This window comes from Lontra canadensis, unplaced genomic scaffold (assembly GCF_010015895.1).
Source record: "Lontra canadensis isolate GAN:19392208 unplaced genomic scaffold, GSC_riverotter_1.0 scaffold74, whole genome shotgun sequence".
NCBI classification, from domain to species: Eukaryota; Metazoa; Chordata; class Mammalia; order Carnivora; family Mustelidae; genus Lontra; species Lontra canadensis.
This window is the reverse complement of record NW_022631068.1, coordinates 3240070-3301854: the sequence shown is the minus strand read 5'-3', so window position 1 is coordinate 3301854 and position 61785 is coordinate 3240070. Positions and strand designations below refer to the sequence as shown.

Genomic DNA, 61785 nt, shown 5'->3' with positions numbered 1-61785 from the left:
CCTCTCTCTCTGCCTGCCTCTCTGCCTACTTGTGATCTCTCTCCTCTGTCAAATAAACAAATAAAAATCTTTTTAAAAAAATACACCGTGCTCGTCCTGGCAAGGCCGAGACCATGGGGCAGACAAAAGAAAATCTGACAGATTTGCCTTCCTGCCCTTGGCAATAGGATTCTCAGTTGTGCAAGGACATTCTGGGGAGATGGAACTCAGCAGCAGCTCAAAGAGAAAAGATTCAGGGCTCTTCTTGGAATGGATGGTCAAGGCAGGGGTCCCATACAAAAGCACATGACAATCATTCTTGCATACAGTCTAGCTATAATGGGCACAGGCACATGCAGAGTAGAGGTGAGGCTGGAGATCACCCGCCCTTCCAGTCCACTATTAGGAGAAGCAGTGTCTCTCAGTTTGGGATCAGAGCCCCCAACTGCAATCCCATTCCAGGCACTGTTGGGTGAGTTAACTTCACTCTAATGCTGAGCAGTGGGCTTTGGGGTCAGCCAGACCTGGATTCACATCCTGACTCTACCACATACAACTTCTTTAACACAGTTTTTAAACCAATTCAAAATAGAGGGCGTGTTGGAGAGCACTTTGTGCTAAAATTCAGTCAATATGTCTGCCATCTTATGTAATTGACACGTCCCTGCACAGTGACACACAGAGCAAGGGCTGAGTTAAATGCATGACATGCACACCCCCCTTCTCTCATATTCACACACACACACACACAATCAACGCAACCCATAAGTCTCAAATAGAAGCATCACTTTTTCAACTTTCTCAATCAACTCAACTCTTGCTCAGCTCTCAGCTGCCTGGTTGGCAGAGCCAGGAGATTTAATCATGGTCATTTGGAAACTTGTGCCCAGGAATTCTGAGGAGGCACCAAGACTCTCATACAGCCATGCGGACGCTGACGACCAACCCCGTGTGTGTGGTCTGTTTCAGGGTGGTGGCCCCACTGGTGGCCATCCACATGGCACTGGGCCTTCATGTAGCTCCAAAGGCATAGTGCTTTGTGATTAGTACTCAGGCAGCCCTCCTTGCCTGACAGAAATCCTGCTACCTCCAGGGATGTGGGAAGAAGGGGCTCAGGGGCTTCTCTCAGCCCTCCATTATGCCGATCCTGTCATCCCAGCTCCCCCAGGCTGGGCCATACTCCTCTTACTTTTGCTCCCTCAAAGCCTCTAGCCCCTCTCTTATGGATTCCACATCTTGGGGTTGAAACAGAAAAGCCATCACCTCCCCACAACCAGGTCAGTAGAGCAAAAGGAGTACCTGAGGTAACTTCCTGGGGGGAGAAAGGACCTTTCTTTTTCAAGCTTCCTTTCTTTCTTACTGTTGAGTTCAGAAAGACATTTACTCTGAAAACTAATCTTTTGTCAGACAAGTAATTTGTGGATATTTTCTCCCAGTTGATACTTAGCATCTCGTCTCTCAACTAAGTCTTTCCCAGAGCAAACGTTTTTCATTTTAATCAAGTCCAGCTAGTTGATGCTTTTCTTTTATGGATTGTGCTTTTCATACCGTATCTTGGAGCTCTTCTTGGAGCTCATTTTTTAAAAGATTTTATTTGTTTATTTGACAGGGAGACAGAGATCACAAGTAGGCAGAAAGGCAGCCAGAGAGAGAAGGGCAGGAAGCAGGCTCCCTGATGAGCAGAGAGCCCGACGTGGGGCTCGATCCCAGGACCCTGAGATCATGACCTGAGTCGAAGGCAGAGGCTTAACCCACTGACCCACCCAGGCCTCCTATGTTCTCTTCTAGAAGTGTTATAGTGTTACATTTTACATTTAGATCTATGATCCATTCTGAGTTTATTTTGTGTAAGGTGTGAGGTGTAGGCTAAGGTTCATGTTATTGGCTACTGATGTTCTATTTGTTTCTACCAAGTGAGATAACAGCACCAGGTTCTGCAGGAGTCACAGGAGTAAGATGATACCCAGGGAGGTGGGCTGTCTGGACACAAACCCTTCCAGGAATTAATCACCCTCCCACGTGTGTCTAGAATGAGCTTGGTGCTATGGAAGCCAAACACTTCACTCATGAGTCTTCGGAAACCTTGGTGTTGTGCAACCAAATACCATTCATACTGGATCCCCGAGGAGAATCCTGCTGTGCCTTGCATCCCAGCCTAGAGCATATTCCTGTTTTGTTTTGTTTTGTTTTTAAGATTTTATTTATTATTTGACAGAGAGAGATACAGTGAGCGAGAGAGGGAACACAAGCAGGGGGAGTGGGAGAGGAAGAAGCAGGCAGAGAGCCTGATGTGGGGCTTGATCCCAGGACCCTGGGATCATGACCCGAGCTGAAGGCAGACGCTTAACAAGTGAGCCACCCAGGTGCCCCGAGCATATTCCTGTTTGAAGCAGGAAGTAAACATTCCTGTTTGCAAATTACTGTTGCACCTGATAACATCACGTGTCAGGACAGGAAAGGGCATGTCTTACAGAAGCATGGTCCCAGAGGTGGGAAGGGCCGGAAGTAGTAGAAGTAGTAGAAGTCTTTCCAAGACCTCTTGGAAAGGACAATCTTTCACTCAACAAATATACATGGAGCAGCTACTATGTGAGCAGCTAACGCAGTAACGATGCAGAGTGAACAAAACAGATACGGTCCCCGCCCTCTGGTGGGGGACAGGAGGGGAGGGGAGTGTAAGTGATTATGTATACATACACAGTCCTGCATGCCAAAAACCAGTGAAAGGATACAGAAGTTATCAGTGGCAGGGGCATCTAACCTAGACTTGGGGAGCCCAACGATGCTTCTTGGCAGAAGTGACATTGAACTTAAGACCTCATAAATGAATAGCAGGTAGAATGGAATTGGTGGGGAGGGGGGTGGTTGTGAGAAAGAAGAGTCTTCCTGGTGAGGGAGAGCAGCACATGCAAAGGTACAGATGTGGGAGTGAGTGTGGTGGGCGTGGATCCAAAGCATGCGGTATTGCTGGTGTATAAGGTGCAAGGGGAAGGCTGCCTGTGTCAGACTACAGAGCACCTTGAAGATCACAGTAAGGGATCCAGCCATTTCAGGAGGATACCAGGAATCCACTGGAAGGAGTGTAACAAGCATGTAATAGATGCACATCTGTAATTTAGAAGTCGCACTCCGGCAACACGGAGGCAGGAGGCCAGCTGGGACATTAGTTAGGAGACCGTTGCAAGAGATAATGAGACCAGAATGGGGGCAGTGAAGAATGTTCCATACATTTACATCAGAGTAGGATCTGAAGATTAAGGACCAAAGATGAAGTTTTAAAGACCACTTTGAGAAATGAGGGGAAAGAGTTGTTCGGAGAAACAGAAGTTGAGTGGCCGAGTTGAGAATCGGTCGAGGAGGAAATTTGGCGTGAAGGCTCCTAGCCAGGAAAGCCAACGGATTATTCCCTCCCCGTTTGAGACCCTTCCATGTTGAACAGTCCTGCTTGAGCAGAACTCTGCTTCCCTGTCACTTCCCTGTCCTAGTCCAACTTCAGCCCTGAGGGGCCACACAGAACGAGTGTATCTCCACTAGTCCATGTCAGCCCTTTGACCATTTTAGATGTGAGTCACATTCTCTCAAGTTTTCTTTTCTCCCACTCATGCCTAGTTCTTCCAACTGCTTCCCATTTGGCATGGGTTCTCACCCCTCCTCCTCCTGGATATCCTTCTACCTCCTGCCTTTTATTTAATCATGTGGTGTTCAAACTCTTGGTAGAGTCTGGTCAGCCAGAAAACAATAATCATTGCCTTCTGGAGCCTGGACATTCTCCCCCTGGCATCCCACACACTTCTGTCCTTATTGGGAAAGTTGCTTCCCTTTCTTGGACATTTGATCCAATATCCCCCAGTGAGATCTGTGGTCACCATGGGCACAGGGCTCAGGCCTGAATCCAGAGCCTCAGCTGGGGAAGTAGGTTTAATTAGGCCCTCACTGGCTCACCTCCAAGAGCAGGCAAATTGGGTCTGGGAGCATGTGACCCAGCCTCACCTGGAAATGGATTTCCTGCCTTTTCTCCTCTACCAAGAATCAAGGCACCAGCAACAATTCACTGACCATTTTTTGGTGTGTGGCTTGGTGAGGAAAACAGATGTGGGATAACACCTCTGGCTTCAGGAACCATGCAGCTTTGTTGGGAGAGAGGATATAGCATGGGCAGTCAGAGAAGACCTTTTAGAGAGGAGATGGGACCACGGATAGACCTTGAAGGACAGGCGAAAATCTGCTGATGGGGAAAAAAGGGCAGTACACTAGGATGGGAAGGAGAAATGCAGAGGTCAAAGTGTCTAAGGTGGATCTGGGGGGAAATAAGATACTGTGGTCTGAGCAGAGACTCTATGTATGTGAAGACTGAGAGAAAATACTGCAAAAGGAAGTTGGAACCATACTGGGATGCCAGCTAGAGAGGCTGGTCTCTCCTCCAGGCAGGGAGCTGCCAAGGACTTTTGAACCAGAGAAGATGATTGAAATGGCTGGTGGTTTGGTTTCTGATCTGGCGAAGCTGGATAGATAAATCCACACTCTGCTGTGACCCAGGAGGACAGAGCTTCATGATGTCTGAGGCAGATAAAACCCTTCCAGGAAGTGGTCTGGGGAATGCAGAGAAGCACCTAGCTGGCCTAGTTTTAGCTTGCCTTCAGGTAATCTTTCCAATGGCCCTTCCTGGGGAGGTAAGGACAGAGAGAACAGTGGACTATTCATATGAGTGAGACCCATATGTGGCACACCTTTGCTTACAAATTACTAAGAACTTCAAAAAGTGGCAACAATTAAACCAAATGTGGGGTCCTTCTAAGCATAGAGTTCTGTGCAACTTTGCAGGTTGGATGCCTATGATGTCCAATCTCTGTCTGAGATAAAGATGTGGGCAGGTTCTTACCCAAATGCATGCAGTGGGTTTACAAGGGGTTCCCATAGTCAGAAGGCCCACAGCCAGTCATTTCCCTCTCTTTCCTGGGCAGGTAATAGCCCCGCATTCTAGCTCAGGCAGTCAACTTATGGCTGTTAGTTTCCTGAAAAGAACAATAGACAAGGGACACGAAATCTGAGTTCTAATCCTGATTTTGCTTCAAAATTGATGTGAGTCACTTTTGGACCTTAGTTTTGTAGCTTATATTAAGTGTTCAGTAAGTATTGTTTTTCTTTCTTTCCATAAAGAAATCTCAATTGTGGGATCTCTACCATAGAGCTTCTTTCTGGAGTATTTGAAAGAAGATGTGTCTTTTGGATGTGACCCATCCAAAGATGGGTCTTGGGTTGCAGAAAGATCTCAGTGAAATGCATTTGTATCTCAGAGCAAACTCCAGATACCTTTCCGTATCCTAGAACCTTCCTACCTCACTAGAAAAGGCACCCTTGGCCATTCTCTGACAAGGATATAATTTAAGAGACTTCAAGTCTACCCTTAACTATTGTGTCAACTCTCTGTGGAACCACAGACAACTGATTTCTTCTTCTTTGTCTTAGTTTCCCCTTCTCTAAACGGTGAGGATTGACAAGGTGGTCTCCAAAATCCTTTTCTTCTCTCAGTGTTCTATTTCCTTGAAACTGTGAAGTAACTAGTCCAGCATTTGTCATCACCTGGTGTTGAGATGAATTTATCTGTCCCCATCAATAGAAAGTAGGCTCACTGAGGTCAGGAATGATTATAGTCCATCTTTGAATCTCCATTTCCTGGCACAGCACCTTACACTACAATTATGTATTGAATGAACAGAGATATCAGTGGACGGATAAGGTGGGCCAAAGGGAAACTTAAAACAAATGAGCCAAGGAAGTGAAACCAGAGATATAATCAGAAGAATCAGAAGAATGTACAAAGGGAAGAAAGAGAATTAGGGCAATATTGTATCAAAAGAGAGTGAATACAAGGTGGCCAACATCTCAAATAATATAAAGGAAATTTTAAAATTTTAGATTAAGGAAAGACACCAGGGACAACTGGATAGCACAGTTGGTTAGGCATCTGACTCTTGATTTTGGCTTAGGTCATGATCTTAGATAGTGAGATCAAGTCCCATGTCAGGCTCCGTGCTCTGCTTGGCATTCTCTGGAGTCTGCTTAGCATTCGCTCTCCCTCTCCCTCTGTTCCTCCTGTGCATGCGCTCTCTCTCTCTCTCTCTCTCTCTCTCTCATATAAATAAATAAATAAATAAATAAATAAATCTTTTTTTAAGACACCAGATTTCATAATTAGGATGTCATTGGTGAGGCTGATGAAAGTTAAGAAGTGGGTGGATCGGGACGCCTGGGTGGCTCAGTTGGTTGGGCGGCTGCCTTCGGCTCAGGTCGTGGTCCCGGCGTCCTGGGATCGGGTCCCGCATCGGGCTCCTTGCTCTGCAGGGAGCCTGCTTCTCCCTCTGCCTCTGCCTGCCATTCTGTCTGCCTGTGCTCACTCTCTCTCCCTCTCTCTCTGACAAATAAATAAAATCTAAAAAAAAAAGAAGTGGGTGGATCATGAAGTGTGGACAGCAAGCATAAAGCAGTCAAGAAATTTGGTGGAAGAACAGAAAAAGGTAAAGTCTCTAGGCATGTGGCAACCCTGAAAGAAGAATCATTATTTATTTATTGGTTTATTTGCTTAAAGAGGAGACCCAAAATATTTGTTAACCAAGACGAAGGAGTGAAGGAGAAAGAGACTAAAGATTTTAGAAAGGGTAGAGGAGGCCATTGATAGATTGATGTCCTGGAGGAGTCAGAAGAGGCGACTGAGACCCCAACTTCCTCTCCAACTCTGCCACCTATAAAGATGTATGGCAGGTGTATCACTAGGGACTTAGAGGGAGTCCAAATGTCAGAAGGGGGATGGGCAACTCAACTTTTAAGATCCCTTCCCACAGGGGCTCCTGGGTGGCTCAGTGGGTTAAGCCTCTGCCTTCGGCTCAGGTCATGATCTCGGGGTCCTGGGATGGAGCCCCATATCGGGCTCTCTGCTCAGCAGGGAGCCTGCTTCCCCCTCTCTCTCTGCCTGCCTCTCTGCCTACTTGTGATCTCTGTCTATTGAATAAACAAATAAAATCTTTAAAAAAAAAAAAAAAAGGATCCCTTCCCACAAATTCTGTGACTACCATGTCCAGCCATCCTTATTGTACCATGTGGCCCATAGGCAGATGATAGGAGACAATGTGAAAAAATCTTTGAAGTGTAGTCCAGTGCCTGCAGTATTTCTCAACTTACCAATGTTAATAACTGATCAAAGAGCAAATGAGCCCTTTGAGAAAAACTCTACCTGCTTTTGACTGTGCCCCAAGGAGGGAGAGTAGCATAGTAGAAAAAGAACCAGATTGGGAGTCAGGAGTTTGGATCCAGTCTCTCCTTGTAATTCTTTACATGCCCCTGTCCTTTGGGCACAGCCCTTCTTTTCTGAGTTGCAGTTTTTCTTGGAAAATGGGAGTTCAAGATAGGAAATTGATGTTTTTCTACGTGTTCTGACTCTTGAACAAAGTTCTTCTGCAAGAGTAGGCATTTGTCTCCATGGTTCTTGAACAGCTCTGTGTTTAATGTGGCCTCTGTGGTACAGGGAGCAAAAATGAAGGTAGAGCAAGTAAGTCCTCTTTGGTAATTCACAACCACAGAGCTCAAAGTATTGCTATCAGCTCCAACAGGAAAACCCACATGCTTGTCAATGACACTCTGGACTTTCTTGTTAGGGCTGTGGCACCAGCATGACTGAATCATATTTAGAAGGGTCACATCTGGCTGTGTGCTGATGACACTGATGAAACTCAGCACTGCCTAAGAAGACTGAGTTCCTGACTGAATTCCAAGTTCTAAGTTCAAACCTTGGTTTGCACTTTGTTGACCCATCTCCACAAGGATTAAAGGGACACGGATATATCATTGTCATCAAATACGTCATGATAATTGGCCATTTGTTAATTCATATAAAAATGCATGTGCAGGGCACCTGGGTGGCTCAGGTGGGTTAAGCCTCTGCCTTCGGTTCAGGTCATGGTGTCAGGGTCCTGGGATTGAGCCCCGCATCAGGCTCTCTGCTCGGCGGGGAGGCTGCTTTCCTTCCTCTCTCTCTGCCTCCCTCTCTGCCTACTTGTGATCTCTCTCTGTCTATCAAATAAATAAATAAAATCTTTAAAAAAAATTTTTTTAAATGCATGTGCAACTTCTTTGTTCATTAAATGTATATGTATTGGATGGATGGATAGATGGATGGATAGATGATAGATGGATGGTAGATGAATGGGTGGATGGGTGGATGAATGGATGATGGATGGGTGATATGTTGATGGATGATGGATGAGAAGACCCAGGATCTGGTTCAAAATATCACTCACCAGATGGGCATATGAACAAGGATTTTTCAATTACAAGTGACAGAAACCTTAATCTAAGTGGCTTAAGAGGAAATTTTAAAAAGAAATATGTTCACTTACATATCTGAGAAATTACCAACAGTACCAAAGCCCCATTTATCTTGCAGCTCTGGTTTCTTCTGTTCTAATTTCATCTTTCGACGGTCTTTTCCCACCTGGAAGCCAGTTTCACAATCAGCAGCTCCGTGCTTACATTCTTCTAGCTTTATAACCCCAAAAGAAAGAGTGTCTTTCCTCAGGAGTTCTACCACAAGTCCTTAAGAGGGTCCTCACTGGCCAACCTTGGGTCATGTGGTCATCCCTGAGCAAATTCCATGACCAGGAGGGTGCAGATTTCTGATTAGCTGGGTCTGAGTCTAGAGGTGATGGCAGCTCCGACAAAATTCATAGACTGAGAGTGAAAACAAGGTGTCATTCCCAGAAGAAAAAGGAATGGACACTGGGCAGTCAAAACACAGCAAGATGTCCTCTTACTCGATAACTATGCTCCCTGATTATCCTTACTGCACAGGCTTCATGTGATGGGAAAGCCCTTTGACAAGGTGGGTGGCTATTCTTTTCACTCATCATTTATCAGTAAGCACTGTGGCTCCTCCTCCCTCTTGAAGCCTTCCCCGGCATCTTGGCCTCCAAGTTCCTCCCTTTTCTGATCTAGGCCATTTAACCTTTCATGCCATCCAATTTGACAGCTAATCATCAAGTGTATCTGGTACACTCTGTACTTTGTAAAAAGTACCTACAACTTCATCAGCCCCAGCAAGAAATGCGGCAATGAATAAGACTCCCTCTCTCCATGGGAAACTCCCAATCCAGTCAGTGATAAATCTCCCCAAATTGTTCTCTAATAGCTTTGTGTGCAAATCTAATCTCCCAAACAAAACTCCTGCTCTCAGGTCACTCACATACCTCCAGGCCGTATCATCCTGAGAGTACCTGTCATGGGCCCTTGGAGCTCCCATCAGTAAAAGATCTGAAGCCTTACCCTTAAGTCTAAACCTTCTTGGTAAAGGATCCCCATGCTCTCAGCAGCCAGGTCAGTCCTTCTCTTTGCTACCTCACACCAGGTGCCTTGCTTCCCATGGCATGTCACCCCAGGGTCCTTAGTCGCCACGTCACTGGGATCCTCACCCTCAGCTTAACAGTGTCTTCTGTCTTTGCCTTCTTTAAAATCACTGGAGCTGCATGGCCCTGACAGTCCTTTGGATCTAGCTATTGCAAGCTGAGGAGGGAATGGATCCTGCTCTAACCTCTAAGAGACCATCCTGCGAGGCTAGAAACAAGGCAGCACCTTCGTGATCTGCTCTATTAGTCAAAAAATATGTGCTGAGCCTCTAGTACTCTGTGCCCAGAACATGTGCGAAGGAAATTGGCGAATAGGCAGGCAGGGTTCTGTCCTCTAGGAGCCCACAGACCCAATCCTGGGAGAGTGAAGCTTCTTTCGATTCATGGTAATCTCTTCTATTTATCTATCTATCTATCGGAATCGGCATGAAAGGAACTTGGTACAAGTACCCCATGTGGCTTGGTTATAGTGCAGGGGAGTGGGGAAGGAAGAGAAGAGTGGCCTTCATGGTGAGCTACTCAAAATTGTCCTTCTATGTCCTTTGTCAGTCAGGTCCCTGGACTTAGCATATGGACCCAGACTCATTCTCCCCCCACCAGCGGCCAAGGGGGCATGGGGACAGCAGCTGGCCACAGGCTGGGGCGTCTTAGCTTTGGCTTCAGCCATTCATTTAAGGCAATAAACCAGGGCTCTCCTTTGCTTGTACCAGTGTGCCCAAATCTGCAGTGGGTCCACTCTGAAAGCTTGCTTCGCTTACATTCTGCCACCACTGAGTGCAGGCCTGTGTGTTGGGGACCAGCTCGAAGGACAACTGATGAAAAAGTCTAAAGTGAAATGAAGCAAATCCAGCTGAACCAGGCCAAATTGCACGGCCCTCTCTAAGGCACTCACACGACTGAAGTTGATCTTTGAAAAAGGAGAAACGTGTCCTGATCCATCTGCTCTTCATGGAATAGCCCTCGAAGTCCTTCTTGAAAGGGAACATTTCTCTGGCACACGTCTCTTCCCTCCTTTGAACTCAGAGGTGAAATGGCTCCCAGGACCTCAGTCCCTTTCTCTCTGCCCCCACCTCTTCTTTCTGACATTAAAATCAGTCGCTGCCTTTCATATCCACATGGGAGGGGGTGGGGCTCCACTAATGAATGTTTGAGAAACCCTTTGAGATCTTGGATGAAAGGCACCTTATAAAATACAATTAAAAATAATAGGGGTAATTACTAGCTGGGTTAGTCCCTGTAGGTTAATTAGAGAGGTTTCCTCTGGCAGATTCCGAATCTGTGCAGACACACATGGGTTCAAAAGGCGAAACTGATTTGAGATTTCAGGGGCCACGGTTATGCCTCTTTCATTCCAGGATCATGCACTGACATCTTTGTTGAAATCCAAGGAAAGTCGCAGCACACCAGAGCTGGAAAAGATCTTTCAGATGATCTAACTTTCTTGGTTTGCTGATAAAGTCAGTGAGGCCCAGAGAGGTGATGTGACTGACTCAAAATTGCACAGCAAGTGTAACACAACCACAGCTCTGGAGGTCCAGTCCCTGGCCACTCCCATTAGGGTTAGGGTGGGGAACTCCCATCACCACTCCTAATCAATAATGTACTCTATCCAACCTGTGCATGCTGGTGACCTTCTATTGCATAGGAGAGCATTGGAATAAGAGTCAGACAGATCTGAGTTCAAATCCCAGCTCTGACGCATATGACAGACAGTGCCTAGCAAGTGAGCCTCAGTTTCCTCTTGTGTAAAATGGGACTACCTGCCTCAAAGGACTGCTGTGAGGAACCAAGGAGCGCTACACACCAAAGCCCCTGCTCTGGAGGCTGTGTTCAGTCAATGCTGCTTGAGTGAGTGCTGCAAGGACAAGTCTTCACCTACAGTTCTTGCTTTACACACCCATGTTCAGCTAGATTTAATGAGCCCCTATTAAGTGCCGAACACTGGGCGAAGCTCTCCAGTTCTTTATTTCACTGAATCACCACCACATCTCCATAAGGTTAGCTGTGTGAACTTGAGGTTCAAGGAAGTTAGCTAAGTCATCCAAGACCGCACACAGCTGAAGAGGAGGCAGGACTTGAACCCATGCTCTCTGCCATTGTGAACGCTGCCACTGCCTTCCTTTGTGAAAAGAAGCATGAACCATGATAAGCATGATGGATCTCCCAGAGGATTTTCTGCTGTGAGGCTGGACAGAAGTGATAGAGGACATCGGGGATAGGTATAGCCCAAAATGATCCACTAAAGCATTTTTGTTTTCAAGGTTATGAAAATTGAACTCTTCTCCTTAGCCAATATTTAGTTATTTGGGGCATCTGCATCGATGCAAGAAGTCAAATGATCTCCCTCCAGAAAAACAGTAGCTGGAACTGAATTTAGAATCAAGAAATCTAGACTCAGCTCTTGGATCCACTCCTTAGAAACCATGTGCTTTTGGTCAAGTTTCTTAACTTCTCCATCTTCGGAGTCTCACGGTCCTGGTCTGTATAATGGGCCTGACACTGCCCTCTTTACCCCTCACATGGAATCTTCAGAGGCCCAAGGGGCACAAACGCAGATATGTTTTGCCAGTTGCAACCTCCTTTACAATGTAAATTGTTACTGTTACTATTCACAGTTTAGAAGGTTTCTCAGTGATAGAAGAGGTGGCTACAAGCCCCAGGCCTGTGGATTTCAGGAAAACTGACTCAGCACTTTTCTCCAAAGGACAGTTCAGAGGATTCATCCTCTAACGCTCTAAACTCAGATTATTTGGTTGGAAGAGAGCATTTTAGAGGACCAGTCCTTTGAAATTCAATTGTAAATCATAATAGGTTCTATCTTTTTGAGATTTCAGTTTTTTCCCAGCTGAGTCCCAAGATCAGAACCTATTATGTCACATTTTCTACTTCTACCCCTATGAAAGGTTTTTGGGTAAGGCCAGCAAAATAGGGAAGAAGCTGACCTTAAGTTGTTCTGCGCATGATTTCCTCATCCATCCAACATTTTCCAAATACCTTCTAGAAACTAGAACAAGCAGGACTATATCTTCTGAACTATTCTTTCAGAATGAATGGCTCTGAGTCATCCTCTCCAGGGATTTCAGAGTTGACCAAGAGAACAATAATGCCTCAAACCACAGAGCTAAAGGGAACCCAGGTCCCCTTCTGCCAGTGTTTGGGCCTTCTGGAGAGACAGTCAACCAACACCCGCAGTGATGGGGCACACACTCCCTCACTTTGTCAGACACTTGCTAAAAGTTGCTCCCTATCTTTGGCCATCATCTGCCTCCAAGTAATTCTCACTCCCTGTGCAAGGGTCTGTCCTCTGGAGCCATCCGGAGAGATATACCCCTCTCCAACACCACTGGTAATGTGTCAGCTCTGAGACACCCCTTCCCAAGACTAGACTGCCCATGTTAGAGGGATGGGGTGATACAGACAAAAATGCATGGCTCTAGGCATCAGAAGGAAAGGCTTAAGTTCAAATCCCAGTTCAAAAACTCATTAGCTACATGACTTTGGGAAATTTACTTCACCTCTCTGAAATTTATTGTCTTATCTTTAAAACAAATAATTATCAATACCTCTCTGGATTGTTATAAGGATTTGAACTAACATACAGAAAGTGTTCACACATAGTAGGCATTCAACAAGTAGTAGTCTTTATTCGGCAAGATGCATTCATATTTAAAATATTTATTGAGGCACTTTCTTGGGTACTGTCCAAAAGGGACCAGAAAGAGAATGGGGTTTTGGTGTCAAAGACCTGGGTTCTAATCCAAGCTCTACCATTTACCAATCCCATGACCTTAGACAATGGACTAACTGAGTCTCATCATCTCATCCCTGCACAGGTATTCCTGAACCTTACCTGTCTCTTCTCTATGAAGGGATGTTGTGGGGATTAAAGGAGATGATGCCCACCAAGCACTGAGCCCAGCACTTGGTTCAACATGAGGGCTCAAAAAGTAACCACCATATTGAAAGAGTCAAGGATACTGAATACATGATGGAGTTAATGCAGGGCTCAGCTCAAGCATGGCAATGGATATTTTCTTGTATGGAGTTTAAAGTAATCTTCTCTAATTTTATGGTTCCTAACAATGAACTCTGGACTGCTTCCTCTTTCCACTAATTTTCCCAGGGGGATAGATTCTTGAATATACAGGGACAAAGTCCTTTAGCTTTGCTGTGTTGTTGACACCCATGGGAAACTTCTATATAAGGCTGAAAACACTGCCGATTAGCCAGACATAGTCCTAGCCATGTCTCTGACTGCGAAGAATTTCATTACATTAAGGTATGAGTGGCTGGTAGCTGAAGGTTTCCAGAGAGAAGGTTCCCAACATGCAGTGAGAGGTATGGTGACAAATTCTAGCCACCTTTGAGATTAGAAGGTGTCAAGGTATAGCACCAGCTATAGCTTCTGCTCAGAGCAGGGAAACTAAGGCCAAAGATCAGTCATGTAGGCGGGAACAACATAAGGGAAGGGAATAGGTAGGAGGAGAAAACTCAGTAAGCACCAGGGCTCTCTAGGCTGCAAGCAAGGACAGCGTTAGGATCTCTGAGACCATCCCCTGGGAGGGGAGAGGTCATGCATAGCTTGGGATCTGCTCAGGGCTTAGTCTGCCGCTTCATGGTCTCTGTGGGGCTGAGAAAGGCAGCAGCTGAGAGAGAGATCACTACTAATCCTTGTCTTTCCATTGGAGCCACTGGGCCCAGGAAGAAACAAGTGGAGGAGAAAGGAACAGGTTTGATTTAGTCGCCATTTCAGAATATCCGTGCAAAGTGCCCATCGTAGCAATGTTCACCATGGTGGCTACAGTGAATAATTCTGTATTGCATACTTGAAAGCTGCCAAGACAGTAGATCTTAAAATTCTTCATCACACACACACAAAAGGTGTAACTATGTAGAGTGATGGATGTTAACTACCTTTACTGTGGTGATCATTTTAGAATATATACAAACATTGAATCATTAGCTTGTACACCTAAAACTAGTATAATGTTGCATGTCAATTATATGCCAATAAAAATATTTCTGGGATGCCTGGGTGGCTCAGTGGGTTAAGCCTCTGCCTTCAGCTCAGGTCATGATCTCGGGGTCCTGGGATTGAGTCCCGCATCGGGCTCTCTGCTCAGCAGGGAGCCTGCCTCCCCACCCCACCTGCCTCTCTGCCTACTTGTGATCTCTGTCAAATAAATAAATAAAATCTTTAAAAATATATATTTCTGAAAAAGTACTTATCCTACTTCTGTTTTAGTGATATGATAAAGGAAATCTGTGGTTCTCAGCCTCTGTCAGTCACCTGGGGTCTTGCAAACATGCAGATTGTGATTCTGTGGATCTGGATGGAGCCCCAAATTCTTGCATGTCTGAGATGTTCTCAGGGGATGCTGAAGCTGCTCTGAAACTCTCTGCCCAGAAAACACGCCAAAATGTTAGGGGAAAAAACCTTTTAGAAAATGCTTTTCAGTCAATTGTAGAGACTTCAAGGAAGGGGACCCCGGGGCCAGGAGTGATGCCAGGCCAAAGTCCAAGTAGATACTTGAGAAAAGAAGTGATCACATCTTCTAGAGAATTCTACACAGTCCTGTCGTCTAGACCTGTTACGCATAGAACTTTGCTAGGAAGGGGAGGGTGACACTTGACACTAGTTCTTGTACCCATGCAGGGTGGAAGTCAAATTGGAGACCCCTCCCCATAAAGCCAGGACTCCGGAAGGCTTATACAATGAGAAAAACGGTGATCGATATAAATAAAAACAAAGAGAAGTGCCTATGTCAGCCCCGATTTGGAGCACTTGGGGGGAAGAGGTCCCTGAGATTTTAGAGCTTCTGGATGACTCTTGTGTGCTGTGAGAGTCTGAAATGACACTGGTAGCATGGTCTTAAAACCCCCCAAATGACCATTTAAATCTGAAGTGGACCCTGGTCTGTTATTGGTATATCCCAATCCCCACTGAAGCATCCCAAAGTCCTCCCTGCAGGCATGTTCCTCAAACCAGGCCATAGGGACTTATAAGATTTCTAAAAATAAGGGTTCACTCAATACATACAGGGAAACAGACCGCTGTGAGTGTGAGGCAACAGAAATAGCAAACCTTAGAATCAGGCCCTCGAAGACTTCAGATACTAGGATATAGAATATAAAACTTAATATGTTTAAAGGAATAAAAGAATAAAAAGTGAATAAAGAGCGAGAAACCACAGTTGTCCCCCCTTCATCCATGGTTTTGGTTTTCACAGCTATAGTGGTCCGTGGTCGGCTGAAGTTGGGGAGCAGACAATCCTTTCCAGGCCGGGTCGGGTCAGTGGGGGCCTAACGCGACGTCATGAGGCCTACGCTGTTGTTCACCTCCTTCATCTCATCATGTAGACGTTTTTATCATCACATCATCATAAGAAGAGAGCTGAGTATGGTACAAGATATTTTGAAACAGATAGACCACAGTCACACAACTTTTATTACTGTATAGTGTTATGATTGTCCTATTTTATTATTATAGTTATTAATCTCTTACCATGCCCAGTTTATAAATTGAACTTTATCATAAGTATGTAGGTATATATAGGAAAAACATAGTATATATACGGTTCAATACTATCCACAGTTTCAGGCATCCACTGGGGGTCTTGGGATGTGTCACCCGCAGATAAGGGAGGAGACTACTATATAAAAATGAACAGGTAGATTTGAAAAAATTATCAAAATGCCTGCTAATGATAAATCAGTATTCCTAGCTGCCTATATTAAAGCCAACACACTTCCTATTAGAAAAGCACTGGCGGGCCAGGGGGCACCTGGGTAAGTGTGGGTTAAGCCTCTGCCTTCAGCTCAGATCATGATCTCAGGGTCCTGGAATTGAGCCCCACATCGGACTCTCTGCTCAGCAGGGAGCCTGCTTGCCCCCCTCTCTCTGCCTGTCTCTCTGCCTACTTGTGATCTCTCTCTCTTCAAATAAATAAATAAAATCATAAAAAAAAAAAAAGAAAAGAAAAGCATTTGGAACTTTGTCCCATCCCTAACCATTAAGCCCCTTGTCCATAGCTGCCCAGTGTCGCTGCAGGGAATGTTATAAAAAATACCATCCCTTTGTCTGGCTCATCTTCTTGTGCTACTTCTCCTAGCTCTGGGGTGCTCTGGCTTTCTTCTCCAGTTCCCAGTGTCTGGCTCTCCTCCTTATTTAGGTGACATATCCAGACCCTCCCCTCTCACTGGCACCTGAGTACCTGTTTCACAATGGCACCCTCACTCTAAGTGTGAGGGGGTCTCAGGTATGACCATGTCAGCAGCGGTTATAATCATGCCCCATTCTACCATCACAACCCGCATACTGGTTTACAAAGCACCTTTCATGTCTGCTAGATCACGGTCATCCCCAGACAGAGGAGACAGGCTCAGAGTTACTGTCATTCAGCTAGAAAGCTACAGAACCAGAACTCCAAACAGGACTCATGGCCATGCCTCCACCACGGCCCAGTGCTTGTTCTAGTCCAAGGTTACATCCAAGGTTAGAGCAACGATCAATAACCAACCAGCACTTTCTGTTCCTTTATTATGGTAAACCCTTACCAGCCTTCCTCAAACTGAATTGACATCTTCTTGTTATTACCCAATTGATTGGGAAATCTCTGGGTCATTGCCAAATGCAGGCTTATGCTCAAGGAAATGTTAACTTATGTTCCATATGTCTGAAAATAACCCATCTCTGGTTATAGTCAGTAGAGACATAAGTAGAGGTTCTCTCCAACAAAAGTCACCCTAAGCACAACAAAGGGGAAAGACAGGGTCCCCAGATATCTCCCCTCCTACTGTCTCAAAGTAATATCTTCAAGTCCAACAGAGAAACATTTTTAACTCTCAAGAACTTGAAAAACCACAAAACATGTGTGCTTAGGTGTCTCGGTCAGTTAAACGCCTGCCTTTATAAATAAATAAAATTCTTAAAAAAAAAAAAAAAGGCACCAGACTCTTGATTTTGTCTGAGCTCATGATCTCAGTGTCCTGAGATCAAGCCCCATGTCAGGCTCTGCACTGGGCCTGAAGCCTACTTAAGATTCTTTCTCTCCTGGGATGCCTGGGTGGCTCAGTCAGTTGAGTGACTGACTTAGTTTCAGGTTGTGATCTCAGGGTCATGATGTTGAGCCCTGAGCAAGTTCCAGGCTCAGCGTTGAACCTGCTTTAGATTCTCTCTTGCCCCTTCCCCTGCTCATGCTCTCCCTCTAAATAAATAATCTCTTAAAAAAAAAAAAATTATCTCTCTCCCTCTCTACTCCCCCAAAAAGAAAAAACAAAAATCATGACTGTACGTGGTAGGCCCAATAGGAAGACGGGTCAGCAAAGGCCTGGCTCACAGGGCATCTGGGCGTCCTTGCAAAGTTTCCTAGGTGTGTTGGAAATCTTTTATGCCCCACTTCCCATATCATAGGCTCACCTTTTAAATGAGCCATTGCTGTGGCGACCAGCTGTACCCAAACTGCACAGAATAGCTCTTGCTTTCTGACAGCTACTACTCTGTGATCCTGGGCAATGCCTTAACCTCTCTGTGCCCCCAGGTTCCTCCTCTGGAAAGGGGGGATGAATATGGCACATACTTCATATGATTGTAATGAGGATAATATGAGTTAATAAATGCAAAGTAGGTATAATAGTGCCTGGCACAAAGTCAGAATTACAAAAAAGATCGACATTACTGTTATTATAAGTATTATCATTATTTCATTTTTATTCTTTATCTAGGGCTGGGTGCCAGAAGAAGAAGACTGGGCTTCTTAGCTCTGAGTTTGCCAAGTTGGAGTCTGACTTGCCATGGTCGGGTGTTGACTTGAGCCCTCAGGCCTCAGGGGTGGGAGGAGTGGGGCAGGGAGGGTAAGAATCCCATTTACGGAACGCGCAGAGTCTCCGAGAATTCTTATGACAAATCAGGGAGAAGGTACTCATATTACCTCTTTTATAGATAAGAGGAAACCAAGGTTTAGAGAGGTTGGTGAGGTCACATGGCCAGGAGTGGCTCATCAGGCCTGAGTCCTGGAGCCTGGGCCTGGTTCTTGGGGCCACCATGTCAGGCTGCAGAGGTGGTAAAGGGAAGCGCATGTTTCTATTGTTACCTGATTGATACTGTCCAGGAAGAAGAGGGAGGTAGCAGAGACGTGCCTCCCAGCCCCCTGAACCTGATCACAAATGCCCCAGGGGATCATCTGTCAGAGCTGTGAGAGGAAGGGGGACCCCTGAGCACTGCTTGCCTCAAGTACAAGGGTGCTGGGCTCCAGGTGAGGCAGGAGGGGCGTAGCGTGTCTGTTGGAAATAGCCCTGGGCCAGGAGTCAGGACCTGGATTTCAGGCCTGGCTCCCTGGGCAAATTCTAGCACCCAATCCAGGACCTGCCAAGCAATGGGAGTTCCATGATTATTGGTGAACAAATGAATGAATGAGCCAATGAATGAATAACAATGTCTCAGCTCTCAGAGTTTCCAACCTGGAGGACGCACTCATAAGCCTGCACAGAGAGCAGCATGTGCTGTGTCAGGCTTGTAGGGAGAGCACAGGGGCTGTGGAGTCAGTCCGGGAAAGTGCCCCTGTGGACTGGGATATATTCCAAAAGGGGGAACTTGACTGGGCCAAAAGGATAAGGGGGCTTCCAGGAGGCATAGAAGGGGGAAGAACACAGAGCATGAGGCCTGCTTGCACAGAGGCTTAGAAGGAGGGGCGGTTTAGTATCTGAAAGATCCTTATGTACTGTTCTAGCCCTTTCCCTCCATTTTCCCAAAGCGGAACTCCAAACTGTATACTTATCTGTAAACTGGCCCAGCTCCCCAGCACGGGTTTTCTAAAATCTGGCCTCGTTCTAGGAGCTGTTTTAAAACAGAGATCTGTCAGCTCCCAAGGCCCAAGGTTCGACTCCACCCAGCAACTATAACAAGGCCTAGGACCAACCCAGCCCTTAGGGAAGTCTGGGCCTGCACCTCTGTCCTCCTCCTTGGCTGCCCACTCCCCTACCATGGTGTTTACATATCACCTCTCCACTCCCTGGCAGCAAGGCCCCACTACCTCTGCCTGCTCCTATCTGGCTGAGTGCCACTCCGCCCTGGCCAAACACTGGCAGAGGAAGCTGGAGAAAACCAAACCAGCAGGCCTCACCAGGTGACAGCCCGGCTGTAAGGAGCCCAGGAAGAAGAGGGTGACATGGAGGTCACTGGGGTTCCCTGAAGCCGGAAAGACTTGGAGAGGAGCCGCTCTCTGCTGGAAGGTAAAGAGCAGGGAGTCTGACCTTTTTAGCTCCCTGACAAACGTTCCTGTGAGGGTGAAGAGAATTAAGCAGCCATCATGGGTCTTTGCATCTTTGTAGTGCCTTGTGGTTTACAGTCCGCGCTTACATGAGGTATCTACTCTAACAGAGACACAGCAACAGGAGTGAAAACAGAGTTCACCTGCTGTCACACAGCGGCAGGTGGGAGGGCCCCCGTCCAGGTCACAGCTCCACCCCCGGGACTCGCAGTGGCTGACATGTGCAAAGTAGCTTGAGACCCTGCTGGCCTGGGGTACTTGGATGTCAGGACCAAGCCTCAGAGGCCTTGTGGGATTCCAGGGAAGGAATGGGCTAATAAAAAAATGAGCACGTTCTTGACACTCATAGAGCTTTTACCACACTCTAAGCACACACTGGTGTCTTTGAGTACCTCACGACAGCTTTATAGGCAGCCATCACCATTTCACTGAGGTAACTGAGGGTTAGTGAGATTAAGCAATTTAACTGTCAGTAAGGTTCAGTTAATTAGTAACCCTGTCAGAACCAGGATTTGAGATCAGGAATGATCATTCCATACTTTGATTTCACAGACACTGCGCTACATGCCACTGGTGAATAACCATCCTGAAATAACATGGCTCCCCTTCACTCGCCCACTTGAAGTGGACCTCTTCCCAAACTTCACTGACTGGGCCCCCTGCTGGCCAGCCATGGGTTACATGATCCTCACAATAATCATTGACTACCACCTAGTGGCGCCACATGGAATGTCACATTTCTATCCTTTCATTGGATTTTTGTGACGTTCACACCTTATCCCAGTGCCTGCAACAGTACCTGGCACAAAGTAGACATTCAATAAATATTTGTTGAATGAACTCAAGTGATTCTTAGAGGAAAAATACGATTTTCTTTTCAACTAGGAAAACTAGAGTTTTGGTCGTCCCAACTTTTTTATTCCTAGAAGCTTCCCAGGCCCATGTTTTATGTTCCCTGACAGCTGATCTGAAGAAACAAAGAATCAGGTGGAGAAGAAGCTGGTTCTCCTCAGTCAGATGAAGGTGGCGGCGCGCTTCCCTGATCCCCCCAGCTACTCAAAGCCCTAAATTCCTGTCTCCATGAGGCCCTGACTTTCTGGGGAACTAGATCTTGTTTGAGCAAGAGCACTTTGACCTAACAAGGCAACAGAATGGAAAGGAAAGAATTCAATAAGGCTTTACTTTCCTTCTCCTCTACTTCCCATAGAGAATCAGCTCTGAGCTCCCTTGAAGCAGGAGGTCCTTCCTGGAGCTCCTGACTCTGAAATGAACTCTTGGTCTTCCGGCTGGAGAAAGCCCTGTAGACGAGGCTGCCTGATTTGGTATTATCAAGAGCCTGAAAAGCCATGTGGTTTCCTATGCAAGGACTATGAACGACCATAACTGGATGAGAAAAGCTCAGCACTCTCACAAGGGAGTTTCCTACTTCCGGTCCTCCCCTGCTCTCCCCAGACTGAATTCTCTTTCCTGCTCTGAAGTCTTGTGACTGCTCTTCCCCCCAATCCAGCCAGTTCAGATTAATCTTGATCCATTTCCTCCTGCAGCCCCTGTCAGGGCCACTGGAAGTCAGCCATCATTCTGATGATGCAGCCGTGGTCTTCCAGCATGGTCATGAAGACCCAAGAGATCAATGGAGCCCACTCTCCGGTGGGGTTTTTATAGAAAGGATCCTATAACCCAGTGACTTTTCTGTCCCCAGTGCTAGATCCAGCTTATTCTGCTTCCACATTCCTGGATTCCCCTGTGATTTTCTAGGTCACAGTGGCCTGCTCCCCCATTTCTTCAAAACACCACTCCCCGACTTGTACGGTGATGAATACTGAATCTAAGCCAACTACAGATGACTTCCATTTCCCACAAAGACTGGGCTTCTTAAATATTGTGTTAAGTTTTAAAGCAGACTACCCTGTCAAATATTCTTTGTCTCCATTTTGCTTTGTTCTTCTATGCCCAGGTCTTTCTCACAGTTAGTTAAGCCTTAAAATTCTCTGCCTAGAAGGACTTCCCCATCCTCACTTTTCCAAGTCATTTGTTCAATCACTAAGTCATTCGTGCTTGCAGACACAAGTGCATACGCTTAAAATTTTTCTTTTGCTGAGCATTGGGTCAGGCATTGTCCCAGGCACTGGGACTCAAAGACATGGTCATTATTCTCAAAGCACTCACAGCACAATAGGAGAGAAATACGTCCTCAGATGCTTAAAGTACTATGTGATCAATGTTTTCATATGGACATATTTGTGGCTGCACGAGCAAAAGGTATGTCCAAATTAAATTAGTTTTAGCAGAAATAGACATTTTTGGTTCAAACAGCTGAGATTCAGCAAGACAACATGGCTCCAGGCATAGTGGGATTCAGAGTTCAGATGATAACATCAGGATGCAACACCCCCCACCCCCCGCCCGATCCTGGCCTTGGTTTTATTGCATGCACTTGGCTTTCGGCTGCTGGTGATATCCACATGGAGTAGAATGAGAAGAAGAGGTTCAGATACAGCGATGAGTCACACCCTCCCAAAATTATAACTGCAAATTCACATAGTAAAATTAGCTACACATACATTCTCACATACACTTTTACACACACACACACACACACACACACACCACGCAACAAAACTATTCTTCATAGGGACTTCCTATATGACACCTAAATGACTAAATGACTCTAATGAAAAGAATTTGTAACACAAAATTTTGGGTCATGGAGGGCGCCTGGACTCATGAGTATATCACAGGGATGGAAAGGGGAGCCTCTGGGAACCATTAAGGACCTGATGAGAGTCACTTTGGGATCAAGTTTGGCCTTGGGAGAGAGCCCTGTTTGAGGTCTCCCTTCTCTTTGGTACAGAACAGATCCAAGGCAGGGGGTGGGGGGTAGGACACAGGAGGAAGAAAGAGCTCCATAGGCACCAGTCTTAAAACTTAGTTTTAGACTCATCACAGCTGGAAAGCATCTCACTTTACAGAGAAGGAACAGAGACCAGATTCCATAATTAATTATTAAATTGGAAATATACTACACATTACAAAACAGTGTATTGGATTTATTGCACGCAGATACCAAAGTATTTGTGCAATTGTTTCCATTGTAGAAGTATGACTGGAGATTTATATTTTCATTTATATTCTATCTATTCTCTCTGTGACAGCCTGAGGGATGTTTCTAAAGCACAGAGCTGATAAAGTTTCTTCCTTTAACGGAAGCCCCTCTGCAAATATGAAGGAGATTCATATTTCCTATCCGGCTTCTAGAAGACAGAACTTTGGGACAAACCAAAGGTCAGAAATCAAAAGTTGGGAGCTCCAAAGACTAAACCTTTAGTGTATTTCTCATTAGTGAGGTCACTAATGAGAAATAAACTACCAAGAAATTGCTTAATCAAGCTTGGCTCTGAGTGAAGAAACATTCTCTCTCTGGAGAATTTGTAGCCATAAGTCAGTATCACATTGTGATCCTAACACTTCAAATGACAGACGAGATCTCTGGCGACATCCTGAAAAATGAATAATGCTGGGAAGGTCCCCCAGGTAACTAGCAAAAGAAAAAGAAGACCTCTCTGGAGGAGCTCAGCTGTAATTCAGGCCTCAGAGGATTCCCACAGATAAAGTCCCAGCGAAAGGGAGCAGCTCAGGATGCCTGGGTGGCTCAGTCAGTTAAGCACCTGCCTTCAGCTCAGGTCATGATCACAGGGTCCTGAGATGGAACCCAGCATCGAGCTCCCTGCTCAACAGGGAGTCTGCTTCTCCCTCTACCCGCTGTTCCCTGCCCCGACCCGCTCGTGTGCACTCCCTCTCTCTCTCTGACAAACAAATAAATAAAATCTTAAAAAAAAAAAAGTGAGCTACTCATAGTCAAAAATCACAAACACAGAAAGTAAAAAGGCACTGTGTGAAAGTGATAGAAGACATAATGGGCAATAAAATCAGACATACATAGACTTCAGCGCTGGAATTATTGGAGAAGTATAATATGGCCATGCCCAATAAGGTTAAAGACATAAAAGAGAGAATTGACAGTGTGAGGCAGCAACAAGAGATAAATCTCAAGTAGAACATCTAGAAATTAGGGACACCTGGGTGGCTCAGTTGGTTAAGCGACCGCCTTTGGCTCAGGTCATGATCCTAGGGTCTTGGGATCAAGTCCCACATCGAGCTTCTTGCTCAGTGGGAAGCCTGCTTCTCCTTCTGCGTCTGCCCCTCTTCCTGCTTGTGCACTCACTCTCTCTCTCTCTCTCTCTCTCTCTCTCTGACAGATAAATAAGTAAATAAATCTTTTAAAAAAATAACTTCTAGAAATTAATACCATAAAAAGTAAATTTAAAATTCAGCGGATGATGCAACAGATTAGACACAGTGCAAAAGAGACTAGTCACCTAGAAGGTACAGCTATAGAAATTACCCAGAAAGCTAACCAGGACACAAAGAGATGGAAAATAAGAAAGAATTTAAATGATATGGAAAAATAGGAAAAGAAACTTTAACGTATATTGAGTTTGACTTCTGGAAAGAGATAGTAAAAAAAATCATGGTAAGAATTAGCAAGTATATAGGACTTACTATGAGTTCCTATTATAAGCTGTCACATAATTAATCCATTAATCTTCACAACAAAGCTATAGTTTTGGATCAATGAATAAGTGAGTAAAAAAGTTTTTCTGATTGTTTTAAGTGCTTCACAGTGAAGATTTTAAAGAGGGTGGCAAGAAACTCAATTTGGCCGCAGCATGGGCACATGAGAGGAAGTCATAGGAGCTAAGGCCAAAAAAATTAGCTATCTCTAGCTGATCTGAAAATAAGCTAGCTAACAAATATTGTGATGTAGAGGGAGAAAGGTGACAATGTGTGCAGTGCACTAAATTCCTTATCTTTTATAAGGGAACTCGATATTCCCTGCTGTTGTTATTGACAAATCAAAAGCAGAACTGTAGTATTATTATACAAAGTCATAATATTAGCATCTGGAAGAATTTAGAATGGAAACTGGAAGTGCTGGTTGCTATTGAGAAATGAGAGTAGGAGAGAACTCGTGTTTCACTTTATACACCCTGGCATCATTTGAAATAAAACTAATGTGCATATATTGCTTCTGTGATTAAATTTAAAAAGATTAAGTGAGCCAAGACATGCAGGGCCTTGAACATCAAGCTGGGCCTTGAACATCAAGCCAGGCTTTGACATCAAGCCAACAATTCTTTAGCTATGGAAGCTCACACAGCTTGGTGGATGGTTTATTGCCCAGGCTCACAGAGCGCAGCAAAAGGCCCTAGGACAGCCATTTCTCACAGGGAGGGGGACCGGATGGGGTAGAACGGGGAGAGGCCAAGATAAGTGACTGGAGTCATGGCACATGAAAACATCTCGTGAAGTTTCTTGCTTGACACATCTCCAGGATTTCATTTGCTGGTGCCCTTTGGGCAGGAAATCACAGGGGCTGTCCAACATCTTGATAAGCCTCAGGCAGTCACCAGATTCCACTCCTGTGGCCTTGGACCCCTTGCCATCCACAGAGTAGAGAAGTCCTCTCTGCTATTTCTCAATCTCAGGAAAGCTCTTCCTTTCCTATTTTCTACCCCCAGCAAGAAGAATGGTGCTCAGGTAAGCATTTGATCAAGAACTATCTTCTTTCAGAGACAGTTCTGTTTTCTTCCTCTTAATCCGCTTGCTTGTGAATTCATTTTAAGGGGGGTGCCAGGGCACCCCACTGCAAATCGGGAGACATGAAACTTCCTCATCGAGGCTTTGGGTGCTGGTGACTTGGACTGTGGGAGAGCCAAACGGCCCCCACCAGGCTCTTGTGACTTCCTTACTGTCTCCTTATACTCCCTCTTTCTCTCCAGTCAAATCCGCAACCATGGAGAGATGTATTGTGCTCAGGGACGAAGGCAGCATTCTACCACGACATTCCAAAGCTAAATTGTTTTAATAACATCAGGTTTCACAGATTTGTTTGCTGTTCAAAAGTTGGGTTTTTTCCCCCTTTGTACCCTTGTATCTGACATTGTCCTAACAGAAAATATGGTACCCGAACAGGTACAGGTAATGGAGGAGAGTAATGAAAGGACAGGTCACATGGGTATGGGCAGGGCTAAAGGAAATCTATAAAGGACGCTAACAGAAGACCCCAGAGACAAGGACTGAAAGGGAAAGGGAAGAAGTTACCAGAACTCAGGAGGGCTGTGGATATAGGAAAGGACCACCAGACAAGGGCACAGTCCTTAGACAGAGTAACATGTCCACTGCTAATTCACAGCCTGGCAGAGAGTCAGAAAGTCACAAACCCCCAATCACCCTCCTCCCAACCCCCAGCTCCTGTCCGTGTCTCGCTTTCACTGAAAGCAACCAGGAGCCAGAGAGAGGGGGAAACCTTCGAAGAGGATGATGAAAACACCCAGAGGAAGGTGGAAAAGATGGAAATGAGATTTGATGGCAAATGGAGAAAATCCATCTCTCTCTCTTTTTTTTGTAAGATGCTATTTATTTGAGAGAGAGAATGAGTTGGGGGAAGGACAAGTTGGGGGAAGGACGGAGGGAGAAGCAGACTCCCCACTGAGCAGGGAGCCCAACAAAGGGCTCAATCCCAGGACACTGAGATTACGTCCTGAGCCAAAGGCAGCTGTTTAACTGATTGAGCCACCCAGGGGCCCCCAAACCCATCTCCTCTTACAGCCTTCTCACAGTTGGTATTTCCTGGGATTTTCTCTCTCTGTGTGATTGGATCAATTTCTCATGGTACTCCTCAAGATGTATTTGACTGTCTGCACCTTTCTATCTGCTGTCACTCTTTCAGAATATTCTCTCATTATCATCATAAATGCCTTGAGAACGGGGGCACCTGAGTGGTTTGGTTGGTTAAGCGTCTGCCTTCAGCTCAGGTCATGATCCAAGGGTCCTGGATGCAGCCCTGTGTCCTCCCTGCTCATCGGAGAGCCTGCTTCTCCTTCTCCCTCTGCCCCCACCCCGCCCCCGCACCCTTGCTTGTGTGCACTCTCTCTTTCTCTCTCTCAAATAAATAAATAAAGTCTTTTAAAAAAAATAAATGCTTTGAGAATGGAACGTAGTTTTATGAGGGGTTTTGTTTTTTTTAAGGTGGTGTATACACATACTCGTAAATATTTTAAGTTTATTATTTTGACTGCTCTAGAAAAAAAGCCATTGTAAGAGTGACTTAGACTGTGTCCCTCGCAATAGAGTAGGACATTAGGGGGACACACTAATGGCCAGGAGGAAAGTATCTCCTGTCCTCATAAAGCCGACATGCTGAGACATTTCTGGCCAAGAGGTTTGGCTATACTCATACCAGTCTTTGCAACAGGTCACATTCTCTTCATGACCCTAAATCATGACTTCCTTTGTGGTAGATGGACCACCTTTAGTCACTGAGATTGTCCATAGGTCATGGCAGGGTCTTCCAACTTCCTGGCCCCTAAGAGGAATTCTCAGTCTCAGGGAGAAGGAATCCTGAGCTCAGGGTCCTGCTGTCACCACACATAACCTGTCCAGACTTTTTTCCTATTGCCTCCTACAGACCTGACATGGTCTGGGAGGTTAAGAAGAGGTGTGTGAACCCTGGAATATTCCCACATTAGTATAAGGTCGGTGTTGCTGTAGAGAGAGTCTAAGCGGTAGCGTCAGAGACAACTGGTCTGAATCCAGTTTCCAGAACTCCAAAGCAGTGCAGTGTTTGGTGAGTATGGTAACCTTTGCAAGCCTCCTTTTCCCTCCTCTGTAACATGGAGACAGTAATCCCCCAGTAGCAGTCTGGCCCTGAGGAGGAGTGAGCTTCCAGCAGGTGCTCCGTCTTGTTTGTGTTCCCAGGAATACCAGTGGAGGGTTTCTGAGCCTGGATCCCACCGCCCCAGCCTGGGAGAGCACACTCACACCGGTGAATGGAAGTGACCACGCCTTTCTGCAGACTTTCCCCGTGGGGATCCTGATCGTGTCCTTGCTGAGCCTCACCTTTGCCCTCGGTGGGCTGGTGGGAAACCTGATCGTGCTGTGGCTCCTGGGCTTCCGCGTGCGGAGGAACACCTTCTCCGTCTACATCCTCAACCTGGCAGGAGCCGACTTCCTCTTCCTCTCCTTCCAGGTTGTCTATTTCCTGGTGATGCTTGTCAACTTCCATTCCGTGTCCCTTTCCATCCCCACGTTTTTCGTCTTCGCGTGGACCTTTGCCTACATCGCAAGCCTGAGCCTTCTCAGTGCTATTAGCACAGAGCGCTGCCTGTCAGTCCTGTGTCCCATCTGGTACCGCTGCCACCGCCCAAAACACACATCAGCTATGACGTGTGCCCTGCTCTGGGCCCTCTCCTTGCTGCTGAGCATCCTGGAAGGGGAGTACTGTGGCTTCCTGTTTCGGGGTTTCGATGACAATTGGTGTCGGGCGTTTGATTTCATTGCTGCCACCTGGCTGATTTTCTTATTTGTGCTTCTCTCTGGGTCCAGCCTGGCCCTGCTCAGCCAATCGCTGTGTGGCCGCCATCGGCTGCGGCTGACCAGGCTGTATGCGACCATGGCACTCACGGTGCTGGTCTTCCTCCTCTGTGGCCTGCCCTTTGGCATCCACTGGTTCCTCTTACACTGGATTCTGATACAGTCCTCGGATACAGTCCTCAAGCATCTTTATCTGGTTGCTGTTCTCCTGTCCTGCATCAACAGCTGTGTCAACCCCATCATTTACTTCTTCGTTGGCTCCTGTAGACAGCAGTGGGCTCAGCGGCACAGGACCCTCAAGATGGTCCTGCAGAGGGCTCTGCAGGACCTATCAGGAGGGGATGAGAGTGAAGCCAGCCTTCCTCAGGAAACTCTGGAGATGGCCGGAAGCAGTGTGGTGTTCTGAGTCAGTCTGTCTCCCTCAGACAAATGTGGCTTTGAGAGCCAACTCTCTCCCCATCAGTTTGGGAGGTTTTCTTGACTTCTCTCAGCAGGTGGGTGCCCTGGTCTTAAAGCCTTCAAGTTTTAAGATAAAGCTGAAGGTTGAGATAACAGTCCTCCTTGTGAGGTCTGAGACAGAGCCTGTCAGGCAGACACTGAAGTCCAGCGCCTCAAGGACAGCCTCCCCCAGGACCTTCACACCATCCCCAGCTTTGCCAACTCTCAGGTCCCCTTCTGAAGAATCCCACCTTCAGCAGAGGCTGAACGCGGTACAGGAAAAGTTGACATTTTCTTTGGTCACTGCGCTCAAGAGGGACTAGAAGAACATTCCCTCACAACTTTCTATGGTCACCCTCCTGCCATCTGTCTCCATAAAATTAAAAGAATTGAAGTGCAGTCTAGTCCCAAAGAGCTATTGTCTTTGATTTTGAAAGGCCCTGGAATATCTCCCTAGCTTAATGGATGTCTGTTGAATAAATGACTTAATGAATAAATATACTTAATGAATAAATAAATGATGAATTTTTACACCAAGCCTGTACTAAATGTCCGTTTACCAGATTCGAGTCACCATGTGTTTCTTTCTGTCACCATTGCCAGTTTGTGCAAACACAAAGTTGAGTTTTATAACTGGGCAAATCGAAGTCAAAGCATGCTTAAGGTCTGAGGTAAGTCGTCTTACTGTAACTTCCTGTCCCTCGCCCTCCAGAGGAACCCCATGTATGTACCTTCTCATTCCCGTCTCTGTGCCTCTGCTCTGGCTCTCCCTCTCTTGAGCTCTCTGATCCTTCATGGCATGTTTCCTTTTTTTTTTTTTTAAGATTTTATTTATGTATCTGAGAGACAGAGAGAGCAGAGCAAGAGAGAGAGTGCGAGCGCACGAGCTGGGGGGAGGGGCAGAAGGAGAGGGAGAAGCAGACTCCCGGCTGAGCAGGGAGCCCGATGTGGGGCATGTGGGGCTGAATCCCAGGACCCTGGGATCATGACCTGAGCCAAAGGAAGACTCTTAACCAACTAAGCCACCCCCTTTATGGCACGTTTCCAATGTGTCTTACCAGACTCTGTATTCTCTGAGGACAGGATCTTCTTCAGATTTACCTTCTCTTCCACAGAGCTCGCAACGTTCATTTTATTAATTCAATTACAGAAAAACATTTCTAAAATGACATGTTCTGTAAAAATTATAATATGTTAAGTTTAAACATTGCATCGTCTCATAATTTTTTAGTTCTTTAATTGAGGTACAATTAGGAGAGAGCAATGGCATGGATCATAAGCGAATGGTGCAGTGAGTTACAACAGTACGCCCACGTGACTCAAACCCCAAGCAAAGCACAACACATTTTCTTCGCCTCGGAAAGTTCCCTCATGTCCCTCCCAGACGTTCCTCCTGACCCAGAAGAAATGATCATTCCTGCTTTTAACACCAAAGATGAGGTTTCCCTGACCTTTGATTTCATATATTTAGGATGATTCAATGTACTCTTTTGTTCCTACCTTGTATCACTCAGCATATTTTTAGGATTTATGCAGGCCGTGACATTGCATGTCAGTAGCTTGTCATTTTAATAAAGCTGAGTACTATTTCATCGTACAGATATTCCACCATTTATTTTCATATTGATAGATCCTATGTGGTATTCCATTACTGGTTATTGTGAATAAAGCTACTGTGAACATTCTTCTTCAAGGCTTTTTCTGGATATATGTTTTTATGTCTCTCGGATAAATAACCTTAAGTGATATTGCCAGGTCATGGAAAGATGTATGCTCGACTCTGAGAAATTTCCAAGCTCTTTTCTAAAGTGGTTGTGTTACTGCACATCTCCACCAGCAATGTCTAAAAGTGCCAGTTGCTCCAAATCCTTCTTAACAAACATTGCCAGTCTTTTGAATTTTAGTCATTCTAATGAGTATAAAGTGGCATCTCATTGTGTATTAATTTGCATTTCCAAAATGACTTATGAAATTGGCATCTTTCCATGTGCTTATTGGCTACTTGTATTTTTTTTGAAGTGTCTTAAGTTTTGCCCATTTTTATTAAGTGTTTCCCTTTTTTGTTATTTATTTGTAGGAGTTTCTATTTATGCCGATAAGTCTTTCCTTAGTTATGTGTGTTATAAATATTCATCCAGTTGGTGGTTTGCCTATTCATTTTTAATGAATTTTGCATTTTAGAGCACTTTCAGATTTATGGAAAATTTTCGCAGAAAGTACAGAGGGTTCCCACATACTCCCTCTCCCCATCCCCACTCCCCCTGCCACAGCTTCTCCTATTGCTAATATCTTCATTTAATGTGTCACACTTATTAAAATTGATGCACCGATACAGAGACATTATTATAAAATGAAGTCCATCGTTTACTCAGGGTTCCTTATATAACTCAATGGATTTGGCCAATGCAGGGTATCACACGTCCGCCATGACAGTATCATATGGAGTGGTTTCGCTGCCCCCAGAAATTGAATATGCAAATACAGGGGTCTTAAAAAAATTATTATTATTCATCCTAGTTCAGGTTCTCTGAACTACCTGGATCTATGGTTTAGTGTCTGCAAATAATTGAAAAGCTCTTGGCCATTATTACTTCAAATAGATCTTCTGTTCCTTTTCTTCTTTGCTTTTTAATATCCCTGTTCTATGTATTCTATATCTTTTGTTATCATCCCACAACTCTTGAATACTCTGTTCCCTTTTTTCAGTCAGTTTGGAAAAATTCTAGTAATTTATCTTGAGGCTCACTGATCCTTTGAAAAGCGGTTAGCCAGTCTACTGATGAACCTGTCAAGGGCAGAGGTGAAGCGATAGGAGTAGAGCAAATCAAGTGTCGAGAAACATCTCATGAAGAGTGGTGACTCATAGAACCCCACGTTCTCACTTGCCAGCAGATCCCTGTACAGGAAATCACAGGGGCTGTCCAGCATCTTGATCAGTCTTACTCCGTCACCAGGCTTCACCCCTGCTCCTGGGCAGAGAAGTGTCCTGTAGCAGCGGTCATTCACAGGAGGCTTTCTCTTCAGCACAGGTCAGTTTGTCGCCTCCTGCTGAAACAGTGGAGGAAAGGCACCTTGATGGAGCATTTATTTCCAAAGCCACTGTTGGGTTTTTCCTTCTAGTGCACATCCATGTAACTTGATCTGGGGGTGCAGTATTCAGGGGCTCCTGCAGGAGAAGACAGCAGGCATGGAGGACCTCCCGGCCATGTTGGGTTCTGGCAGCCTTGACTGTGGAAATCTGAATTGGTAAACCCACCTTGTCCCCCCTCCCCCATTAGAGCCTTGTCCCACTTGCCCCTCCATCCCAACCATTCAAACTGTGCTGTCATGGTGAGAAATCTGTTGCTTTCCTTAATTTAGGGAGCAAGATTGGGAACATGCACACATCCCAAAGCTTAAGTACTGTGAATAACCCAGTCATCTGTTTGACTTGCTTTTTGAAATTTACTTTCCTTTCAGTATCTCTCAGGATGCCAGCAGAAAACAGATGGCCTAAAATGGGATAATTCAGAAGAGTTTAATTAAGGTACAATCCACCAATATGGGCAGATTTAGAGAAAATTACATGGGATGGTGGCCACTACCCCTTAAGTAAAGTAATAGCAGGGTCCTTAAGATCACTAGGCTTAAAGACAAGGGGAAGAAGTTACCAGAACTCAGGAGGGCTGTGGTTGTAGGAAAGGACCACCAAACAGGAGTGGAGTCCTTAGGCAGAGCAACACGTCCATGCTAACTCACAGCCTGGCAGAGGAGAGCCAGAAAATCACAAACCCCCAGTCGCCCTCCTCCCACCCTCCAGCTCCTGTCTGCCCCTATCTCCCTTTCCACTGAAAGCAACCAGGACCCAGAGAGAGAGGGAGCCCATTCATGAGGATGATGAGGATGCAGAGGAGGGTAGAGAAGTTGGAAATGAGATTTGATGGCAAATGGAGGAAATCCATCTCTTCTTATGGCCTCCTCACAGTTGGCATGTCCTGGGACTTTCTGTGTGTGATTGGATCGATTTCTCTGTGTATTTCCTCAGAGATTGGTTGTCTGCACATCTCCATCTAATGTCACTTCTTGGGACTAATCTCTCATTATCAACATAGATGCCTTGAGAATAGAATGTAGTGGGTTGATGTTTGTTTGTTTGTTTTTAAGAAGATAGGGGTACACAGGTGTTTATAAGTGTTTTTAAGTTTATTATTTGTGTTACTTTAGGAAGATATCCATTATGATCGTGACTTAAACAAGAGAGAAGTTACCAGGACTGAACTGGTGACTCCATGGCATTAGACATGCTGTGCTTTCCACTTGATGCTCCCATCCCCCGGGGTGACTTCCTCCTAGATGGCTCTACATGGGCGCTCGACACTTTAGCTCTCCATCCAGTGGTGAAGAGAAGGAAAGACACAATTCAGAAATTGGCTACATTGCTTCTGCTCACTTCCCATTGGCCAACATCAAATTACATAGTGCCATCCAGCATTAAGGTGGGTTGGGAATAGGATTTTTTTTCCTGGTCTAAAACTCACAGAATTATTATGTAAGAGAGGAGGGAGATGGATATTGGATCAACCAGCCATTTCTATACCCCTGAATCTCTCTCACATTCTGAGCTAACGTGTGGATTTTTTGGGAGGAAGCTTTTCTCATGATGATGATGTGGCAGAGAACAGTGGGATAGCCTCAGACAGGACTCCAGGAGACCAAGGCCCTTGGGCACTGGACCTGCTATTCACAATGGGATCTCAGGAAAATCCCTTTGACTCTTTAAGCCTCAACTTTTTCCTGTGTTAAATGAAGATATTATAAAAGATGATCTCTAAGGGACATGTGCTAAATGCTGGGGACATGATGGTGAACAACATCAACCCAAAAACCCCAAGCAGATCTAGGCATTACAAGCTTTGAGTTTAATAGGAGACCAAGAAAGGAAAAAGACAAACACAAATTAGAGCTTCAAACTGTGTTCAGTTCCATGAGTGAAAACGCATGTCGCCCTGAGGGAGGACAGCAGAGGTTGTGGATTTCCTCCATCTCTTCAGGGCATCCAGGACTCCAGGAACTGAGAATGATGGATAATTCAGGCCATGATGCTAACTGTGGGGCCCAGAAGGGTCTAGCTTATTCCATGCTGATACTCCCATCCTGTGTGAGCCCCTGGCCAGTTGGATTGATGGGGACTTTTTAGAGGCAAGAAGGGGCTGCTGGGTGTTGTGGTTGGCCCTCAGCTGTCCTCTACCCACTCTTCTTTCTTCCATATTGGATGGACTTAACTTCCTTGCTGTTTACATAATTTGCCTGTTCTTGTTTAAGAAAACACACAAGTGGTTGCCATTCTAGATTTGTTCCTGAGAGTCACCTGCTTCCTCCCGGCACCACCTTCCACGTGCAGTGGACACACCACCCTGGGAGTGGGGCTGCAGGGCTTGGGAAGGGTGAGGACTCTGACACAGACCTCTACCTGGGCTTGTTACCGAAATCCAAGTTGAGCGGCTCACTGCTAGAAAGCCAATACTCAAGAGACAGTTGTTGGTTGAAAAGGAAAGGCTGCTTTATTCAGGAGGCCAGCAACCTGGAGAGACTGAGAGCTGATGTCCAAAGACCATCTCTGAGATTCTGGGCTGAGGATCAAGTGGGCCTATTTATTTATTTATTTATTTATTTTTAAGAGTGAGAGAGAGAGCACATATGAGTGGCATAGGGAGCAGGGGAGGGGCAGAGAGAAGGGGAGAGCTCAGAGCCCTATGTGGGGCCAATTCCCTGACCCAGAGACCTTGACCTGAGCTGAAATCAAGAGTCTGATGCTCAATGACTGACCCACCCAGGTGCCCCTCCAGTAGCCTTTTTAAAGGGCAAATTCAGGGTAGGAGCTGACATATTGATGGAAATGGGTGGGGAAACTTACGACTATTCACATGGAAAGGTGGAGCATACACATTGACCAAATATAATGTAACATACATCTCACGTTCACCTTGGAGCAAAGACAGCGCCAGAAAGAGGCAAAATTCAGCCCGACGTCAAGGAGGTTATCCCGGGTCAAGAGGAGTGGGCTATGGGCATGCTTGGAGAGCCAATCTAAACTAGATGTGGTTTTGGGCTCCTTATCTCAGGTATGGAATCCAGTGCCTTGCTTGTTCCTAGGCTGGAACTGTACCTGTTGACCTCGAGTCTAAGCTTCCGCAGAGACAGCTGGTGGGTTTGTTAGTGAGGTCTGAAAGGACAATAGCTGATTAGGAGGAAACAGTTCCCTGAAAAACAGTTCTCTGCTGCTTTCAACCTCATTAACCTTATGGGGCACAGTTTCAATCCTCTCTTGAGTCGTGATCATTCCTCAGTCTTGAGGAATTGGGATGGTGACCAGTCTGGCTACTTGCTTATCTCTTTGGGTGAGATAGATTTTGGGTAAACAGCAGTTTTTGCAAATCTTAGCTGTAACATACTTACATGCCGGGACTAAGCAGAAGTTTCTAAGCTATAGGTCACAGCAGCAAGGGAAATAGAAGGAATATAGAGTCGGACATGCTAAGTTTCTCCCTGGTGAAGATTCAAGTCCAGACCCCACCACTTTTGGGCATGAGACTGAGGAGGTGTGCTTCTGTTTCCTCTTGCTCTGTTTCCTCATGTGCAAGATGGGAATAATAATAATACTTGCTTCACATGGCTATTTAGAGATTAAAGTTAGTGACAAGTAAACACTCAACTGCTACATTCACCTATGTGTGAGTTGGTCCTTGTTTTTTATCTGGAATCTGCGAGAGCACCCCTCTTTTCAGCCAAAGCCCTTCATAAAGTGGAAATAAGTACTTTTTTTAAAAGCCTCCCCAAATTTTCTTATATGAGTGTTTTAATCTGCAAAGAAAACTGTATTCAGAATCACATGTGGGGACAATGAGTGGGTTTTGTCCTATGTATCTCCTAGGAAAATCACTTAATGATTCCCCTTCTGTATTTCTTTGCCTCTATTCAGACCCAGTGCTGGCTCTCTCTTTCCCTAGCCTAGCCTATTATTCCTCTGAAGTGCAGAGAAATTCAGTTAAGCTCTGAATCCTCTCCCTAAATTATGTGCTTAAATCTTCCAGGTGCTCACTGAAGCTATATGCTGGCCCTCCCTGGGTTGGTAACCTCACAGCAGCCATCATTAGTTCTTTGTGCAAGCATTAGGAATTCTTTCAAACACACACCAGAACTTTCCACAGAAGGAATAATAAGAATTGAAATTTTCTTCATTTCCTTATGTGTGTGTCCCTGGGTAACTAATTTCACTAAGAACTTTTTTTATATTACATTGAATCTAAATTTTCCAGTACCCTTAGACTTCTCATTCATTCATTCATTCATTCATTCTTCATTTATCAATTAAAAATTCCTTGACTACCCATTGTGTCACTCCCACAGAGTTAGGCTTTGGGGACACAGCAATGGATGAGAGTAAATCCATCTCTGTCCTCATAAAGCTGACACACTGAGCTACTTCTGGCCCAATAGCCTAAGGTGTCCTCACAGTGTCATAGCAAGAAGTCACGTTCCCTTCATGACCTAAGCATGATTTCCTCTCTCTTGGTGAGTGGACCTCTCTCAGTCACTGAAATTATCCATTGTTCATGCCTAAGCCTTCTGACTTCCTGCCCCTGAGCAGAAACCACTGTCCGAGAGGAGAAGTAATGCTCTTGCCCTGTTGTCATCCCACACAGCCTATCCAGACATATCTCCCCTTGCCTCCAGGGACCAAGTCATGGCCTCAGACAGTCAGTGGAAATATTTGGATCACAGAACATTCCCATGTCAGGAGATGGTCTGTGTTGCAGTAGAGAAAGCCCAGGCTTTAAAGGTGGAGAGAACTGGGTTTGAATCCAGGTTCCAGGACTCCAAAGCTGTGTGGCCTTCAATAAGTATTATAGTCTCTACAAACCTCCCTTTCCTTCCTCTGTAATATGGGAACAGTAATTTCCATGTTGCAGGGTAGCCCTGAGAATCAGTGAGCATACGGCAGGTACTCAAGTCTTGTTTGTGTTCCCAGGGACACCAATGGAGGATACCCCTGGGAATACATTCGGGTCAGTGATTAAGAGTCTCAGAAATTTGAGAGTCAACACTGCCTCAACAGCCTTGGCAATCATCTACTCTTCTCTCAACCTCGTGCCTCCAAAATGTCTCAGTGATTCCCCAAAGTCTTCAAATTGATTGTTTTTAATCTGGCTTTTCCAGTTTTTCTCAGAGAAATCACTGATCTTCTGAATCTTCTTTATCAAATGTTTGCTCGCTCTGTCTTCTTCTTTTGCAAATTTTCATAGCAATGGAACGGCTCACTGTCCAAAAACCATAAAACCCATGTTCATAATTATTCTCTGTCTATGACATAGGAAAAGAAGATCCCTTATTTTCTCCCCAGACTACGTTCCCATAAGAGTCATGTTTGGTCCCATGACTGGGGGCATCCTGCATGTATAAAGCTTGAATAAGTGAATTCTGCTACTTTAAATCTCATTGGGTTCTCTGAGTTTGGGGAAAATGATGTCCTTTGAGACATACTCTCTACCCGCAAAAGACTAGTCCAGGTAATTCAGTCTATGAAAATTCTTCAGGTGGCATTTGTCCATGGCATGGTGACAGCTGGCTTTAGGTTCTAATAAAGAGAACCATGCTTTTACCCTTGAGAATTGGTAAATGGCTATTCAGCTCTGGCCTCAACCAGTATAGAGTCAAGAAATATGGCCTACCAGTTCTAATTTGGCCATTGCAACCTGTACTGATTTCAAAATAGAAATTATCTTGGAAACCACTTATTATTAGCTTACAGATACCAGATTTGGGAACACTCTGTAAGCCTCAAGATTTTGTACCACTTGTTCTAGCTATGACTTTCAGTCGGTTCCATGGCCAGTCCCCATAAGGAGCAGGATTGGAAACATCCGATCCTTCCATAGTTATGCCAGTCGTATTGATAAAAACTTAGAGTCAGTACAGAATTCTGGACTGTTCTCTGCTAGTGGTTACTCACTCCTCACAGAACTCAGCAGACAAGGAGGGGCCACCATGAGATGGTATGACACCACAGCAGGCTGTCTGCTCCTCACAGACTGTGAGACTGCCTTCAGATTGACCTTCAGAGAGAGGAGCTAATGAATGAACAGAGTCCTCAGGAGACGACACAAGGTAGCTATGAAAATGATGCCAACCACAATTTTCTATTTTTCCAACCAGATATATCAATCATTGCTGTAACACAGTTCAGTACTCAGAACTCTGGTTCCCTGACTCCAGATCCAGTGCTCTTCTCTGTCCAGCACTCTGCTGATTCTGCATCCTATGAGCATTTCTTGATTTCCAAGTGTTGCAGTAGGGCTTGGGTATGTAGGTTTGGCTCAGCTAGAGTGCAGGGTAGTGGGAGGAGGCAGGATTAGATGGCTGTAGCCTCTGCACCAGACAGGTGTCACTGTGATGCCACTGACTTAGACTGAGGTTCTTATGACAGTCAGCCCTGGGAGTCTGGTGATAGCCTCAACTGTACAGCTTTGGCTGAATACATCCATCATGAGGAGGTATGTGGAGAAGTTTCATCTGTGTGTGAATCGAACACTGTCGGGCTTCACCCAAGCAACTGGTTCTTTTGATGTCAGTGGTGTTCGTCTTCATATTGGCCACAAGGAGACAGAGTTCCTGGATGCTTAAACTTAGCCACTGCAGCCCACACTGAACTTGCTTGATCCTGACATCCCTCTATTACAGCACTTACCACGTTGTGCCATAATGACTCATTTGTATGTCTCTTCTTCCACCACACTGAGAAGTCCTTATGAACAGATAGCGTGTCTTCAAATCCCTAGCGCATGGGACTTGTCCTGCCATTAGGAAGGTGCTTGGCAATTATTTTTCTCAAGCAAGCCCTACCTGAAGATCATGGTGTGTCCAGCTCCTTCCAGAAAAGACTGGCTCTGTCACCAGGCACTACCGTAGCTCTTGCAAACACCTCCCACTCAAGGGAAGAGAAAGTGTTCTCTGGAGTCAGTCAGTCTGAGGAAGGCTCTTCTCTTTCATTGCAGGTCTGCTTGCTGCCTCTGGAAGCAAAGAAGAAGGGAAGGAAAGTGTCTGTTTGTGAGCCCCTTCTTCCTAAAGCTACTGATGATTGTCCTTGTAACTTCACCTTGGGGTGGATCGTGCAGGACATCCAGGAGTTTGCTTCAAGGACAGAGAAAAGGTTTGAAAGTCCCTTATGTCACCTTTTGGAAGCTGACATCCACAACTGTATATTTATGCATGAATTCAACAAACATTATTTAAACCTATGTTATCAAGCACTTTGCTATTTCTGTGTGGAGTAGACACCTTTTAAGTACGTCTCTGGTTAACAGACTCTATCTTTTTCACCAACCCTATTCATTCCATCCTGAACATGTATTGATTGATGTCCAGTAAACGCTGAGCCCTCAGGGTCATTCACTCATTGTCTAGTACACCTGGAAAGGAGAGCACTGATTTACCTGCTTCCTGAGAAACAGCTGGGTCTGTTTCCAATCCTACTTATGCCGGTCAGACTTGTTCATGTAATTACCCAACTTAACAAAATATAATGTAAATCAATGTAACAAGAGAATGAAAGGAGAATTATAATTTCAATGAAAATTAATATGAATGTTTAAAGGGGCCATAAAAGCTAGTTTCAAAATTATTGTTATTGAATTTGCCTGACAACTCTACTAGATTGAAAAAATCCTAACAATTGTGAAAAATGTCCTCATGCAGAATGCTATACATATGATATTATGCTCTCCACTTTACTAAATGCAACCGCAAATCACAGACAATGCTTAATGGATGTGCTTTCTGCAAGAAAGACAGAGTAGAACTCTATCCGCTAATCCATATTCAAAGGGAAGCCCTTCTCTCCCCTGCATTTTTGGTGAATGAACTCTAGGTAAAAATAAAATATTTATACAAATGTACCCTTTTTTCTAATTGCCATTTAACAGATCTTTGCAATTAACCTATCCACGTGTAGGCTTGAATATATTGTCGAGTGGGCTTTTCATAGCAAAGTCTCTCAGTCATTCTTCTGTTGGTTCTATAAATAATAATTGAACATCTTCTATGTTCTAGCCCCTGTGCCAGGCACTGGCGATCCAAAGGCAACACACGCATCTTCAAGGAACTCACAATCTGTGGAAGGAAGGAGCCTACTGCAAGACAGACTGCGGCACAATGTGGGGGACACGGTTCAGTCTGTAACAAGAACCTTATTCAATATTTGCTGAACAAATCCATTGAAGAAATTTTCTGACTATCTGAAATAGTTTCTAATTCAAACGACATTTAAAAGAAAGACAAGTAGATTAATTTGACTGTAGCACGAGACCCATGAAAAAAAGTCATAGGACATAAGACTTAAATTTTTTAATATCTATACCAAATATAAAAAAATAAATAAATAATTTCATGGAGTGGAGGAAGAATGTTACGTGTGCTGAACTCTTTACATTTTATAAGAGAAGTCACTCAAGGGGCGCCTGGGTGGCTCAGTCAGTTAAGTGTCTGCTTTCAGCTCAGGTCCTGATCTCAGGGTTGTAGGATTGATCCCCACGTTGGGCTCCCTGCTCAGGGGGAAGACTGCTTCCCCCTCTGCTCCTCCCCTCTCCCACTGCTCATGCTCTCTCTCTTGCTTGCTCTTTCTCTCAAATAAATAAATAAAACCTTTTTTAAAAATTAAAAAAAAAGAGGGGCACCTGGGTGGCTCGGTGGGTTAAGCCTATGCCTTCGACTCAGGTCATGATCCCAGGGTCCTGGGATTGAGCCCCGAATTGGGCTCCCTGCTCAGCGGGGAGCCTGTTTCCCTCTCTCTCTCTGCCTGCCTCTCTGCCTACTGGTGATCTTCGTCTGTCAAATAAATAAGCAAAATCTTTAAGAAAACTTTTTTTAAAAAAGAGAGAAGTCACTTGATCCCCTTGTTGATGCAGATAAACTAAAAATAGAAATATAAGCTTACTATTCTGAGTTAATAATAGTAAAAGAAACAGGAATGGAAATTTTAATAACTGGTGGCCTCTGGAGAATGGGATTCAGGGATACTGTCACTTTATACACCATTTCTCCACCATTTGCAAAGAAGTTATACAAATGAATGCATCACTACTATGATAAAAAAACAAACACCACAAAAGAAATGGGGTCAAGCCATGGTGAATTTTTTTTTAAGATTTTATTTATTTGATAGAGAGAGAGACCACAATTAGGCAGAGAGGCGGGCAGAGAGAGAGGTGGAAGCAGGCTCCCCACTGAGTGGAGAGCCCAATGCGGGGCTCGATCCCAGGACCCTGAGATCATGACCTCAGCCGAAGGCAGAGGCTTAACCCACTGAGCCACCCAGGCGCTCCACCATGGTGAATTTTTAATCACTCTATGATATACTTCAGTTATAGAGCCTCACAAGGCAAGCACACATTGCCTAATGTTGTTACCCAGTTTATTTGACCTGACCTGAATACTCCAAGGCCTTCAGACTCCAGCATCCTTTCCAACTTGCTGCTCCCGTCTCCCCTAGAGGCCTTATGATCCTACATGGCTCCCCACCACATCAGCATTCAGCCCCATTCAGCCCCAGGATGGGGACTGTGCGTGGGGGGAAGCCATGCTCCTTCTACTGAAGCCCTAACCCAGGAGTTTGTTACACGGTGCCTCCCGCATCGAGGAGGTTGGGAGATGGGGTCCTTTCTCTGTTCTGAAACTCTCAGAATTCTTACCTGACCAAGGAGGAAAATGGATACTGGGGGTGGTCTCTGCACTTCTTGACCATCTCTAACATTCCGTGATTGAGTTGAATCTATTCATTTATTTGGAAATAATTGACATCTTAGAATAAAGTGTCTTTAAATTCATACACATGGTATCACTGGCTATTTACTTAGGCCTCCCTTAATTTTTCTCAGCAACTTTTTGTAGCTTCCAGCACATAAGTCTTGCACATCTTTTGTCAAGTTAGTATTTTATGTTTTCTAATGCTGCTGTACATGATATTTTTTACCTCATTTTCTGGTTGCTCATTGCTAGAATTCAGACATACAATTAAGAGGAAGATGGCTGGATAGGAGACTTCTGACTTGCCCTCCTCCCATGGAGGATCAATTCCCTTTGAGAGAAATCCAGAAAGGAGTTGACTGACTCCTACACATCAGGCAACTGAGAAAGTGTGAAGAATTTATTTCTGTTTATGAGAAAGAAGGAAAGAAACAGAGAAGAAAGAGGAAGAGGGGAATTAGCAAGACAGCAGATGGCTGGCTGGGTACCAGGTAAGACAAAGGGCCGGTGAGAAACCTCTCAGGAGGGAAAACAGAAATGTGTGATATTTATACATAGATTATTTGTATACATATGACTTCTTCTCATGACCCTCAAATCTTCAGTGAAGTCTACATCACACTTACGAATAACGTGGGTAGGTTGGTGAAGGGAGGGGGAGTTGTATGTGCAGATGTGTGCAAATCAATTTAGATGAGCTTTCTTCTGGAATGATATATCAGAGGAAAAAGATCTCAGGTATAAAATAGATCCTGGAGACAAAGGTGATGGAAGAATGCAAGGCCCTCAGTGACATCTGGGTTATCCATGACAGTATGAATTAAACATGGGGCAAAAAAATAAAAGAAAAACACTCAGGCTTGGGGACAAAATGATGTCAGGAATGAGACTGAAGTGCCCAGCAAGCAAACCCCTTAGGGCTCTGCATTCTCCAACAGTCTTGTCAATTCCACATCCATGATACATATAAATAGGCCAACAGCCCAGAAGAACCACTATTGTGGTTTGTCTCAAGATCAGAATGGACTCTGCCCCCAAGACTCTCTCATAACTCAACATTCTCAAGTCCACACTGACAGAAGACACAAACATGAGCCTCTGCAATGACTTCAGACACCAGCTCTCTGGAGTGGGGCCAAACACCCCGGGTGAAGGGCACAGTCCTCATGAGACGGCCTTCACCTCAGACACCACCAGTTTAACCTCTGGTCAACGTCACTTCTAAGCAGCTGGCTATTAATTAAGTGGTTTGCACTATCCCCTCAGGTTCCATAATTCTCTAGAATGACTCACAAAACTCAGAAAAGCAATGTACTTATGATTACAGTTTTATTGTAGCAAAAGAATACAAATCAGAATCAGGCAAAAAAAGAGGAATATAGGGCAAGGTCTGGGACATGAAGTTTCCATTACCCTCAGGAATGTGTCATTCCCCTGGCACAGCAGTATATGGCAATACGCAGAAGACTGCCAACTAGGGAAGCTTACTTTGAGCTTCAGGATCCAGAGTTTATATTGGAGTTCTATTATGCAGGCATGATTTATTGACTCACTGGCCCTGTGGTCTTGGTGGACCCAACCCTCCCTAGGACTCAAAGCCCCAATGCTCTCTCCACATGATTGGTCTTTCTAACATTGATAGCCCCCTTTCTCAGTCATCTAGTCAGTATTAATTGTTTAGAGCCTACCATGAGAAGTCCCACTTCAGGCTCCCTGCTCAGCTCTTAACTGAGAACTGTAGCTGGCTGTTTATGGTGGAACGATATATTCTCTCAGAATTCTGGGGAGGGACCTTTTCCCAGCCCCAGGACAGCATCTTAAAAGAGAAGCAGGAACAGGATTTAAAGTTAGCTCAGTGCAAAGTGCACTAAGATCAAGTATGGTCTCCTCATCCATCAATTTCTTGTGCAAACTTGGGCTCACCCTTCCCCTCTCTGGCCTCAGCATCCCCAACCAGAGACAGAGGGGTTCAGATGACATGGCCTCCACACACCTTCCACTCAGGGATTTGATGGTTCTTTACTCTCAAGGCTGGCAGAAGCAGGATCTTAGAATACCTGGGTAGCTTAGACTTTCTGTTCCTTTCCCTGCTCCCCAAGAATCAGATTTCCTCTCACTTGCTTCCCACTCAATTCTAGGCAGTGCCCTCCTTCTACATACACTCATTCTTTCTGGTTACTGAGAGTAATTTTCTTTCTGGGTGGGTTCTCCTGGTTCTAGATTTTACTCACAAGGTCAAGCTGGGTTGCCATTAGGTGTCATTCTCAGAATGCCACTGGAAGGCCCCACAGTTGGGTCTCCCCAGCTTCCAGTCCATTATCCATACCTCAGCCCACTCAGCCATGACCTGAAATATCTAATTCCCTTCTCTCATCTCTACCTCAAATGAAATTTAATCTGCCTTCATCTTTTATTTTACTATAGGAGCCAAGAAACATTTTTTGCAGACAGCCAGATAAAAAATATTTTAGGCTTTGTAGGCCATAGGTCTCTACAGAAATGACTCAACTCTGCCATTATAGTGTGAAAGCAGCCATAGACATTAGCAAACAAAAGGGTGTACCTGGGTTCCCACAAGACTTTATTTACAAATATGCTTGTAGGCCGGATTTGGCCCCTGGGACAGAACCCTTCTCAAGGAAAGTAGGTCCTGGGAGGAGCATGGAATATACATTTGTTTAGAGGGAGATAATACTAAGAGTTGCCACTTACTCAGATGAAACATGAGATGCATTGCCTCATTGAACCCTCACAAGCACTCTGAGAAAAGCAAGACCGGAAGGAGAAAAGGCATTGAGCGCTATTACCAGGTTGGTATGAGTGACAGTCATGAGTGCAGGTAGATCCAGGAGCCCAAGGGCAAGGACATAGCTGGCACTCGGACTAAGAGTGTCAGCTAACAATTGGAGAACCCGATAGATGCCAGGCACTATTTTTTTCATTCGATGTTCAAAATAATCTTAAGAGGTGAGTACTAACATGATCACCTCTTCTCAGACAAGGAATGGAGGCACAAACCACTCAAGGAGGCATGAGGTCACTAGATGTTAGGTTCTGAGCTCAGATTTATTCCCAGACAACCTATCTACAGAATTTCCAACTGTAGGTGCTATGCTCTCCCACTTCCCCATCTGAGTTTCCACTGGGCGACATGTAAAGAAAAAAAGTTTTTATTTCTAATCCACAATAAAACAAAATAGACAACCTGAAGCCATATGAGTGTGTGTTCTCATGTGAGTGGATGTTTATGTGAGTGTCTGTGTGTGAGTGTAGGTGACTACACAGGGGAGCGAGGATGTCGAGCCTACCAGGAGGTAGGTGTTTCAGAAACACCACAAGAGAATGGTCAATAAAATCTTGAACTAGAAACAGGTGGGTGAAAGCCATTGCTGAAAGGAAAAGCGGCCTGGACTCTTTTTTCTCCTCCAGAAAAGCAGCCCCCGAGGCAATTGGCAAGGGACTATCATAGGAAGGAGGACTTGGGTAGAAAGAACAAGAGTCTGAGAGACAAAAGTTGGCAGAAACACGGAAGGGCACGCGATGAGATCTCTCGGTGAGGCAGGGTCATTCCTTGGAGGACTGACCAGCTCACTTCCATTCCAGAGTGTGAAGTTAGTCACCCAGTTTGAGAGTGTCGTACACATGCTCAGAAGCATTCTGAGGTCCCTGTGAGCACGAATGACGGTTGGCCATCTGCTGGATGATATATTGTCCATTTATTGCCCCCATTTCACAGATTTGAACGTTCGGAGGGAACAAACCAATAGAGAAAGGTGAACCAGAGGAGGAAAACTCCCAAATACCATAGTCAGATCTCCCACAGCTGACTTTGCCAGCACCCAAAGCTGTCAGGTGGACCTTTCCAACCTCCTGCCTCTTCCTGGGGGAGCTCCACACATACCTACCGCAAGGTGGAGTCAGAGATGTGAACTAGTGGGAAAAACTATCACTGCCTTTGAAAGTAAGATAAATCCTTAAGCAAATCCTTACCTTTCCTCCATTCTTTTCACCAGAGAGGGTGGGTGGACCATGCAGAAAAGAAGAGTTTTTCTGTTTGCGCTTTGCCTTGTCAGAGGGTGACTGCAGGAGCTCCAGTGGAAACTGGTGCCCAGGGAGGTCTTATCAAGATGCCAGACAGCTCCTGTGACTTCCTTTCCAGGGGCCTGCTGGCCGCTGGAGGCCCAGATTCCTGGGACACACAAAACCTCACAAGATGTTAATCAACCTCAGCCTCTGCCCATCCCCACCCATCCAGCATTTTTCCTGCAGAAAATCACTGTTCCAGAACCTTCACAGTCAAGGGCGGCGAGTCTGGACACCACTGCCAAGCAGCATGAGCCCACACCAGGAGGCTTTATAATTAAAGAATAAAGTGCACTGACCTTTGTCCGGCATTCAAGGCCTCCATGGCCCGGTCCACCCTATCCTTTGTTTTCTTTTGTTAGACCTTTTTAATCATAGGAGTAACAAACACATGGATTTTAAGTATTTTCGTCAAATGAGACCGGACTGCATAAAATAAAAGATAAAAGACCTTCCATTCCATTACCTGGGCGGGGGTGGGGGGTACGGATCACCGTTTAGAGCTTCTATTCTTAATTGTATCTTTATAAATTTATCTTTTTATCTTTATAATTTTATAATTTTATAAATTTATCTTTATAATTTTAAATTATAAATTTATAGGTTAAGATTATAAATTATAAATTTACAGGGTGAGATCACACTCTCTACATCAGGCACAGTCTACTGACTTCTTTATGAAAGATAAGGGATTTAGCACATACTTCTTCCAACTCATGATTCTTGTCAGCAATACATTTGCAGTTTGTCAAGCACCAGGAAACATTTTCAGTTTTATGTCCCGGGTCTTCCTTTTAAGAAGTTCATGTTGCAGCCAAGTCGAGCTACTTGTCATCTTTTTAAAAAATGACTTAACAATTAAATGTATCAAAGTTCAAGAAAATTTCATTCAAGTTTGACAAGCTAGACCCTATCTAGGATCATGATACTTAGAGTCCCAATCAATTTTTTTTAAATTTTTTTATAGCTGAATTTTTATTTTTATCTTTATTTTTTAAATTTTTGGTAACTTCTGCAATGTTCAAATTTATTTAGCATAAGCACATATTTTACAACAACACGTTTGAAAAACCACATATGAGGTTGCTAAAAACATAAATCAGTCTAAAATTCCTCAAGATTACATAAATTATGTGCCCATCAATCAAGTATACAAACATTCCAAGGTAAATTTTTTAATTTAAATTCAATTAATTAACATATAGTGTACTGCTAGTTTCAGAGGTCGAGTTTAGTGATTCATCAGTCTTATATAATACAAAGTGCTCTTTACATCACATGCCCCCTTTAATGTCCAGCACCCTGTTACCCCATCCACCCACCCCCATCCCCTCCAGCAACCCTCAGTTTGTTTCCTATGATTAAGAGTCTCTTATGGTTTTGTAAGGGCCTGCTTAGCCAGAGCGAGCCATTTTGTTGTTTATGCAGTAAACATAGATTGACTCTGCCCACCCCCCCAGAGGAACTTACTTAGAAACAACTCTGGGAAACCAGAAAAATATGACTGACCAGCCCCTGATAACAGAGCCCATATACCAGGACGTGTCAGGTCAGGGGGAGGTAACAGAGCCCAGAATACAAGGATGAGCCAAGCCAGGCTGAGACATCCAAACAGAAAAGCACCTCCCTAACTACCCAAGAATGTGGGCCCTGACCAATTCTGACCAGAGTGATAGGCTAGTTCAAATAACTACTATAGGGTGAATTGTAATTCAATTGGCCACCTGTGTGTGGCCAGGCTCAACCACATGGCCTTTACTCTATAAAAGTTAGTCTGTGAGGCTGGGAGGGGTCGTCTCTTTGCAAGAGACGGCCCTGGCCGGTCAGTTTGATTCTCGATGCTTGGCGCGAAATAAAAGCTTTGCTTGACCTTCGCTTTGTATCAGTCTCACTCCTTTGACCATGGACCCAACAGTTTCTCTCCTTCTCTGATTTCATCTCGTTTTATTTTTCCTTCCCTTCCCCTATGTTCCTCTGTTTCATTTCTTAAACTCCACATATGAGTGAGATTGTATGATTGTCTTTCTCTGATTGACTTACTTCTCTTAGCATAATACCCTCTAGTTCCATCCATGTCATTCAAATGGCAAGATTTCATATTTTTCAATGACTGAGTAATACTCCACTGTATGCATATATATATATATATATATATATATATATATATATATATATCACATCTTCTTTATCCATTCATCTGTTGATGGACATCTGTTTCCATAATTTGGCTATTGTGGACATTGCTGCTATAAACATTGGGGCACAGGTGCCCCTTCAGATCACTACATTTCTATCTTTGAGGTAAATACCTAGTAGTGCAATTCCTGGGTCATAGGAATTGGTCTATTTTCAACTTTCTGGGGAATCTCCACACTGTTTTCCAGGGTGGCTGCACCAGCTTGCACTCCCACCAACAGCATAGGAGAGTTCCCCTTTCTCCATTTATCCTCACCAACATATGCCCTTTCCTGACTTGTTAATTTTAGCCATTCTGACAGGTTTGAAGTGGTATCTCATTGTGATTTTGGTTTGTAGTTCCCTGATGCCGAGTGAAACTGAGCAATTTTGGGGGTGTCTGTTGTCCATTCTCTAACTTCTTCTAATGTCTTCTCTGGAAAAATGTCTGTTCATGTCTTCTGCCCATTTCTTGATTGGATTATTTGTTCTTTGGGTGTTGAGTTTGATAAGCTCTTTATAGGTTTTGAATACTAACTAGTCCCTTATCTGATAAGACATTTGCAAATATCTTCTCTCATTCTCTCTGTTGTCTTTTGGTTTTGTCGTTAAGTCCCAATCAATTTAAAAGGATCAAAAGTATACAGTCTATTTTCTCTGAACAGAAAAAAAAATAAATTAAATATCAATAACTAAAAGGTATTTGGGAAGTACCCAATATTTGGGTATTAAGTCATGTGGTTCTAAATAACCCATGCTCAGGGTGTCTGGGTAGCTCAGTCAGTTAAGCATCTGCTTTCAGTCAGGTCATAATCTTGGGGTCCTGGTTCTCCCTCTCCTCCCTGCTCATGCTTTCTCTTGCTATCTGTCTCTCTCTCAAATAAATGAATAAAATATTTTAAGAAAAATAACCCACACTCGAAGAAGAAGAAGAAGAAGAAGAAGAAGAAGAAGAAGAAGAAGAAGAAGAAGAAGAAGGAGAAGAAGGAAACTAAGGAAGTTAGAGAATTATCCAAACTGAATGGAAACATAAAGGGTTAGAATTTGGAAGAAGTGGAGCCCTTATGTATTATTGGTGGGGATGTAACATGGTACAACTACTTTGGAGAAGGGGGCTGACATGATTTTATAAAGTTAAACATATACTTTTCCACATGGTCCTACAATCCCACTCCTAGGTATTTATCCAAGAGATGTAAAAATGTACTTACAGACAAAGACTTGTTCATGAATGTTCATAGCAGCTTTATTCATGATATCTTAAGATTGAAACAGTCCAAATATTCTACAACAAGCAAATAGATAAATGAATTTTGGCAAATTCATGCCATGGAGTACATTCAGCAATAAAAAGAAGAAGTCTGGACCCATGCAAGAAAGAAACAGAACAGGGGTGACTGGGTGGCTCAGTGGGTTAAACATCTGACTCTGGTTTTCGGCTCAGGTCACAGCCTCAGGGTTGTGAGGTGGAGCCCCATGTCAGGCTCCGTGCTCAGTAGGGCATCTGCTTCTCTGTCTCCCTCTGCTACTCCCCCTGCTAGTGTTCTCCCTCTCTCTCTCAAATAAATAAATCTTTTTTAAAAAAGAAACAGGACACAAAAGATGAGATAATATACTAGTCCATCCTAAATCAGGAAAAATTACTCTTTAGTATCTTGACTGCTGGTTATGGTTATAAGGATGTACGTATTTGTCAAAAATCACTTTAACTATACATTGTGCACACAAAATGGGCACATGTCATAAAATGTGATATGTAAATTTTAGTTCAATAAAGTTGATTAGAAAAATATGGAGAGGACATGGAGTACCGGAGTGGCTCAGTTGACTGAGCATCTGACTCTAGATTTCGGCTCAGGTCATGATCTCAGGGTTGTGAGATTGGGCTCCGTGATCAGTGGGGAGGATGTTTGAAGAGTCTCTCCCTCTGCTCCTTCTCCCTCTCTTTCTCTCTTTCAAATAAATAAATAAATATTTTAAAAAAGAACAATATGGAGAGGACAAACTCAAAGGATAAAAATGGCCTTTACATCCAACATTATGAATAAAAAAGATAATAATGGCACAGACTTTTAACTCATGTTGATACTAGCTCAGAAGGTTGTTTGGGAATCAAGTGTATTTATATATAGGGTCATTAGAACTGCTAGTGATGCACAAGTGTTAGTAATTATTATTATTATCTAGTTACATTCTAGTTACATGGTTCTGATGATCCATGGGATGAATTCCCATGGACGCCAAAACTTAATTAAAGTTTATTACACTAAGAAAGATTGTATATGAGTTTTGGTACATATGAGTTGGTGTGAAAAATCACATGAAAAAAGAAAGCAAGGACTCAGGTAATAGAAGTGACAATGAGAACAAAAATCCACTGTGACTCAGAAATTAAAAGTGCACCAAGAAGGGGGCAACTGGGTTGCTCTACTGGTTATGTGTCCAACTCTTGATCTCAGGTCAGGTGTTGATCTTGGGGTTGTAAGTTCCAGCCTCATAAAGAAAAAAAGTTCAACAAGAGACAGAAAGACAGAAGAACAAAGGTGTGGTACAAGGTAAGCCAGGTATAGTCTTAAAATTAAGACCAAGATTCCTGCCCTGCTGTGGGGCTGTTTCACATTTTCCCTCTAAGCACACACACAGACCAGGTGAACACAGAAGTCTCATCAGAAACACAAATCCCATTCACCATAACGTTAAAAAAATTTTTTTAAGATTTTATTTATTTATTTGACAGAGAGAGACACAGTGAGAGAGGGAACATGAACAGAGGGAGTGAGAGAGGGAGAAGCAAAGGAGGGAGCCCAATGCGGGGCTGGATCCCAGGACCCTAGGATCATGACCTGAGCCGAAGGCAGACACTTATCACCTGAGCTACCCAGGTGCCCCTCAACATAACATTTTTTAAAGTCCTTCAAACTCTTGCAACAGATGGGAATAACTCTTATCACCTTGGTCTCTGGGGATAAACTATCCTCCCTTGATCTTCTCTAGAGGCTCCATATAAAAAGGAAATTTCCTTGCTACCTCCAGTCAGAAAACAACAACAACAACAATAAAGCAAACAATAACAACAAAAACAAACAAAAAACAAAAAACCTCAGTGGATGACATTCCCTGGTCCAGAACTGGTCACACAACTACCTGGTCCAACTGCTACAGACAAGCCGTGAAGGCTCCCGTTAACTCATAATCCATCATCCGTTTTCAGGAAAGCGGGATCTGTCACTAGCAAAAGGGGAAGGTTGTAGCATGCAACATGGGCACTAAAGAATTTGTGAGCCAGCCAGCCACACAAATCAGTGTCCAACGCAGCCTGCTTTTTTCCCAACCTACTCTGCTGCACTGCCTTCTGGTATTCACAGCCTGCTTGGAATCTGGGCTGATGCCACGGTGCACATTCTGCTGACGGACGGCCATTTCTGTCCAGTCATCAGGTGATTCATAAATAAATATCAAGTATCAACACTGGCAAAGCACTCTGACCCTGTGGGAGCTGTAGAAATGGACAAGATATTGCACTAGGCTGTGCTCTCAGGAAGGCGGGCATGTTGGCTACCAGGAACTACCATCTCCGGGCTAGCTGAGCACAGAGGGGAGGTCGCAAACATGGCGCAGCTTCAGGGAAGGACCTTTCTACATCTTTTTGATCTTTTGATTCACAGTGCTGGGTGGTACGTAAGTTTAAGACAAGATAATTTATGATATGAAGAGATGGTGACAGGGAAAGCCAGAAGACATGAGGTAATTTCAGGAAAAACACAAAAGTAACTCGGGGAGCATTGAACAAGGTGCAGGTTTCCTCCTCAGGTTAACGTTGATTGATTGGTAGAGTCTACTGAGTGCTGTCTTCAGGGGAATTCTCCAATTCTAACCACACTCAGTGTGACAGTGTTCTGGGATCCATTAATTATGCCTTTTATGGATGAGGCTTTCAAGGATGATGCCAGAAAATAGGAGAGGGATAGTAGTAATAAATGTGGACAGAAGGGTGAGTAGAAGCTAGAATGTTAAATGTCAGAGAGTCTAGAAAGTTGATTAGACATTGTTTTCTCTAGTTGCCAGAGGGACCAAAAAAAAAAAAAATCCTGTTCATTTGGGTGACACCAAACTGTGGGACCTGTCCATTCAAGTGTGTGAGACCCCTGCATCTCTAACAAGTAAAATGAAAAGTCAGGACCATTTTCATAACCACTGCACTCCTCTGGTGTCCCCATAGACTTATTCTCTCAGCTCCCCTTCCTGGAAAATCTGAAGCTTGGCATCACAGCAAGTGTGCGAAGAATGGCTGTACTTGTCCCACAACCACGTGACTGCAATCATGACACCCCAGGGAGGTATCCTCTTCCCTTCACTGCTCTCTGGGGGCTTCCATAAGCAGAAGGCAGAATAGCCCAGTGTTGGGTCCTCACTGTAAATGCTGACCAACACAACCGCCCTGACGGAGATAGGATCAATTATTTTAGTCATGCTCCCCACAGGAAGACAACTTGAAGCTACCCAAAAGTCACAGTCACAACAGTCCTCAGAACAGTATGGATGTGCACAGTCATCCCAGATTAAAGAAATAAGTCAACAAGCGGGAACTGGCACCCAAGACTCCTCCTCTCCATGGTCTCTGCTTCACCCCCAGGGAACAACACATCCTTTAGATCGCTAGCAGGGCAAACTGCTACCATTTTATAAACACAGACCCATAGTCTTCAGTTGAAACCCTAGGAGCCAAATATGATCCCATATGAAAGATCAAATGTGCCTCCATGGCAGCTTTGTGAGATCCTGCCCCCCCCCAACCCCAGGGCAGAGTACCCAGCTAAGCCACACACTCACTCTTGACCCACAGAAACTCTGAAACAGTATAGGTGTGCTGCTTGAAGCCTCTAAATGAGTAGTAATTTGCTATGCAACAATAGGTAGACTAATTTGACAAGAAACTAGTTATAGAAGTCTGGAATTAAGAGGTTCCAGTGGAGACATAAATTTGAAAATCTATCAGTATATCGATCGCTTTGTGCCGGTTATGGTCTACGTCCCCCCACCTCAACCAATTGTCCACCTGTCTCCACCTTCCTCTGTGCCCCCAGGAGGCTACCTTCTACTGACTCCAACACCTAGGCTTCCATGGTTCAGCCAACAGGAGGCACCAGCAAGAGATCAAAGTGGTTAGCATATGTCTTACCCTGCCACAGCCCTCACACTTGGATCGGAGTGGCCCCAGGCAGGCCAGCCTTGCCATCTGGGTGGAGTGTCACCCTCCAACCTCCTACTCCTACCACACACAGTTGGCCTCAGTAGGAATAGTGACAGTTGACCTACAGTAACAGCAGAGAAGGGATGGTTCACCCACAGTAACAAAAGGAAGGAGGAGGAGGTACATAGTTAAAGATGCAGGTAGGTGACAGATGTGGAGGTGGAAAATTAAGCACTGTCTCTTCTGATTGTTTTCATTGTCCTTGTTCAGGTCACCCGTTGACAGTGAGGATGATGGTAAATGTGTCAGAGGTTTAAGGAAAGAAGTGGTCATGGAACAGTCATGTAGGAGAACCAGAGATGAATGGACTGGGGAAATGTCCCCAATCCTGGGGAGGATAAGCAGATTCAGTTACCTGTGGTTGAGGCCTGTCCAGGTAGAGCAGACACTGTCCAGATCCCTGAAACTCTCTGTGTTGGTTTTGTTCCATCCGTCCATCCACCAGCTAGTGCAGGAGCCACTGCTAATAGCTCATACCTGCAACCACCTCCAGAGGCTGGTGCTTGGGTAAATGCAGCCTGCTCACCCTGAGATGCCTAATCATGCGGGATCAAAGTTTCAAAATCCCCTCCTTCTTGCCTCAAGATGGGAAGGACTCCATGTTACTCAAGGTCAAGATGACACTTGATTTTACCTGGAACCATTTCCATGCTTAGCTCTGCTCCTTCCCTATTCCGTTTCCCTCATTCTCTCATGGGTTTCTCTCATACTCCATTATCTAATCACTTGTGTCATAATTCCCTGTTCAGGCTTTGCACCCCAGAACAGCCCAGAGGACACTCCCCCTACCAAGGTGAGAAGGGATGAATGATGAGGGGGCTGTCAGCATGATGGAGAAGCCCCGTCGAGGCTGTCCTCTGCAGGCTACAGCAGGAGATGCTGTTGCATAGCTGGGTTCTCTGGTTTCAGAAGGGATGATAGCATTCTAGAGTAGTAGAGGCCAGATGGCGGCATTAATCATCAATGACAAGATGACCCTAATCCTCACAGGGGGTGGCGACATCAGAATGGCAGTCAGGCGGCCTGACCTGGAGGAGTCTGTGGTGATGGAAAGTGGAGCACGGTATTCCTCGGGGCAATAAATGTTTGCAGGCCTCAAAGATATCACTTAATACATATAATCAAGGAAATCAAGAATGAATGAGCTGAGGGTTGAAGTCAGTCACCCCAACAGACAGTCTTGATGCATTACCCGGTTTTTAGGCCTGAGCCAGGTCTCAGACCTAACACCCATCAATTGAAAGGGAGGTTGACAAGGAGGACATCAGAGGACATCAAAGCTGGGGTGAGGCAGACCATCAGAGCAGGATCAGGGCCTGCATGAGGAGGGCATCCAAGCAGGATGCTGGCCTAGTGTGGTCAGGTTACTTGTCCTACTGGGGGGGATTCAGCAATAAATATATTGAGCCTAATGGGAGCCAGATTTCTCACAGCTGGAAAAAGCAAATACAGGGAAAGTTATACCCAACCCCATTCGATTGGTGGCGAATTGGAATTGGAGGTATAGGTGTAAGTTGATGGTTTTTAATATATACGTAGATACAGAAATATCTATATTAATCTCTATATAGAAACACACAGAGATACATATACATACACACACACACACACACACACACACACATATATACTCTAGCTCTAACAACTGGTGGTGTGGGATCGGGGCTCTCAACAGCAATACTCCAATAGATTTTAGTTTCTAGATACCATTCTCCATTTAAAGAAAGTAAGTCTACTTGAAAAAAAATGGCTGATCCCAGGATTGATGCAAGAAAAAAACAAAGATGACTTAGAAAAGTTATATTACTCGAGAAAGTAAGGAAGCACTCAAAGAATGATGGAGATATAGAAAACAAACACAGAAGGGTGCCTGGGTGGCTCAGTCAGTTAAGCGTCCAACTCCTGATTTTGGCCTAGATCATGATCTCTGGGTCGTGATATTGAGCCCTGTGTCAGACTCCACAATCAGTGAAGAGTCTACTTCAGATTCTCTCTCTCCCTCTGCCTTTCTCCCTGTTCATGCTTGTGTGCTCATGCTCTCTCTCTCTCTCTCTAAAATAAATAAATAAATCTTAAAAACAAACAAACACAGAAACCAGCTTGAAGGGACTCTTACTGGAAATATCTGGGACAATATGAGCACGAAAACAAATTCTGGTAGTACCAGATTATAACTCATGAAACTGTAGAAATCAGTGAGTCCATAATGACAAAAATGTGTAAGTGGAAAAATAAATGGGGAATAGAAAAAGTGTTTCCTTATAGTAAAATGCCAAATGAAGATTGATGGAATTAGGAAATCAACATTTAGCAACCCTTCAAGTAATAATTAATTCAGGCAAGAAATATCAATGGATGCTAAAACTAGAGGACTAAAATAAGAATTTATTTATATATTTAAATATTTTATTTATTTATTTGACAGGGAGAGACAGAGGGAGAGAGGGAACACAAGCAGAAGCAGTGAGAAAGGCAGAAGCAGGCTTCCCGCAGAGCAGGGAGCCCAATGTGAGGCCCGATCCCAGGACCCTGGGATTATGCCCTGAGCCGAAGGCAGACACCTAACAACTGAGCCACCCGGCACCCCAAGATGAGGAATTTAATATAGCTTCAAAGTATTTCCCCACAAAATTCATACTCTTTTACAAGGGGAAGAAAAGTAAGTATATTGGAGAAACACGGCAGACACTATTTTGATCAAGTGATCAAATTAATATCACCAGTCATAGGACAAATCCATATCATGTAGGATTGTAGTGAGAAAGATACAGCATCACATCTGTGGTGTTCTGACCAAAATTATAATCCAGGGCTAATCATGAGGAAATCCCTGACACGACCATGCTGAAGAACATTCTACAATATAACTGGCCTGTGATCTTCAAAACCATGTACAAATCATGAAAGTTGCAGATTGAAGACCAGGAAGACATGACACGTGATCCTGGACCAGACGCAAAAAAGACATTCTTTTTTTTTTTTTTTTTTAAAGAGAGGGAGGGGGGATGGGACAGAGAGGGAGAGAGTATCTTAAGCAGACTTTATGCCCAATGTGGAGCTTTCCCAGCATGGAGCTCGATCTCACAACCCTGAGATCATGACCTGAGCTGAAATCAAGCGCTAGATGCTGGGGGAGGAGCAAGATGGCAGAGGAGTAGGAGACCTAAATATCGTGGGGTTCCAGGAGTTCAGCTAGATAGTTATCAAACCATTCTGAAGACCTACAGACTCAACGGGAGACTGAAGAGAACAAGAGCAGCAATTGTAGGAACAGAAAAGCGACCACTTTCCGGAAGGTAGGACATGCGGAGAAGTGAGTCTGAAAGGACGGGAAGATAGACCGCGGGGAGAGGGGCCAGCCCCCCGGCAAGTGATAGAGCTACGGAGAACAAATTCGGAACTTTTAGAAGTCTGCTCCACTGAGGGACGTCGCTCCAGAGGCTAAGCAGGGGTGGAGCCCTCACAGGGACAGCATGGTCTCTGCACCCGCGGGGTCACAGAAAGACCAGGGGTATCTGAGTGTGGTGGAGCTCCTGGGTATTGGATCAGGGAAGCCTGCTGCAGAGACAGAGCCAGGGAGTGCGCTCTCAGCTGGGGGTTACCTTAAACTGATCCGTGGCACCATCGGGCCCCTGCTCTTCCACAAGCGGCAGATCCGGGGAGACTCCAGGGAGACTTCCTCCCTGGAGAGAAGCAGCATGGGAGCGCTGGCAGGAATCTGCTGGATTTGGAGACTCCAAACGGGGCGTGGGCCAGAGACAGAAACACTCAGACACAGACCAGGTGAGCATGGAATGCAGCCGGAGACCAGGGAGGCGGGAGTGACTGACTGCTTTTCTCTGAGGGCGCACTGAGGAGTGGGGCCCCCGCTCTTGGCTGCTCCAGGCCGGAGACTGGGAGGCCGCCATCTTCATTCCCGTCCTCCAGAGCTCTACGGAAAGCGTTCAGGGAACAAAAGCCCCTGAGAACGAACACTGGGCAGATTTCTTAGGTTGGCCCCTGGTAAGGGCGGTGCAATTCTGCCTCGGACAAAGACATCTGAGAATCAGTGCAACAGACCCTTCCCCAGAAGATCAGCAAGAACATCCAGCCAATACCACGTTCACCGATTAATGAGAAATGCGGAAATCCAGAGCTAGGGGAAAGCAATGCATGGCATTCGTGGCTTTTTCCCCATGATCCTTTAGTCTTTCAAAGTTAAATTTTTTTAATTTTAGTTTTTCTTATTCTAGTCTTTAAATTTTTCCTCTTTCTTATTTTAACCTTTTTAAACTATTTTAGCTTATCAATACCTTTTTTAAAAATCTTTTTAAATTTTCATTGTTACAGTCATATTCTCTCCCTTCATTGTATTTAAGCTTATTTTTTGTGTAGATATAGGTTTTGCTTTCTTTAAAATTTTGGGGTACAGTTTCTTCTAACAGATCAAAATATACCCTAAATCTAGTGCATGGCTTTGTTCTAGTCTCCAGCCTGATCACATTCTTTCCTCTTTTTTTTTCTTTCTTCAACCAACTGCTTATCTTATCAATTCCTTTTTTAGAATCTTTTTTAATTTTCATTTTTACAGTCATTTTCCATCTCCTCCTCGTGTGTACCCTTAGTTTTATATATATAAGTTTTTCTTCCTTTAAAATTTTGGGAGGCAGTTTCTTCTAACAGGCCATGGAAGAGTTTTTTTTTTTTTTTTCTTCTAACAGGCCATGGAAGAGTTTTTTTTGCAGTTCCTCCAAATGCTAAGCATAGAGTTACTATCTGACCTAGAAATTCCACTCTTCTACCCAAGAAAAATGAAAATCCATGTCTACTCAAAAAGCTGTGGACAAACGTTCATAGCAGCATTACTCATAACAGCAAAAAAAGTGCAAACAACTTAAACATGCATCAATTGATGAATGGTTAAAAAAAAGTATCTCCATACAATGGCCTATCATTTGGCAATAAAAATCAGGAAGTACTAACACATGCTACCACATGGATGAATTTTGAAAATATGTTCAGTGAAAGAAACCAGACACAAAAGAGCACTCATATTATATGACTCCATTTATGTGGAATGCCCAGGAGAGACAAGTCCATAGAGACAGAAAGTAAATGAGCGGTTGCCTGGGGCTGGGACAGGGGAGAAGGGGAGAGGAGCAGGAATGGGGAATAATTGCTAAAGGGTGCAGGGTTTCTTTCTCAGGTAATGAAATGTTCTAAAATTGGATTGTAGTGGTGTTTGCCCAGCTCTGTGAATGTACCCAGAACTGTATGCCGTGTATCACATGTTAATGGCCACCAGGGGGCATCCTCTGCAGAAGCAGCGTGAGAACAACCAAGTGGACAGGATCCTATAGATGTCAGTCAGCCCCTGTCCTTGGACACCTGAGTGTTGGTGAAATGGGATCATGAGTGGAACAACTATGGTGACAGAAATGGAGGTTATGCCTGGGTCCTGCAGCACCATTTCTTCTCACCAAGATTGATCTAGATACTGCTGCTCCTGATGTCCAATGCATTAGCAACAAAGACCAACACTCAGACCCACAAGGAGGACGACAAGAACCTATTGATACATGGGCTATAATTGGAAGCGTCCACCCTGGGAATGGCAGCAACTCATCCTGACTAACACTGACACATATTCTTGGCATTTCCATTTCCCTTTCCTGCCTGGAATGGCTCTACCAGCGCTGCAGTCCAGGAGCTCACAGAGTCAGGGCCAGGACCAAGATGAGGCAAGTGAGGCATCTGGAGTAGCAAAGAGTGAGTGTCATCTTCAAGTCAGACTCCTAGGCACCCCACTCGCCTCCCTCCAGTCCTCTCCCTGTACAGTATCTCATTTACCCATGTGAAACTACAGATAAAACATGGCTTTGGGCCAAGGAACCTTATCAATGGTGAAACAAAAGCAATGGGCATGTGGAATCCATTGCTTTTACCACATTATCCCAAAGCTGCCAATCTGATTGTGGTGAACGTCCCTCTTAAAGATGCAGCTGAGAAGCCATGGATTCTCAAACCAAAGGCCACTAGAGGGGGAACGTCCTCCATAGGTGGAATACTTGGGTCCAGGATGAAGAGATTAGAATAAGAGCGGCCCCACTTACCTTTAGTCCCAGTGACCCTCTAGGGAATTTGTGCTTCCCATGCCCACGCCTCTGGACTCTGGCAATCTAGAGGTCCTGGTCCCCAGAAGGAGCATGCTTACACCAGGGAATAAAAAATAAGGAGCCCATTGAACTTAAAACCAACTCTGGCTGCCTCCTAGACATTTCGTGGTCTTCGTGCCAGCACACCACCAGTCAAAGAAAGGCACTGCCATACTTCCAGGAATAATTGGTCCTTATCATGAGGACATAGGGTTGCTAACACATATTGGGAGTAGGGAGGAATATGTTTACCATTGGATATCCTAAAGCAACCATTGGACTATTAGAGAGTATCCCTTCCTACTCCCATGCCAAGTTTATCTGTACATGGAAAAATTATAGTAACCATGGCCTCATAAGAACATGATAAAAAGGGGTCAGACACCCTGAATGTCTAGGTCATTCCACCATCAAGCCACCTAGACCAGAAGAAATGCCAGCAGAGCTGAAGAGAAGCTGTCATGGGTGGTACAGAAAGGAGACGGTAAGCATCCATTGCAGCCTTGGGGCCAACCACAGAACTGGGTGCTACAACTCGTCCCATATTCCTCTCTTATAACTTTCACTTCACACTGTGGCCATCCAGAATCCCAGAGAAGCTGAGATAAGGTGGAGAGAATTCAACATGAGAAGCCAGTGGGTCTAAGTGGTGCTAGAACTGGGCCAGAGCAGATGCTGTTGGCGCCCCCAGGATGCCTTTTCCCAATCTGCTATGCTTATCCCCCAGCTGCCAGCTGAATTCCTGCTAACAGCTCACACTTGCTACTCCACCAGCAAGTTGTCCTTGGCTGATTGGATCCACCTCACAGCTTATATTACCTGTAGTCCAGGCTGCCTGTGACGGATGATTGCCCATCGTTGGGGCGGGGAGGAGTACAGAAGCCCAGCTCCCTTGGCTCAAGGTGGAGCAACTCTGGGGAGCCGTTTTCACTCCAGAGCTCCTGCAAGTTCATGGGGAGGCTAGGCTTTGCTGACGTCATCCTCCGGCTCAGCTGCTGCTTCTTCCCTGTTAGACTTTCCTCGTTGCCTTACAGGCTTTTCCGGAGGGCATGCCTTACACATCATGTGCACGGGAATGCCCACCTTGGATTCCACTTCGAGAGAACCGGACACGGAAATACAAAAGTGATTTCAGTTTCAAAATGAATACAAAATTTAAATGAAACTTAAATTGTCTGACAAATGCAGTTTGAAGTCAGCCTCTCGACCATTCCCTAACCTGGGATTGAAATCACATGGCAGATTTCTTAAAATGCCGTTTGCTGGGTCCTGTATGAGGCCTCCTTCACCAGACTCCACAGGTGAGACTCAGAAGTCCCACTTTTTGTAAAGTTCTCCTGGTACTACTGGTTGTTAAGGTTTTGGAATCCATTAGTTTGGACAATTCATTTGTGCTGGATGGTTTCGATACGCCTCTCTATGAACCCATAGAATGTGCCAGATGCCAGCTTGAGCTCCTTCCTAATACTCCAAGTCGGCAATTCATAAACTAGTCATTACACATCAATATTCCTTAACTGAAAAAAAAATTATCTCGATTTTAAATGAAACTTAGGATGATTATTCACTACAAAAATAATGTGAAATTTGACATAGATAGTCCTGAATATTGTATGTGTCATTGACTATATTTTACAAAATGATAACGATTCTTTTTACTTTATAAGCTGATATGTATCACTGTACTGGTCATTATAGACTCAGTAATACGCCACCAAATGTCAGTGACGTCACAGAGGAAAAGGGTATCTCTTTGTCATACAAAGCCCACAGCCTGTCTGGGCACCTCCTCAGAGAGGCTGTCCTCCATGCCCACCACTCAGCAGCGGGGGACACTTCCAGCTTAAGGTACTTCCATCTCATCTCGAGGCTTAGTGTTCACTGCTGCTGCAGAGACTTGCATGGGAAATCGAATGCTGAAGCCCTAAGGTGACCTGTCACCATTTCCATTGATTACACGGGTCACAACCTATTGGGAGAATGATGAGTACACCAAAGGAGAGTAATCCCTAAGAAAGGGCAATCCTGCTGTATGCCCAGAATAAGGGAGGAACTGCATATTGGGAGGACTAGCAATGTCTACAACAATTATTAAACAAAATGCAGAAGATTCATGAAAGTAGAAAAAAATATATATGCATATATGTATGTGTGTATGCATGTGTATATGTATACACATATTCCACCACTGCGATCAGATTTTGGTTTATTTCCCTTGAATCACTGAAAATACAAGTTCTTTTGAATAATGCTTATTTTTATTTTACAAATATACACCCTACTGTGGACTATTTTGAAAGTACATCAGTGTGTGCCCCCCCAAATTAGAACCCTTATGATCCCACCTCCAAAATATAACCACATATGATTTTTTAAAAGATTTTATTTATTTATTTGACAGAGATCACAAGTAGGCGGTGGGGGGGTGAAGCAGGCTCCCCGCTAAGCCGAGAACCCAATGCAGGGCTCGATCCCAGGACCTGAGCCAAAGGCAGAGGCTTTAACCCACTGAATCACCCAGGCACCCCCACATATGATTTTTAATCAAAATTGGAATCATACTGTTTACACTTATTGGTAATATGTTTGTTTTCCTTATCAATTTATACAAATTCAATTTTTAATCTCACATTATGGTCATTAATTATGCAATTTCAAGCAAGGCCCTCCTCTCTGGGTCTCAGTTACCCTGTTACAAGAGATTATCTCTAAGATGATCTTCCAGCTCTGGTGATTTTGAATATATGCAACTTCTGATGTTTGTATAACTTCCTCTTTCTCTTCTCTTCTCATCTACAGGCTACCCCGGACTAATCATACCTGGGAGAATGAAGACCTTGAACCAGCCTCCTTCA

The 61785-nt window shown here is 44.6% G+C and overlaps 1 protein-coding gene across 1 annotated transcript; it reads left to right on the top strand.

Annotated features, from left to right (window-relative positions):
• The first annotated feature begins 25197 nt into the window (after positions 1-25197).
• On the top strand, positions 25198-29047 carry MRGPRX2 (MAS related GPR family member X2). Its single transcript, XM_032881114.1, has 2 exons — positions 25198-25237; positions 27458-29047. The coding sequence occupies exons 1-2, from the start codon at positions 25227-25229 to the stop codon at positions 28476-28478; spliced, it is 1032 nt and encodes a 343-aa protein (XP_032737005.1). The 5' UTR covers positions 25198-25226; the 3' UTR covers positions 28479-29047.
• The last annotated feature ends 32738 nt before the right edge of the window (positions 29048-61785 follow it).